The sequence below is a fragment of the Castor canadensis genome, chromosome 4 (assembly GCF_047511655.1).
Source record: "Castor canadensis chromosome 4, mCasCan1.hap1v2, whole genome shotgun sequence".
NCBI classification, from domain to species: Eukaryota; Metazoa; Chordata; class Mammalia; order Rodentia; family Castoridae; genus Castor; species Castor canadensis.
Window position 1 is genome coordinate 127,270,817 of NC_133389.1, and position 60,948 is coordinate 127,331,764.

Below are 60,948 nucleotides of genomic sequence, written 5' to 3' on the forward strand. Positions count from 1 at the left end.
CTATATAGAGAACAGCCCTTTGGAAGCTGCTGTTATAGTGACATTGTAGTACTTTTGTTGCAGTTTAAAAAAAAACCCTTATGTGTTGGGTTTTTTGTTGTTGTTGTTTTTTCTTTACTGGGATTTGAACTCTGCTTAGAGCTTGTTAGGCAGTGCTTAAAACTTGTTAGGTGTGACTTGAGTCACACCTCCAGCCCCTTCCCTTGCCTTTTTAACAGCTAACAGATGACAGAATGAATACTTAACAAGAAGTAAAGATTATCAATCCTATAAGAAAGCATTGCTCCCACTAGATGTCTTACTATCCAGATAAAATGTAAGAATTGTGTGCTTCATTTTATTGAGAGAAAATACCTTTTTTTTTTTTCTTTTTTTGGTCTTACTTAGGTTTGACTGCAGGGCCTTATGATTGCTAGGCAGGCACTCTACCACTTGAGCCATGCTCACATCCACTAGAAATTATCTTTAGGATGCCCTGTTTGATAGCAAACAGAAGAACTCCTAGTTAGAGTGGCCACTTTTTTTATATTACCTCTATATAAATTAGCAGGACTAAAAAGTTTGCTTAATACATTGACTTCCTGGCCAACTGAAGTAATAAATAAGAGCCCAGTTTTTGGTACTTCTTTTATTTTTTTTTAATTTAATCAATTTTTTTCTTTTTTCTTTTTTCTTTTTTTTTTTTTTTGGTGGGACTAGAATTTGGACTCAAAGCTTACAAAGCAGGCACTCCATGCTGCCAGTCTGCTCTGGCTGTTTTGGACATGGGGTCTTGCAAAGTGTTTGCCCAGGCTGGCCTCAAAACATGATCCTCCTGATCTCTGCCTCCCAAGTATCTAGGGTTATAGGCATGAGCCACTGGCACCCAGCTAAATCTATTCTATAGCATTTTGTTTTGTTTTGTTTTTGCAGTGCTGAGGATTGAAACCAGGCACTGAGCTACACTCCCAGCCCTGATGTTTTATATGTAATAAACAATGCAGTCTAGCTAACAGTAGAGATTTAAAAAAAAAAAAAAGTGAACTCACACGTACTTGAATGGCCAAAATCCAGAACACTAAAAACAAAATGCTGTGAGGATGTGCAGTAAGAGGAACTCTCACTCACTAGTGGGAATGCAAAACAGTATAGCCTTTGGAAGACAGTTTGGCAGTTTCTTGCAAAACTAAACATCCTCTTGCCAAATAATCCAGCAATTGCATTCCTTGTGTTTACCCAAAAGAATTGAAAAGTATGTCCACAAAAGCTGCACGTGGATGTTTACAGCAGCTTCATGCATAATTGCCAAAAACCTGGAAGAAACCAATACAGCCTTCAGTAGGTAACTGGATAAATAAATTGTATGTCCAGACAATGAAATATTCAGTGCTAAAAAGACATAAGCTATCAATAAAACAATAAAAAGACAGGAAGGCAATGTAAACAAGTGAGACAAGCCAATCTGAAAATTCTGTATGATTCCACTTATATGACATTCTTGAAAAGGTACAATTAGGGAGGGAGGGAAAAGATCTGTGGTTGCCAAGGGTTAAATAAGAGGGAGAGCAAAATAAGCAGAGCACAGGGTTTTTATAGCAGTGGAACTATTCCATATGATACAATAATGTAAATTCATGTCATAGGAATCTGTCCAAACTCAGAATGTACAACACTAAGAGTGAACCCTAAATGTAGACTTCAGGCTTCGGGTAATGATGTGTTAATGTAACAAGTGTGCACCCTATGGAAGATGTTGGTAATGGGAGGCTATGCATTGATGGGCAGAAGAGTGAATGAGAAATCTGTCCATCTTCCTCTCAGTTTTGTTATAAACATCAAACCATTCTTTTAAAAAATAAAGTTGGGGCTAGGGATGTAGCTCAGTGATTTCAGCCCTGGTACCACAAAATTAATTAACTAACTAATTTTAAAAATAAAGTCTAGGGCTGGAGGAGTGGTTCAGGTGGTAAAGTGTCTGCCTAGCAAGATGAGGCCCTGAGTTCAAACTCCAGTACCACAAATAATAGCAGTAATAAAGCCTATTAAGAGAAGTGTGTATGTGTGTGTGTATGTTTTACTGGAGCAACAGATTAATTCAATATTTCATGTAAAATTTTGACCTCGGAATATTTGGCTAGGATTTCTTTTTAAGTCATGACTATTTCAGCTTAGTAAATGTGACTGTTCATAGTGTTGAAGGACATGTTCAATGTATCAGTAGGCTTTGGTGTTCAAGAACAAACAAGAGCTTGAAAACATTAAGGCTCCAGTGTTCATGACATGACCAGGCTTACTTAAATAGAGGCAGTGATTAAAATGTTTCAATAGGGAATCTTGGATGAATTGCTGTGAATTCATTAGTGAACTACTAAATGATTAATATGAGTAGGAAGATGGGGTCCCAGAACTGTTTCTTCCCGTTTCTTTTACCTTCAGTTGCCTTCACACACAACCCACCTCTTTTTGGCAATACTGAGAGTTGAACTAAGAGACTCACTACTTGAGCCATTCCCTCAGCCCTTTTCCTCAGTTCTCAATACAGCTTGAAAACAGCCATATTCTAGTGATGCTTATGAGAGAAAACAACATTGCCTGTCAATGCACCAAAAAGACTGTTCTAAAACAAATGAACATAAGTATATATCAAGTTGAGTATATGACCATACAAATAAAATTTTGGTTTGTTTTAGAACATAAGACTAACTACATATTCTTACAAATATTCTAAAGGGAAAAAAGGAAAACTTTAAAAGTTCATATCATAGTCTAATGGTTAGTAAAAATACTGGTATCACTTTGAAACTGTTACAGATATTATAATGCAAAGGATTATATTAATGTATTAAGAATAAAAGCTACCAAAAAAATGAAGAAAAGCTCTGTAATCTTTTATTTCCTGAAAAAGCTTAAATACGGTGACAACCTAGTAGCAGTTAACAGCCATACGCCCAGATTACACCCTTTTTAAGATAGCTGACTCCAGGTCTGGCACAGAAAATGTACCAAATGAGCCTGGGACATACTCATTTTTATTTCTGACCTTCATTTTTTATTTAAATATTAGTGATCTTTTGAGAGAATAAATAATAGCGACAATGAAAAACATTATAGAGCAAATACTTTACATAATGTATACATGCATGTCTACTTAATAATTAAATAAAAGGAGCTTTTAGGCACAAGACTTTTTTAAAAAATCTTTAAAGAATGAGACAATCAACCCAAGGGTAGAAATAACAGAAGCAACAAAAACACACATTTCATAACTGTTCACTTGGTCTTCTCTTCCGACCTGCCAGTTAAGGTTTGAGTTTCAGAAATCCTATGTTCCTTGCCAAATGGAAATATCCAGTTTGGCTATATCTAATATATATCCACAAAACAGACAAATAATTCTTTCAAATAGCTTAATAAATCATACACACACACTGCGTTCACCAGCCTCTCAAATAGGGAAGTAAGGATTTTAGAATTTTCAAGTTTTTCTTCCACTGAAGAACACCACACACAGTAAAAATGATTCTGCTACATAAATAATGAGTGATCCTGGGCATCTTGTACATGACTGCTGGGGTCATAGCAAGGTGATATGAAAGTCAATTTCTTTTTTTAGTTGTTTTTGGTACTGGAGTTTGAACCTAGGGCCTCAAACTTGCTAGGCTGGCCTGCTACTCACCAGCCCTTTTAGTGTTGGTTACTTTTGAGATATGGTCTCACTTAATGCCCTAGCTGGTCCAGACCTCGATCCTCATATTGTGCTTCCCAGCATAGCTGGGATGACAGACATGAACCACCATCTCAGCTGTTAGTTGAGATGGAGGTCTTAAAAACTTTTAGCCCAAGCTGGCCTTGACCCTCAATCCTCCTGATCTCTGTCCTATAGAGTAGCTAGGGTTACAGGCTTGAACCACTGCACCCAACCCAAGTCAATTTTCACTTGGGCATCCTCTGGTCAAACATGGAAAATTTTATATATCCAAAAGAAGAATGACTGAAATACATTGAATGTATGAAATCCATTGTGTTCATAATGATATGAAAAGAGAAACAGAAACTCTGTTCACCGTTTTGGCATGTATTTATTTAGGCTCACGTAACAAAGTAGTACAGACTAGGTGGCTAAACACAAATTTATTACGATTCTGGAGGCTAGTAGTCTGAGATCAAGATGTCAGTAGGGTTTGTAGACATCTTCTTTAAGACCTTTCCTTTGGCTTGTAGATGACCTTCTGATGTCTTCTCATGGTCTTCCCTCTACACTTGTATCCAATTTTCCTCTTTTTATAAGGACTCTGAGCATGTAATATCCCTATTTTAACTCTTTATAGACCTCTTTAAGCATAGGTACTGAGGGTTAGGACTTCAGCATAGAATTTTATGAAGAATACAGCTCAATAAGGACAGGCACCAAGTACTTTGAAAATGAATTAAAAGAAAAAAATAATTTACCCTGTCTATCCTGTACAAACTATTTATTTTTAATTTTTATTTTATTCATATGTGCATCCAATGTTTGGGTCATTTCTCACCCTTTCCCCCCACCCCCTCCCTTATCTCCCTTACCCCTCGCTACCCGGCAGAAACTATTTTGCCCTTATCTCTAATTTTGTTGAAGAGAAAGTATAAGCAATAATAGGAAAGACCAAAGGTTTTTGCTAGTTGAGATAACAATAGCTATACATACAGGGAGTTGACTCGCATTGATTTCCTGTGCATGTGTGTTACCTTCCAAGTTAATTCTTCTTGAACTAACCTTTTCTCTAGTTCCTGGTCCCCTTCTCCTATTGACCTCAGTTGCTTTAAAGTATCTACTTTAGTTTCTCTGCATTGAGGGCAACAAATGCTATCTAGTTTTTTGGGTGTCTTACTGATCCTCATACCTTCCTTGTGTGCTCTCGCTTTATCATGTGATCAAAGTCCAATCCCCTTGTTGTGTTTGCCCTTGATCTAATGTCCGTATATGAGGGAGAACATACGATTTTTGGTCTTTGGGGCCAGGCTAACCTCACTCAGAATGATATTCTCCAATTCCATCCATTTACCTGCGAATGATAGCATTTCATTCTTCATGGCTGCATAAAATTGCATTGTGTATAGATACCACATTTTCTTGATCCATTCGTCAGTAGTGGGGCATCTTGGCTGTTTTCATAACTTGGCTATTGTGAATAGTACTGCAATAATCATGGGTGTGCAGGTGCCTCTGGAGTAACCTGTGTCACAGTCTTTTGGGTATATCCCCAAGAGTAGTATTGCTGGATCAAATGGTAGATCAATGTTTAGCTTTTTAAGTAACCTCCAAATTTTTTTCCAGAGTGGTTGCACTAGTTTACATTCCCACCAGCAGTGTAAGAGGGTTCCTTTCCCCGCCCCCATCCTGGCCAACACCTGTTGTTGGTGGTGTTGCTAATGATGGCTATTCTAACAGGGGTGAGGTGGAATCTTAGTGTGGTTTTAATTTGCATTTCCTTTATTGCTAGAGATGGCGAGCATTTTTTCATGTGTTTTTTGGCCATTTGAGTTTCTTCTTTTGAGAAAGTTCTGTTTAGTTCACTTGCCCATTTCTTTATTGAGAGAATTTAGTTTTTTAAGTTCCCTATATATTCTGGTTATCAGTCCTTTGTCTGATGTGTAGCTGGCAAATATTTTCTCCCACTCTGTGGGTGTTCTCTTCAGTTAGAGACCATTTCTTTTGTTCAGCAGAAGCTTTTTAGTTTTATGAAGTCCCATTTATCTATGCTGTCTCTTAGTTGCTGTGCTGCTGGGGTTCCATTGAGAATGTTCTTGCCTATACCTATTAATTCCAGAGTATTTCCTACTCTTTCCTGTACCAACTTTAGAGTTTGGGGTCTGATATTAAGATCCTTGATCCACTTTGAGTTAATATTGGTATAGGGTAATATACATGGATCTAATTTCAGTTTTTTGCAGACTGCTAACCAGTTTTCCCAGCAGTTTTTATTGAAGAGGCTGTCTTTTCTCCATCGTATATTTTTAGCGCCTTTGTCAAAGACAAGTTGGTTATAGTTGTGTGGCTTCATATCTGGGTCCTCTATTCTGTTCCACTGTCTTCATGTCTGTTTTTGTGCCAGTACCATGCTGTTTTTATTGTTATTGCTTTGTAATACAGTTTGAAGTTGGATATCATGATACCTCCAGCATTGTTCTTTTGACTGAGTATTGCCTTGGCTATTCATGGCCTCTTGTGACAAACTGTATTTAGAATCACTACATCACCCTAATTAAAAGACATCTAGTTAATAAATGTAAAAGGAATGATTGATTTAGAAAACACTATTATATGAGATAGGCAGTGCTCATCAATGGGTAATAAAACTACTAAGAGAAGGTTGGTAGTTCTCTGTACAATATAAAGATTAATCCATTAATCCATTAATATAAAGATGGATCCACTAATCAACTTATCGCACCAGACATATGCCTCTGCTGTGATGCATTGCCAATGAGATATCCTTAATAAGTCAGTAAAAACTGAATGTAACTGAACTCTTAGTTCTAACTTCCAGTTTACAAGAATTATAGTGAATAGAAGGACAAGTTAAATGGCACTACAAGGAAGTAGTCTTCAAATCCAGAGCATAGGACATTCTACAAGATAGTGAACCTGATTTTATCAATAGGTCCATGGGATAAGATAAAGGAAGGGACCACAGTTCAAGAGTAAAAGAAACACAGGGGCTGGAGGTTTAGCTAAATGGTAGAGCACTTTCTTAGCATGCTTGAGGCTCTGGATTTGATCCCCATCACCACCAACAAAAACAAAAAATTGGCAGATTAAAAGAAATGACATGTACTTGTAACCTAGCACCTAAGAAACTTGAGGCAGGAGGATCACAAGTTCAAAGACAGCCTGGGCTACGTAGTGAGACTCTAAAAAAAAATAATAATATAAAATAAACCAGGGATGGGAGTACATGCCTAAGGCGCTACACAGTGAGACCCTGTCTTTAAGAGGGGGAAAAAAAATTGGAAAGAGTCATAACAACAAAATGCAATGTGTTGACCTTGTTTGAATTCTCATTTCAAGAAACTTAACTTGGCTCACGTCTATAAGCCCAGCTATTTGGGAAACAGAGGCAGGAGGACCATCAGTTCAAAGCTAACCCAGGCTTGTAACTGCCAGTTAGCAACATAATGTCTCAAAAACAAAACAAAAGCAATTAACAAGCTCAAGGTCCTGGGTTCAATCCCCAGCACTATTTAAAAAAAAAAAAAAGGAAAGAAGCCATAAAAAATATTTTTGTGATTGAAAGGTGGGGACAAGAAAATTGGAGTTTAGGCTAGCCTGGGCTATAAGAGACTGCCTCAAAAAAAATGTTTTTAATGTGTCTTTGAGATAATTAGAAAATGTTGATGATATTAAGGAAATATTGTTAACATGGGTAGGATAATACGTGAAAAGAAAGTCCTTATTTTTTAGAGATATATGGAAATATCTAGGGGTGAAACAGATAAATGATCTAGCAAAATGTCAGTAACTATTGAAACTGATAGGCCAGGAGTTCTTAAAATGTGGTTCTTCACCCAAATAAGGCTACCGTGCCAGTCTTATTTGGGAACTTACTAGAAATGCTAAATTATGGATCCATTCCAGGCTTACTAGATCTGACACTCTTCAAAGTACAGCCTAGCAGTCTGTGTTAACAATCCTTGAGGTGATTCTGAAGCAACTAAAATTTGAGAGCCACTGTGCTAGACAAAAGGGCCTCTAAGAATTTTACAAGTGTTGGATATTTTTTAGTTCATTTGGAAATTCAATGTAAAAACATTTCTTGGGCTAAGGCAGGAGAATTGTGAATTTGAAGCCAGCCTGGTCTACCTAGCTAGACTCCATCTCAAAAACCAAAGCAGAAAAAAGGAAAGAAAATGGAAAAAGAAAGAGATTTGAAAAAAAAAAATCAGCTATTTTGATATATGTGATTGCCTGAAGGAGTCAGATTTCAACTACCTCCATAAGTTCATTATAATAACATAAATATCCCAAAGTGAATCTTAAGGCATGTGAGTAATCTCAATAAAGCTGTTTAAAAGAGAAAGTAAGATCATATTTTTATATGGTTTTCCATGAAGTTGTCTTTCTAAGACAGAAAGACTGCCCTTTCATTTTCTCCATTTAACAGGCGTTTATTGAACTTAATGCCATGCCTGGTCCTCTGCTCTGGCCTGATAGATGAAGATGGATAGAATACAGTTCCTTCCCTCAACAGTTCCTTAGCCTACTGGGGAAAAGAGACAAAGGAATCAATGTGAGAAGTAAGGCCCCACTTGCATTATTAAGTAAAATGCAATACAGCATCAAGACTGAAAATAATTGGAGGGCATGCTGGAGTGGGGGACTTTGCTGAATTATAAAGACTAAGCAAAGGTTAAATGAGATGCAAGGCAAGTCTCAGAGAAATGCAAGGATGCAACTCCCTCACAGAGTCACAACAGCTACCTGTGGCTAGGGCAGAGCATAGGGTTCATGGTGGCAATGAACAGAGGCTAGGTCCTAAAGGGACTTGCCTGCCACATTCTTACCACTGTTGTCTTCAGCAACACTTCTGTTAACATACACAACTAAAGTGTAATAAAGTCTGCCAAATAAAAGGAACAGATTTGACCCAAACCATTGTTCACTTACATAAAACTAACCCACCTCCTAAAAAGAGTGCTGAGACTTCTTTGTATAGAATTGTTAGCTAAATATAACTACCCAATAATTTGTGAATAAATTGAAATGAGCTATCTTGGGAAAGTACAGAAATCCATTCTTAACCATGGATTCTAGCTTAGAGATGAGACTTTGAAGCAGGTATTTCATGCTGTTTGAGGAGTTTTGAAAGTCAATTTTCAAATCCACACTATTCCCTTGAAAGTCAAACTCTCAGAAATGTGGTACCTATCAAATGCATCTGGCTCTGACTCACTTTGTAACTATGCCATAAATATTAACTATAAAGAAAGTATAATGCAAAGCATAGGTTTTTGTCACATTGTTAAACAGCATAAAGCCAAAGAATTCCATAAGTAGCAAGAAGATTTATCTATAGAAATGTAATAAAAGTTTATTTTCAAAATAAGCAACGAACAAATCTTCTGTTATTTGAATTAAACATGTTAAAAGAAGAAATTAAGTTCAATAAAAGTCTATTGAGATTATAAGAAATTAAGGATTTAGAGGGATTGGGGATTAGCTTAGTGGAAGAGCACTTGCCTGGCAAATGCAAGGCCCTGAGTTCAGTCCCCTGCACTTAAAAAAAAAAAGAGATGATTTGGTTATATATCTCCAAACAATATATAGACACATACTTATATATATATGTATACTATTTATATAACAATATTGTATCATGTACATACATTACATATGTGCATAGAATATTTGAATATTTGCATATATACATTGTATATATAGTACATGCCTTATATTAGTATTGTATGCATATGTAGTATATACATATATTAGGTGTATAATACAGTATATATTAGTATCACATATAAAATAAGGATTTGTTTCTACTTAATATACACAGAAAGTTTCCAAGATGGCCTTTGTTCTGTTTTTGGGTTTTGGTGTTTTTTTTGAGACAGTCTTGCTATGCAGTCCAAGCTGCCTCAAACTCATTATCATACTACCTCAGCTTCTTGTGTGCTGAAATTACAGGTGTGTACTATCACACCCTTCTACCAATACTTTGTAATTAATAGAAAAATTTCAAGTTTAACATAGAGATAAACATACTTGTAATTTTTTTTGGAGGCACTGGGGTTTGAACTCAAGGCCTCACACTTGCTAGGCAGGCACTTTTATTGCTTGAGCCACTCCACCAGCCCAATAACTTGTAATTTTAAAGAGTGCTATTCCAGAGAGGGGTATGGTGATGCATGCCTTGTAATCACAGCTATCCAGGAGGCAGGAGGATGGTGAGTTGGAGGCCAGCCTGGGCAAAGGTAGTGATGATACTGGCACCATTTCTCAAAACAAAATTAGAACAAAAGTGGTAGAGCTGCCTGCCTTGCATATGTGCCTGACTTCTGTACCTACTACCACAAAAATAAAATGTTGGTGAGTGCCCTCATATGCTATAAAGAACACAGATATTGGAGCCAGACAATCAGATTCAAATGCTGATACTGCTTACTAACTGTGTCATTTTGGTCAATATACTTGTCTCAGCCTCACTTTCTTGATCCTACCACTGTCTTCACACAGGTATTGTGAGCATTAACAAAAATACAGCAATGAGCAGGATACTTGATACAAAAGGAGAGCGTTCTACAGATATTATTAGTTCCCTTCCCTCACAGTCTTCTATCAACCAAACTTTGTGGCTTAGCTGGGCACTGTAGTGCACATCTGTAATTCCAGCTACTCAGAAGGCTGAGGCAATCAAAAGTTCAAGGCCAGCTTGGGCAACACAGTTAGACGCCCCCCCAAAAAAGAAAAGAAACCCTTAGAGGCTTAACACAATAATTTAATATTTCTTACATTTCTGTGAGCTGTCTGGGTAGTTCTGCTTCATGTATACCATCCAGAGTGCTGGGACTGTAGAAAATGCAAAATCATCTCCCCCATTTGGCTGGCATTTGGTGCTCCCCAGCTGGGGTTATTGGTTAGGGTACCTCGTTTTTCTCCATATGTCCTCCATCATCTCACAGCTGGGTGGCTGGGCTCAAGGAGGAAACATTTCAAAAGCAATAGAAAACAGAAGCTGCAAATTCTTTTAGAGCCAAGGACCAGAAGGCCTAGACCATCACGTTGTCCATATTCTTTTGGTCATAATCAGCCAGCATCAAGTAAAGGGAATAAGTCTTTTCTCTTGATGTGAGAGTAGGAAGCATATACCATTAGAAGTGTTTGGGAGTGGAGGTAGGAGGGAATTTCTGGACACTTAACTACTGTAGTCTACCCTCTGGCCACAAAACTCATACCCCTCCCACATACAAACTATGCTGATCCCTTCTCAAACCCTCAAAAGCCTCATACTATTCTGGCATCAACCCCAATTCCAGAACTTTGTCATCTAAATAATGTGCAGGAGCAGATGAACCTCTTCAGGCATGGTCTTCCCTGGTATAGCACCTTGACTGAAAGGACCTGTGATCTAAAAAGCCTAATTATCTGTCCCACATGCATCCAAAACTACAATGCTGAAAAATATAATACAATAGACACCTCCACTCAAAAAAGGCAGTAGGGGACGTGGGGCATGGTGGTACATGCCTACAATTCCAGCACTTGGGACCCAGAGGCAGGAGAGGCCCTAGTTCGAGGTCAGCTGGGCTACATAGTGAGACCCTGTCTCAAAAAAATAAGTAAATAGCCAGTTGCTGGTGGCTCACACCTGTAATCCTTGCTACTCAGGAGGCAGAGGTCCAGTTCAAAACCAGCCTAGGCAAATAGTCTTGAGAGACCCTATCTCAAAAAAAAGCATCACAAAAACAGGGCTGGTGGAGAGGCTCAAGGTGTAGGCCCTGAGTTCAAGCCCCAGTACTTCAAAAATAAATAAAGTAAAGTAAAAAATTAAAGAGGATTTTGGGGGAGTGAGAGGGATAGAGCAGTTGCCAAACCGTAATAATTCTGAAATTCAGATGGGCACATGCTATTATCTCCTCCAACTCTGAGATCATAGGATGTTTCTTGGTTAAAGTCCTGTTCTGCTTGCTGAGAATAGTATTCCCAGCTTCTCTAGGGCCTTGGCTCTGCCTTCTGTCATTCCTCTTTTTGCTAAGAAATGGCCCAAATGTGTGGTTCGTGCCTATAATCCTAGCTATTTGAGAGGCTGAGATCAGAAAGATCTCAGCTCGAGGTCAGCCCAGACAAAAAAAGTTTGTGAGACACCCCCACTCCATGTCAATGAAAAAATATAGGCATGGTGGTGCTCACCAGTCATCCCAGCAACAGGAAGCATAAAATAGAAAGATTGTGGTCCAGGATAGACTGGGCAAAAATGAGACTCTGGCTCCAAAATAACTAGAGTTAAAAAAAAAAGTGACTCAAGCAGTAGAATGCCTACCTAGCAAACACCAAACCCTGAGTTCAAACCCCAGTACCACCAAAGAAAAGGCCCATATTTGCAGCTGAGTAGGTTTCTGTTTGCTTTTTGTCCAGAGGACATTGAGGGCTTAAAGGCCTCTTTGGTTTTTGCATTCTCTCTCCCTTCAGTCCATGTTTGTGATCACTTTTTAAAAAAAAAAAAAACAATAGTTGAAATGGCTCAAGTGGTAGTGTGTCTTCCTAGTAACTGTGAGGCTCTAAGTTCAAACCCCAGTACTGCCAAAAAAAAAAACCTTAGATGGAGGCATGGCTCAAGTAATAGAACACCTGCCTAGCATGTGGGAAGCCCTGAGTTCAAACCCCACCATTACAAAAAAAAAAAAAAAGAGTGCCTCTGTATATCAAATTATGATCTACTCCATTAGATAAAAATCATACCCACATATGTTTGAGACAGACCCTCTTCATCTTGATTTTAATGTCAGGTGCTGTGAAACAATGTCTTTAGATACTTAGAAACACTTGTTTAGCAGAGAGAATCGAAGAAGTCCTATTGTCTAGCCAGACATGGAATTGATCTTTGCCAGCAAAAATCCTGGGTTGCACTTTAAATTTGTATTTCATCATATGCAGCTGAAAGAAACCAATTGGCACCACATCCTGCCAGGAAATCTCAACCACATCCACGAGTTCATTAGGTATGTTTTCTAACTTGCATCACCACCATTGACCTTGTTGCCAAACTTTCCACCATGACATAAACAGGAGGTTTGCCTTTTGTCCAGCATCCAATAACAGTTTTATCACTGTTTTTCTTACCTTGTTCACAGTCTCATCAACACCCTTCTGGTTTCTGCCTACCAGCGGGTCCCAAAGCCAATGTTTTAGGTTTTTGTTAAAGTGGCGATGACTCCAGTTTCTATTTTTGTTATCTATTTCTATGTAAAAAATCCCCAAAATTAGTGACTTAAAACAACTGCATCCTTATTACTTCTTATGATTCTATGAATTACCAAGGCTTTATCCCAGTGGTTCTTTCAGTCTTGCTTTAGAGTCTTTTATGTGGCAGTAGTCATAGTGATTGGATTGAATTTCATTATGGACTGAATGTGTATGGTCCTCCCCCAAATGCATATATTGAGATCCCAGGGACTTTTGGGAAATAATTAGATCATGAAGCAGGGGAGCCCATAGAGAGTGGTATCAGTGCCCAAACACACACACACACACACGAAGTCACCCACCTGCCAACTGGCCTTCTAACCTCAGATTTCCAGCTTCCAGAAGTGTGACAAATAAAGTTTGTAGGCCACCCAGTCTATAGTATTCTGCTATAACAGCCCAAACTGACTAGTACAGGTCTGCAACATACAAATGCTTCTTTACTCCCAAGTCTGTGCTTCAGTGGCCCTCTTTGTGGCCTCTTCTCTCCTTATGGTAGCTCATCCTCCAGAGTCATTCCAAGTGGCTTCTCTCTAACAGGTTAGTCTGGACTTTATAGGACAGAAAGTAAGGCTTCAAGTTCTCTTAAGACCTACACTTGCAAATTCCAGAAGATCACTTCTGCTGTGTATTCTTGGGCAAAGCAAGCACAAACTAGTTCAAATCATAGGGGTGGCAGACTAGGGATGTCACTCAGTGGTAGAGTGCTTGCTTAACATGTGCAGACCCTGGGTCGGTTCCCAGAACTAAAAAAAAAAAAAAAGCTATGGCCAGCAGAGTCCACTTGGGCCCTGCCATGCTCCTTTCTGTATTTTCCTTTCTAACTTTTAATAAACTCCCTTTACACCCACGTGTCCTGCCATAGATTCGTCCCAGTGGGATACAAAGAATTTGGAAGTCTCCTGATCACAGACAATACTAGCGCTGTTAATATTTTGTGGCAGGTGGTTAGGTCTTTGGGACATCACCCTCAGAAGAGATTAATGTAGCTGTCTTGGACTCCTCAAGAGAATGAATTATTAATTGAGGTCACTCCGTGAGCTAATCCTCTACACATGGCTATTTCCTTCCAGATTCTCTGCCATGCCATAATGCAGCCAAGAAGGCCTTCATGAAAGGCTGAATAGAAGGGCCACCCAATCTTAGATATCTGGCCAACAAAACTGAGCTAAATAAACCTCTATTCTTTAGTAAGTACCCAGCCTTGGTTATTTTGTTATAGCAAAAGAAAATAGGCCTCTGTGGCTCAGGCCTAGGTAGCAGTGACATGGCCAAATGCACCAAGAAGTTCAGGATCATCAGTAAATATGGGACCTGCTATGGTGGCTCCCTCTGGAAAATGGTGAAGAAATTTGAAATCAGCCTACACGCCAAGTACACCTGCTCCTTCGGTGGCAAAGCCAAAATGAGACAGGCTGTGGGAATCTGGACACTGAGGGAATCTGCGCATTATAACAGTGGCTGGTGGTACCTGGACCTACAACACGACTTCAGCAATCACAGTCAAGTCTGCCATCAGAAGACTGAAGAAATTAAAAGACCAGTAGAAGCTCTACCATTTGAGACATCCTTAGCCTACAATAAAATGGGTTAATTTATATAACAAAAAAGAAAATGGACTGAGAAATTGATTGGCTCAGATGATTATGGAGTCACACAATCTGACCTCTGCATATCACCTGCATGTCACCAGGAAAACTGGTGATATGGTTATGAGAACCAGAGAACTGATGGTATGTATGAGCTCAGTCAGGACAGAAGTCAGATGTCCCAGCATAAGAACCCAGGCAGAAAGAAAAAATTCTCCTTTCATCTACCTGGACATACCATGTTTTATTTATTCATTATGTATCCATTTGTACACAATTGAGTTATTTTTATCCTTTGACTATTATAAATGCTATGAACATGTATTTGTAGCCTTATTCAGTTTAAACTAATGATTTTTATAGAATATCCTAAATAAGGTGAATGTTTTTGGTTTTAGTAGGTTTTTTTTTTTTCTTTTTTCTTCAGTTTTTGCTTTAAGATTGCAGGCAATATTTTGAAAAAGAAAGCTGTCTGGAAGAAAACTGATTTTTGGAGTGAGAACTTAGGGCAATAATGAACACTTAGATAAAGTGTAGTGTGAAGTTAGAAACTACAGGTCCACTTTACTAATCAAACTCATAACCCCAGGAGGATGTGAAGAACATAAAAGAGAATTCAAGCTGTTTTTCAGGGGCAGAGGGAATTTACACAACAAAACTTAAATAAAACTTCTCTTGTTTCAAGATTTATAGGAAGTATAAGCCAAATAAAATTGCCTTATTATGAAGATTTGGGCAAAGAATTCTTTTCTAGCTAGTTATTTACCATAGCAAGAGGCACAGCGCTCACCTCCCCTGTCCTGTTTCTTGTTCTGAGGGTGTTTTTGTTTTCACATATAATTAATGGTCCCCAGCTGTACTTGCTTTTCAGAGCCCTGTCTTCTCACTTTCATCTTCCTTAGGGAACAGAGGTTTTCAATATTTCCCTAAGTCCAAAAAGACCAAACAAGAGAGCATGTTGACAGAACATTTAGGAACTATTTCCTTCAGGCATAATATGAATAAGTTCTCCTGGGTAATCTCAGCACATATCTCCTCTCATTTAACTCTGATTTTAAGACCTTGTCACTACTTGAAACTGCTCTTCCTCCAACATCTTTCCTCAGAAACCTCTTTTTTTTTTTTAACCAACTCTCCCCAATCCCTCTGTTCTCCCTATCATTAAACCTGCTCTTCACCCTTACCCCTTACTCCTAGTGTCTTGGGTTTCAGACTTCTAGCCCCACCTGACTCCTTTCCTTCTATCACACAAAATGGTCAGCTACCCTCAACTCCTGCAGCCGAGACTGGCCGCCTCGGTTCCATCCGCGTCCAAACAACAGTCTTTATGGATGAGAGCCTTACCTCTGCTGGTGTTTCAAGTTGACTCAGAAATTGTTTTATTCCCCTTTTACCCACAGTGGTTACTCCTAACCTGTACTATTCTTCTCAAGGCCCAAGCTTCATCCACTGTTTTCTCAGCAGAAACTAAAAGAAAATACCCAAAAGCCAAAATAGGGGATATCAGGTTGAAAATCCTTTAACTCACAATCTACAAACTTATCTGAATCTTTTCTCATCTTTACATTTTTTTTCCTTTTTCTTCATTGATGCCTTTCTCTTTGCCTTTTGTGCTACTTCAGCTTCCTTCTGGGGCCTTATTCTGTCATCTTCTTTGCGCATAGCTTCAGGTAACTCCACACTCTGTACAGTCTCTATATTAGCATCCTAAAAACCTTACCATAGCTAACCCAGTCTTTGGGTTCACTTTTAACTTCCTAATTAGATTCTCTGCCTTCAATCACTTTCTCTGTCTGCAGTCCAGTCCCTGCAATGCAGAATGAGCTTTCAAAAACACTAATTAGGTTTGGCTATTTCCATAATTTAAATTTTTCCAGGGCTTCTCATAATCTCCAAGATAAAACCCATACTTAGCTTGATAGAGAGGACATTCTCCCATAAGCCCCATACCGAGCTCCATTTTTCTTTACTCCTCAAGGAGCATATTACACTTTTTCTATAACACTGACTGGTTTATCACCATGTACTTTCATGTCTTCATGTTCCTACAGAGAATGCTTTATTAAGGGATTAATTGTGCCCTCCATCTGTTTGTTGAAGTCCTAACCCCCAGAATGTGAAAGTACTTAGAGATAGGGTCTTTAAAGAAATAATTAAAGTAAAATGAGGTCATATGGTGTCCTAGTCTGTTTTGTGACACTATAACAGAATATCTGATGCTGGGTAGTTTATAAAGTAAAAGAGGTTTATTTGGCTTACAATTATTGTGGCTGAGGAGAGCCCCATGGCTCTGTTACAATATGGCAGAGAAGCAGAAAGGAATTAGCTTGTAAAAGCAGGGGCCAAGCACCTGGGATGGCCTCACCTGTATAACGACCTTCTCTTGTAAGAACTCAACTTGAGAAACCAGTATTAATCCATTCATGAAGATCAAACCCCCAATGACCTAATTGTCTTCCACCAGGCCCCATCTATTAAAGGTTCCACTACCTCTATTTATATTCAACAGAATTTTATTAAGCCATAGAGAATGAAATTTGCAGGTAAGTGGATAGAACAGGAGAGCATCATCTTAAGTGAAGTTAGCCAGGTTCAGAAAGTCTAAGGCCACATGTTCTCTCATATGTGGGATATAGGCCCAATACAAATACAAACAATATTACATATACATAGAAGTATACAGAGCATGTATCCAAAAGTGGGACTGGTTGAGAAGACCAAGGGAGGAGGGAAAGAAGGAAAGAAAGACAAAAAATAATGAAGTACGTCACATCTGTGTAGAAACAAGACACAAGGAAACACATTGAAAACTTAACATGGGTTTAGGGAAAAGAGCAAGGAAGGGCAGTGGAGAGAAAGGCCAGATTGACTTAAGCACAATATATGTACAGGTTATAATACCAAAGCAAAACTCCCACTGAACAAAGAGCAGACACCTAAACAATGAAGGACAAGAATAAAAAACAGATTATGCTAAGGGATAGGCACTAATTAGAGGGGGTGGGTAAAACAAGGAAGTAAAGAAGGTGAAGTTGGGTAATGTACTTTCTATACAAGAGTGAATATAGAATTTATAAACCTGTTGAACTTACCATAAGAAGCGGACGAAGGTAAAAAGAAAAATGAAGGGGATGAACCAATTCAGGATGCAATACATATACACACACACACACACACACACACACACACACACACACACACATGGAAATATCAAAATGTCTCTTTTTTTTTTTTCTCAAAAACAGAGGACAGGAACATAAACCAAGTCCTGTATGGATGTGAGTACCAGTGGGAGGATATAAGGAAAGGGAGTAGGATGTGAATATGGTGGAAATATGTATTCATGCATGAATGTGGAAGAATGAGACCTGTTGAAACTATTCTAAGAATGGGGTGGTGAATTTAACTAAGATACATTGTAAACACTTTTGTAAATGTCACAGTGCACCCTTAGTACAACAATAATACGATAATTTTAAAATTAGGAGAAAAAAGTAAGGAAGGGAGATGGGGTAGAAATATGAAGGGGAAAATCTAACCAAGGTACACTATAAGCACATATGGAAATGTCACAATTAAACCTTCCCCATACAAATAATATATGGATAAAATGTTTTTAAAAAATGAGAAAAATGTTTAAATGTTATTTCAATAAGTTTCTGTTAATTTTAATGACTCTGACCATGTAAAATTAATACATTTTTATAATTCTTAACCTTGAACTTTTCCAGTATTACTTGTAGCATTTGTACCTCTTTGGTGTGTTTTTTAGCAGAGCGGTTAAGAACATGGGAGAATTTACATAAGGAAACAGGCAATTATATAACTTGTTTTTAAAACACACACCAATGACTGGAGGTGTAGCTCAGTGGGAGAGCATTTGCCTAGCATATGCAAAGTCCTGAGTTCAATCCCAGCACTGCAAAAAATAAAATTGTAATAAAAAAATTAAGACACCCCAAAATACAGAGTTACAACCTTTCCCAAGCCTGCTAGAGTTCTTACAAGATTGCAAAAGTCATCTTCCTTCAAAGATAGCACTTTGTGCAGTAATGATGGAGACAGAAATGGGCTGTATGCTATCTGAGGTCAGAGGAATAAAGAGAAAGATGGGGTGACATGTGTCTATAGCCTCACTCGTTAGAGCCGGAAAGAACATTTTAGGCACAAAACAAAAGAGACTACAAGAAGATCATCTCTGTCATGATGAAGGCATTGGGAAAACTGTGTGCTTGCCATACAGTTTAAGGTTGGAGTCATCTCACTAAAATTTGCTTCAAGCACTTTTCAAGGTGATTTCTTGTGACTCAGTTCTTACATTCTAAAGGAAATGAGAATTTGCTATGCACTTGCACCATAAAATTTAAGAGTTGAAATTATATTTTGTTGGTAGAAGATAACACCTACAAAAAAATCCAGTCTGTACAAACAAACAAAAAACAGCCCAGAGAATTATGGAGGAAGAGTTGCGACAGATAATAATCTACCAGAGACTATATAACCTCATCATCATTGCTACAATAAAGGAAGACGGACGGTTGGATTTTGGCCCATGTCTTCCTCACTTTCTGCTTGAGTTACCGTCCTCTTTAGTTTCTAGCAAAGATTACAATCTGTAATTACTAATTACTAATTAAAGATTACCAATCAATTCCAGCCTGCTTCATCCATCTTCCACCTCATATCAATTGCAATATCATGGAAGTGTGGTGGAGGACAGTGACTTAAGCAGTAAAAGAAGCAGTCATGGTCCAAAAAATGGGCCAGCCTTCCTTTATCGTCCTGGGGCTTTTTCACCCAATCGAAGTGAGATTACAGGGCTGTGCTTCTTCCTTTGTAGTAACCAGTGTCAGATTTCTCTCTGTCTTACTCTCTCTTGCTCTTATTCATCATCAAAAGATTCCTCATCCTATGTACCATGAATTCCCACTTTAACTCCAGAGGATTAGTAGGTCATTTTTAGATGGGAAGTAAGGAAGTGTATCTGTCTCTGACCTTACATTCTATACATCCTCCCATCTTATTGGTAGTCTCCTATTGAGTTTATGGAAGACTCTGACTCCACCATCAACTTAAAGTTTAAATTAGCTGTAGTCCTCTCTTCTGTCCTACTCACCACCCTAAATGATGCCCTATGGTGCTTGCTGATGGTGAGGAAGACCACAAAATCTCACCCCTGCCCCACTCATTTTGTTACTGTGATAATCCAATGAGTAATGTATGTGAAAGGTCCTTGCAAACTCAATTGCACTTTCATAGTATTTCGTATACACTAGAAAAACTATCCTGCAATTCATTTTTTTCTTTGTTCTTTTGGCAGTACTAGGGTTCGAACCTAAGGCCTCACATTTGCTAGCCACGCGCTCTGCTGCTTGAACCATTCCACCAGTCTTTTTTTTTCTTTTGTCTGGGTGTTTTCGAGATAGCATCTTGCAAACTGTTTGCCCAGACTGGCTTCAAACTATGATCCTCCTGATCTCTTCCTTCTGAGTAGCTAGGATTACAGGCATGAGCCACTGGCACCCAGCCGTTTTACCATTTTAAAGTGTGTAACTCAGTGTCATTAAGTACATTCATGATGTCATACAGTGATTACCATTATCCATCTCTGAAACTTTGTCATCATCTTAAGTTGAAAGTCTGTACTCATTAAACAGTAACTCCCCACTTACCTCTCACTCTAGCCATTGATAGCCACCATTCTATTTTTTCATCTCTAGACATCTGACTTTTCTAAATGCTTCATATAAGTATAATCATAATACACGTCTTCTTGCGTCTACTTCATTTAGCATAATGTTTTAATGGTTATCCATGTTGTGATGTGTGCCTTATACTTTTATCAAAAAATCATTTGTTAGCCAGGCATGGTGGCTCATGGCTGTAATCCTAGCTACTAAGGAGGCTGAGATTGGGAGTATCATGGTTCTAGGCCAGCCTGAGCAAAAAAGTTCAAGAGACACCCCCCCACACACACAAAAACCAATAAAAGCTGGGCATAGTGGCATGTACCTGTCATCATAGCTACATGGGAAGCTTAAAGATTGAGGTCCGGGCAGATCAGCACATAAACACAAGACCTTATTTGGAAAAAAAAAAAAAGTAAATCCAAAAGGGCTGGAGGTATAGCTCAAGTGGTAGAGTATCTGCCTACCTAGCAACAAGGCCCAGAGTTCAAACCTTAGTGTCCCCCACCACCCCTCTTTGATCCTCCCATTAAAGTTGATGGAGTAAAGATTATAGATGCTGTGTTAGCTGTAGGTGTGTTGCCAAGACATGGAAAGAGTTCTATTCATTAGAATGGTATCTACTTTCTCAGAATGAGGAGTGGGGTGGTGAGCTAGAGAGCTTGAGAGTTCAGTAAGAGTAGCCTAACAGAGAATCATGTTTTGGGTAGTCTCCTGATAATGATCAATATCTACAAAGTTACTCTTTCTTCTTCCCACCACTCTCATACCCTAAACCTTTGCCAAGATTTGACCAGAGCCACAGTCATTCAAAGGTTGACTGGGACTAGAGCAGAGCCATTCACATAGCTCATGACAGCAGGCCTTGTTACTCCTGTTGGCTGTTCACAGGAGGCTTCATTGCCTTGCCAGGTGGACCTGTCCATAGGGCTGCTTGGGTGTCCTCATGAAATGCCACCTGCTTTTCCTAGAGTGAATGTTTCAAGGGAGAACAAGGAAGAATTCTTAATGCCATTTACAACCCATTGTTTTCATCATATTCTATTTGTCATTAAGTCTAGCCAACTATTAAGGAGAGAGGAATTAAATGCCACCTCTTTTTATTGTTTTTGATTTTTTTAGACAGGGTCTTGCTAGTAGCTCATGCTGACCTTGAACTCAAAATCTCCTGCCTCCATCTCCCAAATGCTGGGGTTGCAAGAGTATACCACAATGCCCGTCCAAGTGCCACCTCTTGACAGGAAGAGTTCCAAATAATATGAACGTATTTCAAAATCACCACAGTACGAATATTATTTCCTTACGGTAATTTAAAGATCTTTGAAAAGGGCCTCTTGGTTTAAGAACTCCAGAATGTCCATAACTTCCTGGCCTTCCAGAGGCTGTTTGGTGCCAGACATGACTTGCTTTTCTAATTGTGGATTGGAAGTGATCCATACTCTGCTCTTCCTTCCCCTCCAAACACATTTTGGCTCAGCTAGTGGTTAAAATAGCTCAATACCCTGCAATCATAAATGTTGTAGAGCTATAGGAAGAGGGAAAAAGCTTGAAGTAGGTGTTATTTTCTCCCTCTGTGGTACAATAGCAATGGAAATGCCAAGTAGAATCACCACAATATGTTACAGCCCCTGGACTTGCCCAACTGGAGGCCAGCACTCCATAAAACCAATGAGGATAGGATCATTTGCCTTTTAATAACAGATCCTTATGTTGTAAAAATCTAGACTATAACATTCCTCCAAGTAGCCCCTACCATGCCATATTTAAACTATTTATTTTTAAATGCAAGTTATAGGGACACATGAGAAATAAATCTTCAGAATCTAGGAACCTGTTAAAGTTATACAGCTTCCAAAAACATCAACAAACAGCAACCAGTTTAAGCAGTGGCAGCATTGGGCTGATTCCAGGCGTGCCTTAGCTGACAAGCTGAAGGGAAATGGGTGCAATACAAGAAGGAATCTAATTCAGATCTGTCTTCAAATGCCTGTTGTCTGTTCTATCAAAGACACTCCATATTGACACAGTGCAAGCTCTTGAGTCTCAATAAAATCTATTCTTCACTTTCTTCTAACTCATCTGCAGACTGTTGACATTTTCTTTTATTTTAACACTGATGTTTTTCTTTTCCATTGGAGATTTGAGCACTGATGTTGTAACTGCTTATCACACAGCTGGCCCTGTTCTGATGTTCTTCTGAATGTCCCTTCATTTTCCTGATGGTCCTGTGATCCAATCTACAATCCATTTAAAAACAAAACATTTCATGTGCCATTTTATGCTGTGGCTCTTTTTGAGTTCCATTTCAGCTTCATTAATATTGATGCTGTCAGTCTCCATGCTTATTTCAGAAAATTCTTTAAAATTAATCTTCAGAATTCACTGTGATTTGTTGCTGTTTTGTGCGTCAGCCCCAGTACAGCTTGCCTCTCGTTAATTTTGTTTTTCTTTATTTTTATGCGTCTGCTATGACTGTTCTCTTACTTGTACTGCTGGTATACGTCAAGTCCTTTATGGAATCCCAGTTTCGTCTCTGCCTTTCACTGTGATTTTCCATCATTAGGGACCTCTTGAATAAAAATGTAGCCCTTGTTTCTGACAGAGTCCAGATTCCTTTTCTTTTCTTTCTGTGTGATTTTCCATCATTATGGTTCTTAAATTTCTTGAATAATGATATATAGTATGAACAAATGGACAGAGCCATAATGGCTTCATCAGTGTTTTCTAAAATGTATCTGTAGCTTTGAGAGCACATGGAGCCACAGCAGAATCTTCTATGTATGTAAAAGAATTTTTTAAAATAGATTTGTGGTCTGTTGGTGACAGTGCGATGGTGCATCAATAATTTACATTCTTGCTCACAGGATCTGCTTGTTAAAATGCCAGATCCATGGCGGCTAGGTTAGAGTATCCTTACGTCTCAATGTCTTTGAGTAATGACAGTGCAATGGTATATCTGTTTGGTTTTTTTTTTAACATTTTCAAAGTAGCCAATATTTTCCTTCATTGGGAAAATATTGCTAAGTTGGAAGTCACACTAATTTTAAAAAGTGAAGTAGATAAAACCAAACTTTCCTAATTTGAGATATTTTGTCTGTTAGAATGAGTAATTTTATTGACCACTTCTGGATGAAATAACTCCGTGTTTCCAGTTATGATCAGGTAAGGAGGCATCATGGGTGAGAGAAGAACAGTGTTCAAATGTAATAACTGCAGTTGACTAAAGCTAAGCCAATAAATGCCACAAAATGAGAGTGCAAAGCTGAAAAATATTGGCTGTCCAATCATTGCTATAAAAATAAGGAGAGAAAGTAATGCTAAAATGAGACATATAAGGTATACTGTTCACTTTTAGTTTAAAAACTACACCTGCTTCATGTTCAGAATATCAGTTACCAACTGAAGAATTCACAGTCACAAAGAGACAAACATTGTATGTTTTCTCTCAGGTGCAGAATCTAGATCTTTTTTTAAAAAACGATCACATCTTAAAAAAAAAAAAAAGGGCTGGTAGAGTGGCTCAAGTGGTAGAGCGTCTGCCTAGCAAGTGTGAGGCCCCGAGTTCAAACCCCAGTACCGCAAAGAAAAAAAAAAAAAAAAGATGTGAAAGTAGAAGGAGACAATTTGGGAAAAGGAAGGGACTAAGCAGGAGGGGGAGGGGGCTACAGAGAGTAATGGGGAGTAAATTTGATCAAAGTACATTATATATGTGTATGAAAATGACATAATGAAACCCATTATTTTGTATAATTAGTATATGCTAATAAAAAAAAGGAATTCAGAGTAGTCTCAAGCAGTTTTTTTAAAATACCCTAAACTAGCATAACCTAGACATCTGGCATTTCAGAGTATTTGACAAATCTGTGATGCTGAAATGATTACAAAGTTAAGCAAAAGAGATTTAGTAGTTTCCCCTAGAAAACAGCAAATATAGACAGATGTTGTGGTGCACACCATAATCCCAGCTACACTGGAGGCTGCAGCTAGGAGGATCATGGTCAGAGCCTGGCCTCAAGCAAAAACCAGATCCTATCTGAAAAATAAGTTGGGGGTAGAGCACTTGCCTAGCAAGTATAAGGCCCTAAGTAGTTCAATCCCCAGTATTGCCACAAAAAAAAAAAAAGGAGAAGAAAACAGTGTGGTGTGAACCTAGAAATCAGAAGATTCTTAGTCCTTGGTTTATTGTTAATGCAGTCATGCATTGCTTAATGATGAAGGTATATTCTGAGAAATGCACCATTAGACAGTTTTGTTGTGTGAAGATGATAGAGTGTACTTATACAAACCTAGTCAGTATAGCCTATCACCCACCTATGCTATGTGGTATATACATATGGTATGGCCTAGTGCTCCTAGGGCCATGATAAACAAACAAACACCATGAGATTAAGTCAAACACAAGAGAAAATTATTCAGTCAAGAGATAAGATAAATAAGAGATGTATAAGGTTGCTGCCAATATAAAATGGTGTTCTGTCTTACAATAAAATAGAAGGGTACACTATACTATAATTAAAACACAGTAAATACAAAACCATGAACGCAATGGTTTACAATCATTATCAAGAAGTATGATGCTAGGAGCAGGTTCAAGTGGTGAGCACCCACCTAGCAAACTCAAGGTGTGGAGTTCAAACACCAGTACCTCAAAAAAAGATACTATGCATGTTGTATGTGCTATATTTTTATAGTACTGGCTTCACTGTACCACAACTGCATGAGCAATGCTTTGAGTTATTATGTCAGTAGGGGCAATTCCATTCTAATCATATAGGACCATGCTCAGATATGCAGAAGTCCATGACTGACCAAAGCATTGTTCTACAGTGCACAACTGCACTGTGCTACAGGACTTCATCAGAATTATATCAGTTACTTTATCAATACTTTCCATATTTTTAAATAAAAACTAAAATGCTTACAAAATTAATAGATATCTCACGATATGCAAAAATTAATTCAAAATAGATATAAGACCTAAATGTAGGAGCTGAAACTCTTAAAAATCTTAAAAGAAAACATAAGGTTAAGTCTTCATGGCCTTGGCTTAGGAAATGGTTTCTTAGTTATGACACATGAACAAGCAATCAAAGAAATGATAGAGTAGTTTAAAAAAAAAGAAGAAGAAGAAAAGATAGATTATACTTCATCAAAATGAAAAACTATTATGTTTTAAAGGACTCTATTTTTTTTTCATTTTATATAGTCATTTTAATATATTCAAAGACATGCAGTTTATGCCTGTAGATATTTGAGTTGCAACTTATAAATTCAATGTAATGAGTTCAGAATTATATTCAGAATTTGCCTACTTCTCACCATTTCCTTTTTTTTTTCTTTTATTATTCATATGTGCATACAAGGCTTGATTCATTTCCCCCCTGCCCCCACCCCCTCCCTTACCACCCACTCTGCCCCCTCCCTCTCCCCCCAACCCCCTCAATACCCAGCAGAAACTATTTTGCCCTTATTTCTAATTTTGTTGTAGAGAGAGTATAAGCAATAATAGGAAGGAACAAGGGTTTTTGCTGGTTGAGATAAGGATAGCTATACAGGGAGTTGACTCACATTGATTTCCTGTGCGTGTGTGTTACCTTCTAGGTTAATTCTTTTTGATCTCACCTTTTCTCTAGTTCCTGTTCCCCTTTTCCTATTGGCCTCAGTTGCTTTTAAGGTATCTGCTTTAGTTTCTCTGCGTTAAGGGCAACAAATGCTAGCTAATTTTTTAGGTGTCTTACCTATCCTCACCCCTTCCTTGTGTGCTCTCACTTTTATCATGCGCTCATAGTCCAATCCCATTGTTGTGTTTGCCCTTGATCTAATGAAAGGACTCTATTAAAATAGTGAAAAGATGGTGGGAGTGTAAAGTGGTAAAGCACCAGCCAAGTAAGCCCGACACCCTGAATTCAAAACCCCAATATTGCCAAAAAAAAAAGAAGAAAAGGTAAAAAGAGCCCTCAGAATAGGAGAAAGTATTTGCAAATCATTTATCTAGTAAGAGTATCTAGTACTCTATTAATTTTAACAATAATTTTTTTGATGGGCTGGGATCTAAACTCAGGGCTTTATGCTTGCGAAGCAGTTGCTCTACCACTTGAGCCACACCTCCAGCCCCCAACAATAAATTGTTAACTGAAGTGTTGAATAGAAGTGATTGTCAAACCTGGAATAAATGAAGAGAATTGGGCACAGAGCATAAATCAATATTTGTAGGCCACATTTGCACTGTCTCTATGAAGATAACACTCTGGGGAATAATTCCAGATGTCTGGATGTTGGATGTCAGATTTTTGATATTTCATCTGAATTTTTTGGTTATGTAAACTTTAATGTCTTTCTCCAAAGGATCCATTATTTGGTTCACTTTTTTTTTTTTCTGAATGTAGTAAACAGTGATTTATTAGGAAAGCAAAAATACACCTGGTGGCATGAGGAGGGTAACTGAGTAAGAGTCAACTGCTCAAACAGGAACAGTCCATCTCAACAGGAACAGTCCATCTCAAGAGCCAAGGCAGGCAGAATACCTGCTCACCTTTGAACCAACTTTTCAAGTGCTAGATATTCAATAAGTATTTGTAGAGCTACAAGTGCAGACATAGTTGGTGGCCTAGCTACACAACAGCTCCAGCTGTCACTCAAAGCAAGAAATCCTGGGGAAAGAAACCTCTATTTCTAATCCTAAACAAATAAAATTCACTTAATTCTAACCAAATATGAACAAAGATGTTTGCCTGAAGTAATCATAGTTATAACTCATTTTGAGAATTATTGGATGTAAATTATGTCATAAATGAGACAGAAGGAATCAAGAAGTGGCAAATGCTCTCAGTTTACAATCTTTCTTTGAAGTCCAGGAATGCTCTCAGTTCAGTGTTACATGCCTTTCTTCCTGCTCTCAACAGACAAGATCATCAAATTAGCAAAAACTTTTCTGGTGAGCAGCTGAATTCTAGGGCTACCATCTGGGCTCATAACTCCTGGTATAAGGTAACAGATTCCTCATGGACATGTATCCAATGATCGTAGCGATTAACCCTCCATCATGGTGCCCTGCCTTGTTGTGTTCCACCACCAAGACTGAAAGCTTGACAGTCAGTTCCACATTGGATTACTGCTCCCATTATGAAGGATGGGACACTTTCCCACCAACACAGATATGCTCCTTGAGGTAATAATATATGGGGATAGTGAATGCTATCATGATTTACATAAGGCTGGTCCTTTCATCTACCACAAAATAGACTGCAGAAGGCCAACAGCAGACAAATTGCCATCTTATGTGGCACTTCAAAGAGGACAGGATAGTTGGGTGCAACTTCCAGAAATTCAGCCAAATTAATTTGTAGTATTCACCCATCATCAAATGGATCCTCTGGAATCACATGCCTCCTGGATACAATCTTTATGACAGCAGAAATGGAGAATATGCAGGGAGCAATATATATTCATTATTCTTGAAAAGAAGAGGCCTGCTGGGATAGGAAGGGCTGTGGAACAGCTGTTTTCTCCCCAGTGTTACACATAAAAGAATCTTATATGTAAAACACCTTTAAGCATGTATTCTCTAATATGTTTGCCGCGGGCACACTGCCCGGTATACTGCTGGCCCTATTATGACCCAAAGCAAACATTTATAGCAAACAAAATGTCCTCATTTGTAAATCTGGAATCTGATCACCACTGAAAACATTTGGTAGTCCTGAAAGCCCTTCCACTTTTTCTTTGATGTTGCCCATGGGAGAATGAATTAATTCTCTCCAACCAATAGAATGAAGCCAAATTGGAAACATGTTCAGATTGGTGTATCCTGTTCTTACTGGAAAGTTTTTAAGGTACAAGAAATCTTTTTTTGTTTTTGCTTCTTTTTTGAGACAGCATCTCACTAGGGAACTCAAGCTGGCTCAAACTTGCAATCCTCTCACCTCCACCAACTAAATAAATGCTGGGATTATAGGTGTTGTGCCACAACACCAGCTAACTTTTTTTTTGGTAGTACTTGGGTTTGAACTCAGGTCCTTATTCTTGCTAAGCAGGCACTCTACCACTTGAGCCACCCCGCCTCAAGTCTTGGGTATTTTTGAGATAGAGCCTCATGAACTATTTGCCTAGGCTGACTTTGAACCATGATCCTCCTGATCTCTGCCTCCCCTGTAGCTAGAACTAAAGGCATGAGCTACCAGAACCCTGCAAGAAATATTTTAAAAACTACATAGTGCCACGTGCTGGTGTCTCACACCTGTAATTGTAGCTACTCTGGAGGTGGAGATCACGAGGATCATGGTGTCAAGCCATTCCAGGCAAAAAGTTCACAAGACCCCATCTCAACAGAAAAAGCTGGCATAGTGGTGTATACTTGTCATGCAAGCTACTGCAGGAAGCATAAATAAGAAGATAGTGGTTCAGGAAGGCCCAGGGAGAAAGTGAGACCCTATCTCAAAAATAAGCAGAGCAAAGCTGGACACTGAAGGCTCATGGCTGGAATCTTAGCTACTTGGGAGGCTGACATCTGGAGGATCACCATTTGAAGCCAGCCCAGGCAAATAGTTTTCGAAAACCCATCTCCAAAATAACCAGAGTAAAATGGACTGGAGGTGTGGCTCAAGTGGTAGAGTACCTGCTTTGTAAGTGTAAAGTCCTGAGTTGAAATCCCAGTCCCACCAAAAAATAAAATAAATAACCAGAGCAAAAAAGACTGGAGGTTTAGTTCAAGCCAGTAGAGTGCCTGTTTACCAACCAAAAGCCCTGAGTTCAGACCCTAATAAACACACACACACATACACACACAAACTGCTTAGTAAGATAGATGTATGAAAAGAGAATAAAACCATTAAAATAATTTAAAAATGATAAGGGGGGGAAGAAAGAGTAATAGAGGGGGTAAACTTGATGAAAGTCCATTATATGCATGTATGGAAATATCACAATGAAATCCTTTTGTATAATTAATATACACTAAATTAAGAAGAAGGAGGAGGAGAGTAATTTTACCTGTACTAAGCAAGAGTATTCTTTTCCTACCAAGGACTTCACTTAGGAACTAAAGCTTCTAATGAAAAATGTCACAGAGAAAGATGACCCAGGCATCCCCATGGAGATGGCTCATTTTATCCCTTATGTATAAGTGAGGAGAAAGTACTCAAAAAAAGCACACAATGTCAGAGTGCTTAGAGCTTTTTGCCCAGGGCAAGTCTCAGACCAAGATCCCCTACTTATACCTCTCATGCACCACAATGCCTGACCAGGATTTTTCTCTTAATTTCCTTTTGAATAGTTCATTGTTAGTGTGTAGAATTGCAACTGATTGGGGCTTTGGGGTGTGTGTGTGTGTGTGTGACAGTACTGAGGCTTGAACTCAGGGCCTCAGTCTGGCTAGACAGGTGCTCTACTACTTGAGTCATGCCTCTAGCCTCTGTTTGTTTGTTCTTGAGACAGAGTCTCACTACATGCCCAGGCTGACCTTGAACTTATCATCCTCCCATGACAATCTCCTGAGTGCTGTGATTATAAGTGTACACCATCACACCCAGCTGCAGCTGATTTTCATATACTAATTCTATATCTTGCAACTATGTTCAATCATTTATTAGTTCTAGCAGGCTTTTTGTGGAGTCTTTGGGGTTATTGATATTTAAGGTCATGTCATGTGGATGACATGATATGAATATGGATACCTTTGAACTTAGGGACTCAGTTTCCTTGCTATTCACTTGTTAGGCGAACTATTATTTAAGCCATTCCACCAGCCCTAATTTATTTTTCTTGCCTAACTTCTCTGACTAGGACTTTTAATACTATATTGAATAGATGTGGTAAGAACAGACATCTAAAACCATAAAATTCCCAGGACACATGCAGAAAAAGCTCCTTGACATTAGTCTTGATAATATTTCTTACATATGACACCAAAGTGCAGACAAGGAAAACAAAAGTGAGCTGGGCACCAGTGGCTCAAGCCTGTAATCCTAGCTACTCAGGAGGCAGAGTTCAGGAGGATCGTGGTTCGAAGCCAGCCTGGGCAAGTAGTTCATGAGACACTATCTTGAAAAACCCTTCACAAAAATAGGGCTGATGGAGTGGCTCAAGGTGAAGACCCTAACTTCAAGCCCCAGTACCACAAAAAAAAAAAAGGAAGAAAGCAAAAGAAAAGTGGAAGGATTACATCAAACTAAAAAGCTTTTGCATAGCAAAGAAAATAATCTCAAACAATGAGATGACAACCTATAGAAAGAGAAACAACACTTGTAAGCCATGTATCTGATTAGGGATTAATAGCTGAAATATGTGAGGAGCTCCTACAACTCAGTTGGAAAGGAAGAAAGGAAAGAAGGAAGGGAGGGAGGGAAAGAGGGAGGAAGAATGAAGGAAGAGGGAAAGAAGGAGGGAGGAACTAGGGAGGAAGGAAAAGGGTGAGCAAATACAAAAATAAGCCAAAGAGCTGAAGACATTTCTCCAAAAATGATATGTAGCTAGCCAATGAGCTATATGAAAAGGTGCTGAACATTGCTGATTATCAGAGAAATGCAAATCAAAACTAAAATGAGATATCATCCATACCTGTTAGGATGGCAAGTAGCAAGTGTTGGTGAGATGTAGAGAAGGGGAAGCCTTGTATCCTGTTGGTGGGAATGTAAATTGGTGCAGCTACTTTACATGTACATGAATATACTTTATATGAAAGAAAACAGGATGGAGGTTCCCCAAAAAATAAAAAATAGATATGTATGACCCAACATTCCTACTCCTGGGTATATATATCCAAAGGAATTGAAGCAAGTATCCCAAAGATATGTCTGCATTCCTATGGTGAGTCTAGCATTATGCATATTAACCAAGATACAGAAGCAATATATATTAATGTCTGTCCATGGAAGAATGGATAAAGAAAATATGGCATAGAAAATGGGTTTCTATTCAGTTTTTTTTAAGAAAGCAATCCTGCCATGTGTAACACTATGGATGAACCTAGAGGACGTTATGCTAAGTGAAATAAGTCAGACGTGGGATGACAAATGCTGCATCATTAGCTTATGAGAGTGATCTTGAATAGTAAAACTTGCAGGAGCAGAGAGTAGAGTGGTGGTTGACAGGGACAAGAGGAAGCAGACATGGGGAGGTATTGGTCAAAGGATACTAATTCTCTGATGGTGCATGCCTGTCATCTCAGCTATGCAGGAGGCTGAGACAGAGGATCAGAGTTCTAGGTCAGCCCCAGTGAAATGTCTTGAGACTCATCTCAACAGAAAAAAACTGGGCATGGTTGTCCATGCTTGTTGTCCCAACTACAGAGGAACACTATCCTCTGTCCTGGGCATAAATTGAGATCTTATCTCAAAAATAACCAGTACTAAAAGGGCTGGGGTCATGGCTCAAATGCCTGCCTAGCAAGCACAAAGCCCTGAGTTCAAATCCCAGTACCACCAACAGTATACTAATTCTCAGTTATACAACATGAATAAGTTTTAGAGACCTACTATAGCACAGTGCTTATATTTAACAATACTCTTCAATACACTTAGAAATATGTTAGGAGGGTAGATTTATGTTAAGTAATCTTATAAATGTGCAAATAAATAAATAGGGTGGGTAGAAATGCTTAGAGGTCAGGGATGTGTTCATGGCTTTGATTGTGTTGGTGGCTTTATAGGCATATGCTTGTGAAATTCATCAAGTTGTATATGTTACGATTATTCAGTTTTTATGTGTCGATTATACTTCAAAAAAGTAGTTTAATTTTTTTTCTAGCCAGTGCACACCTGTAATCCCAACATTTGGAAGGCTGAGACAGAAGGATCACAAGTTTGAAGGCAGCCTGGGCTACATAGTGAGACCTTGTCTCACAAAAAAAAAAAAAAATTTGTTCGGAGGAATCCTGTATTGACTGGCTAGTCATCTCTTCCATATTGATGAAATTGATAAACATGAAACTTTACTTTTGACCGTAACTTTTTTCTGAGGTCCTTTTGGAATTTCTGAAGCCCTTTTGCTGGTGAATTGTGAAGGCTTTTAAGGAATATTTGCTTCTTCAGTAATTTCATTGATTCTAGTTTCCATACTGAGTGTTCCCTCTTATGTCAGCAACCCACCAGGGCAAGCAGAAGAATTTATGACCCTTCATGTTCAAAGTTTATGCCTCCGTGTTGGATCATCAATTCAGTTGCTGATTTTTAATCTCTTTTAACCTCAAACTCTCCACTCAGGCGCCTGGGAGAGGTGAGAGGCAAGATCTAAAGCCAATAAACAATCTCACCGTCATCTGCTATTTCAGATCTGCACATTGCCCAGAACCTATTTGATTATTCATTTCACCAAATGATAATAACAGATACTTTTATCTGTAAAGGTAATGCGAGAGTTAGGGGAGTGATTCTCTCATATGCTCAAATAAAATTAAGCAGTAATATTCAGAATACCACCATATCATAATGCAAACTGAAAAAAGTGTGGTATCAAGAAACAGATGAAAATTAAGGTCCTTAAAACTACAGTAGAACTAATTCCTTTAAAAAAAAACTGCAAAATCAGACCTCATACTAAAATTCTTGAGTCACAAGTGAAGACTTAGAAAATATGTATGGAAGCAGAGTTCATCAAAAACAGTTTCCTGGTTGGGCATGGTGGTACATGTCTATAATTCCAGCTACTCCCGAGGTGGAAGTAAAGGATCGCTGTCCAAGCCTAGACCCAGGCAAAAGCAAGATACCCTATCTGAAAAACAAACTAAAAACAAAAGAACTGGGAGCATGGCTTAAGTGGTGAATGCTTTCAAGGTCCAGAGTTCAATCCCCAGTACTACTAAAACAAAGAAAAAACAGTTCCCTGCCCCAGACAAGCATGTGGCATTAGAAACACCAGTTAGCTTCTGTTTGATGAAGAGAAATGGGGTGTGGATGATTACTGCCAGAATTGGTGTAAAGATATACACTGACATTCTGCTCCAAATAATGTCACCTCAGTGGGCTACTGGAGGAAAATCAATGACAGCCCTTCTCAAAAACAGATTTTCAGTAGAAGATAAAATTTAAAGGACACAGTTACAAACAGTATTAGAGATTAGGAAAGGTGGTAGTTGTCACACATTTAAAAAAAGAATATGTGAGCTGATAGGAAGAAATGCATAAGAGCATTGCTGTTGTAGACAATGGTCACCGTCTTCAGGAAAACTACTTACAGACTGATCCTGTTAAGGAGATTTTTCTCCCTCATCTTTCCACCCTAGAAAATACAGTAGCACTGAGTAGCAATGGTTTATATTTCAGACTAAGGTGCTTGATTCTTAATTTCAAGGTACTGTGATAAAATATTGCATAAGTCTTTAGGCAGGTCTTATTTGAATGGACAAAACAGAGCAGTTTGTTAACTGTTTATTTTTAAGATGCATCCTATTTTTATAACCATGGAAAATTGAATTTTTGTCCTCAGTTATTCCTCATACCTCCTGTAAGAGAATTACACATCCTGCCCACTTCCATGTAACTTCCTATAGGGGGAGGTACGTGCTTCCCTAGTCCGTTAACACTAGGTTTAACCGTATATTTTGCTTTATCCAATTAAACTTTTTTTGGTGGTAATGGGATTTGAACACAGAGCCTTACATTTGCTAGACAGGCATTCTACCACTTGAGCTGCTTGGCCAGCCCTACTTTAGCCAGTGATGTGTGGCATTTAAGCAGATATTTAAAAGTCATATTTACTCCTTCAAACTGTCCTGAAATGAACACACATTAAGCCAAGACTCTACTGAAATGTACCACGAGTGAGAAATAAACCTTTGCTGTCATAAGCCATTGAGATTTTGGGTTGTTTCCTACTGTAACATAAACTAGTAAAAGCTCATTAACTCAATAACTGTGTAAATTAGCACAAGAGCAATCTATTGGCAGTATTGTCAAGTATGCATTAAATATGTTCCAGATAAAATGCTAGAATCCAGATAACTTGATAAATACATGCCTTACAAAAATGCGATTGATACTGATCTTATTTTCCACTCTTTTTACCTATTTAGTGGTTTGATAATAGGTTTGCAAACTATAATATTCCCAGCTTCTCCAAATTCCTTAAAAAGATTTCTGTAGCATTCAATCAAATTAAGACTGTTATCAGCCTAATTGTCTCTCCAAATAAAAACCAACTTTTTCTTCTGTATTGAGGAATCCTCACTTTATTGCAAAGCATAAATAATTTCTAGAGTAATGGGTAGGGTGAGGATTCAGTTTCCATTTATGAGCTTAAATAAACAATTCAGTTGGTCTCCAATCTTCCCAACAGTATTAAAAGCAAAATCATATATTAGAACGCAACATAAAAAGCAGCAGGAGCTGATAGCTTCCCCTGGGTTTTTATGGCTAATGAAGCACCATGCCATAATTAGTTCCTCTTTCAGTTGTGTTTTGCCCTAAAAGTCTAGGAAATTTTTTACAATTTTGAAGTTTGATACATCTTAAGTTTGCAACTCAGAGCTTCAAGCTTGCAAAGCAAGTGCTCTACCTCTTGAGCCACACTTCCAGTCCATTTTGATCTGGTTATTTTGCAGATGGGGGTCTCATAAACTCTTTGCCCAAGCTGGCCTCAAACCTAGATCCTCCCATTCTCAGTCTCCCAAGTAGCTAGAATTATATGTATGAGCCACCAGTGGCTCGGTTTGATATTTTTAACACTGATTATTGTAGTCTAAACATTTTCATTTCAGTGCTGAGGATTGAACTCAGGGCCTCACACACACTAGGCATGTGCTCTACCACTGAACAATACCCCTAGCCCTGTGTAACTTTTTTTTTTTTTTTTTTTTTTTTTTTTGGTACTGAGGCTTGAACTCAGGGCCTACACCTTGAACCACTCCACCAGCCCTTTTTTGCTATGGGTTCTTTTGAGATAGGGTTTCTCAAACTACTTTCCCAGGCTGGCTTCAAACCTTGATCTTCCTGATTCAGGCCTCCTGAATAGCTAAGATTATAGGCATGAGCCACCGGCAACTGGCTAACCTCAATTTTTAAAGAAAATTTATTTCAAACTGTGTTATCTACACAATGACAAAATGATCAGTCAAATAAGAAATATTAGGCAATTCAGTCATTTCATGCAATGTTTTCACTATGTGAATCCAATGACTGATAAATGACGCCACATTCCTTATTTCTAGCTTTGAGCTTAGGTTTAGAAGTTCCTTTGCAGCCAGACAGCCTGTCCACTAGCCTCACACTAAGCCTAAAGTCAAGCATTAAGGATGGTTTTTGCTTTTTGACATACTGGGGTTTGAACTCAGGGCCTACACCTTGAGCCACTCCACCAGCCCTATTTTTGTAATGGGTATTTTTCGAAATAGCATCTCGGGAACTATTTGCCCATCCAAAATCCTCCTGATCTCTGCCTCCTGAGTAGCTAGAATTATAGGTGTGAGCCACCAATGCCCAGCAAAGGAATTATTTACTTATTTAGGCAGTACTGGGGTTTGAACTCAGGGCCTTATGCTCGCTAGGCAGGTGCTCTACAATTTGAGTTAGTCTGCCAGCCCAAAGTTTTTTGTTTGTTTGTTTTTGTTTTTTACTGTGTTTTGCCATCAGCAAGAGGACCTTTATGTGTGGGTGCCCCCTCTTCTGCCCATTGTATAATATGTCAGGAACTGCAGCACAGACTAATCAGTAAAGAGAACAGCCGGGGAAGACAGTGACTGTTGTTTCTGACATCTGCAGAACTGGACAGCACCTCATGACTAGGCGATTACGATCAACTGTGCATCATCTGCCTCACCCTCTGTAAGAAGGAGCCCACCAGTCTGCTCACTGGGAGAATGTGCCTACTCGTCTAGAAACATCCAGCAACTCCCTGTATAATCCACTCCTAAATCAGCTTCCTGAGGAAAATGGACCTTGGACAAGAGCCCTTCATCTTTTCACTGAACTGGCTTTTAGAATAAAGTTGCCTCTCTTGACTCAACACTGTGTCTCCTGACTTAATTGTCCTGTCGTGTGGCCAGCCACCAGACTTGGATCCAGTAACGAACCAGGTCCAGTTTTGCCATCTGAGTATTCTAATAGCCATGTTCTCCTGGCTTGAGGAAGGCCAGCTTGCTAATCTTGTAATATATTGTAAAAGGGAACCTTCCTGAATTCCCATTCCTCAATCTCAGTCTACCATAGGTCAGACCTAGCTGCAAAGCCTGTTGTGTTATGGCTTAGGAGCTCAGTAGAGGGGACAGACAAAGGGAGAAAGAGTGAACTACATCATTACTAAGAAAATACATATCACACCCCTGTGCAAATTAGTCTGTTCTTTCATGCAGCTTCTCTTCTGTGCAAATGGAAACAGTGGCCTTATACTTACCAAATTGGAGCATTTGTCTTGGCTTCAAGGCCAGGCAGGTTTTCTAAAGCTTCTATTAAGCTTAACATGCCATTCAATCCCAGGCAGCGCTCTTGAACAACCCTGGCCCCTTTCTGCCTTAACCTCCTTCCTCTCCAAACAAATTATCACTTTCTTCTATTGGCACACACTTTGCTTCCACATATGCTATGACTGCAACACATTATTTTTGTTTAAACAGTCAATTCTCCTTTTAAAAGACTGAAATCACAAGAAGAAAATTTTATTCATTTGTCTACAGAGTTACCTCTTCCAGTGTTCTTTATTCCTTTTGGTATGTCCATATTTCTAACTGACGTTATTTTTCTTTCTGCCTAAGCTATCATTTAACATTTTGGGGCGGTCAACTCCGGGCTTTGCACTTGCAAAGCTGGCGCTCTATCGCTTGAGCCACACCTCCAGTTCAATATTTTTTGTAATGTGGATGTGTTAGTGACAAGTTCTTTCGACTTTTTAATATGTAAAAAGGCATTTATTTTGCCTTCATTGAAAAAAGATATCTTATTATAGAATTTTAAGTTGACATCTTTTCCCACTATTTTAAAGATGTTGGTCCACTGGCATTTGTTTTGTTTTGTTTTGTTTTGGCTTACATTGTTTCTGATGAGAAATGTTCTGTCATCATCTTTGTTCCTCTGTACTTATTGAATCTGCTGCTTTTGCTGTTTTTTCTTGGGCTGGGGATGTAACTCAATGATTGAGTGCCTGGGTTGATCCCCAATCCCGGGAAAATTTTTTTCTTTTTATAATTTGTTCTAAGCAATTTGGTTATGATGCTGCCTTGGTGTAGTTTTCTTCATGTTTCTTACACTTTCGGTTTGTTGAACTTGGATCTATTGTCTTATAACTTTTATCAAATTCAGAAGCATTGTGTGTGTGTGTGTGTGTGTGTGTGTGTGGTTTTTTTTTTTTTTTTTTTGGCAGATTTGGAGTTTGAACTCAGGGCCTCATGCTTGCTAAGCAGACGCTTTACCACTTGAACCACTCTGCCAGCCCGGTTTTTATTTTTTTTGCTGCCACCTCACCCTGTTCCTTCAGGACCTCAATTACATGGATGGTAGGTCACTTGAAGTTGTCCCACACTGACGATCTGTTTCTTTCTACCAACCCTCCTCACCTCCAGACTTATTTTTATCTGGGTTTCATTGCCATGTTTTCAAGTTCACTCCTGTTTTTGTTTTTTGGTTTTTTTCTGCAATGTCTAATCTGTCATTGTCCTATTCAGTGTATCTTTTATCTCAGTAAACAGTAAATGTCATTTTCATTTCTAGAAGCTCAATTTGTATGTTTTCTTCTCGTCCCTGCTTCTACTTAACATGTCCACTTCTTCCTACCTGTCAGCATGGCTCAACCTCAGCACTAGTGACAATTTGGGCTGACATGTGTTTTGCCATGGGAAGCTGTTCTGTGAATCATGGAGTGTTTAGCAGCAACTCTGGATTCTACCTGCCTCGTGCCAGTAGCATCACTCCCCCCAAACTGTGACCAAGTTTTCCTCACATATTGCCAAATGTCACTTGCTGTTACTATTCCTTTATTTTGGACTACAAGGAGTACATTTACAAAAAATTATTTTGATGTCCTTGTCTACCACTTCTATCATCTATATCCTGTTTTTTTGAGTTTCAATTGATTTTTCTCCTTATAAATTTTCTCCTTCACATGCCTTACAGTTTTTTTTATTAGCTGACAGACCCTTAATACTTTTCTTTCTTGGGTGCCAGATAGTTTAATATTCTTATAAATATTCTTGAGCTTTGTTCTGGGTTGCAACTAAGTTACCTAGGCAAAGTTGAATCATTTTAGGTCTTGCTTTTAAGCTTTGTTAGGTGGAACAAAACCCTTCTGCAGATCCTATCCGGTAGATACCCCATGAATGGTGAGATTTTTCCATCTAGCTGGTGGGAATTAGCACAATTCCTGGCCCTGTGTAAGGGCCTTGTGAATGGCTTTTCCTTCATCTAATGTTGTTTTTTCACATGCATGTGTGAATACTTAACAGAGCCCCTGGACACCTGGGATTTGCTTTCTCTCCTTGAGAAACTTTTTTCTTCTTTAGTAATTTGTCAGCAAACTCCAGCACCTTTGACCCCTCTCACCTCCTTCTCCTCACCTTAGCGAGAGCACTGTGTTCTTTTTGTGTTTCCCTTGTACAGCAGCCTGGAAACTCTCTCCAGGGTTGGCAGAGTGGTAGAGCACCTGCCTAGCAAGCATGAGGCCCCTGAGTTCAAACCCCAGTATTGCCAAAACTAACCTGGGACAATCATTAGATTCATTCACTTGTTTCTCAACTCAGGAATTACTGTCCTACTTTGCCTCATGCCCAAACTTTTAAAAATGATTGTTCTTTAAATTTTGTCTGATTGTTTTTAGTTGTTTTAGGAAGAAGGGGAAATTTGCTGTTACTTCACCTTGACTGGAAATAAGTATGCACTACGTTAAAGTTGTTTTCTTTGCATTTAAGTTTTTAATCTATCTAGAATTTATATGGGTGTTAAACTTTCTGAGTTATTAAATTGCTGAAAATGACTGTACTTTGTTCTCACTCCTTATTGAAGATTTTGAATGAAAACAAAATTCTACACTTAAAATAATTTTTCCTCCAAACATGTTCCCTTTGTTATCAAGCTTTCATTGTTACTAATAGGACGATTGGTATTTTTTGATTCTTGTTCATTTATAAATATATATATGTTTATGTATATATGTATATACAATATATATATGTGTATGGATACATATGTATGTACATTTTTTTTTTTTTGGTGGAACTGGGGTTTGAACTTAGGGCTTTGCACTTGCAAAGTAGGTGCTCTACTGCTTGAGCCATAACCCCAGTCTGTAAAAACTTTTTTTCTTTCTACAGGATTGTGGAACCATTTCTTATCTATAGTGTCCTAAAAATCCCTATTAATCTATCTAGGTATGGGCTTTAAAAAAAACTATCTGAGAAATCATGAATTTATTAACTTTAATATTATATCCTGCTATAAAATAAAAATATAATCAGAATTTTTAAAAAATTGTCCATGCTATCTGAAACCATCTTCAGTATCATCAGTGTTATCTCTACCACCTTTTGGAAAACTTAGCAGAACATTAAGAAAAGTTGCAAGTGATTATGAGAGAAAATTCTGAATGAGTGAAAATTACTGGTATCTTCTCAGTGGAGGGTCCCAAGTGATCCTTTGGGGTCGTCTGACTATACAGGGGTCTGTGTTTTTTATCACAATTAAAACATTTGTTACATAAAACTGTTAAATAAAAACAATGTTACATAAAACTGTGGAAGTTGTAGAAAACTGATAATGCAAATGAGTCTTTTTTTTTTAAAGTGTAACCCAGGCTGGCCTCGAACTCGTGATCCTCCTGCCTCATCTTCTTCGCCTCCTTGATTACCGGCATGCACCACCATGACTGGCTGCAAATGAGTCTTATCTATAAATATAATAATAAATAGTGTCTGGTGTAGATGCAATTGATTATCACTCTGTAGAAAAGCTGATTCCAAATATTATGTTCTATATTCTGTAGATATTGATTAGCTTTTCATCTACTGGCAAATTCATTTGATTTTTTCCTTCCTTCCTTCCTTCCTTCCTTCCTTCCTTTTCTTCTTTCCTTCCTTTTCCTCTTTTTTTTTTCTTTTTTGAGACAGGATTTGCCATGTAGTCCAGGGCTGCCTCAAACTCTCCATCCTTCTGCCTCAGCCTTCCAAGTATTGGGATTGCAAGTGTGTACCACTGTGCCAAACAGCTGCTATGTGTGTTTGTTATTTGGATTCTCCTTCGAAGTGTTTTAATGTCTGTTTCCTTCAATAGTTTACGACTAAATAAAATCTTTGACTTTTTTTTAATGTTTGTGTGATAGCTACCATTTTTCCTGTTTGAGAAGATTTGAGAACACCTAAAACTGGCTTTAGGAACAGAGCACATTTTTACGAAGCCATGACTTGGTACCAAAGCCTGTAGGACAAAGTCTGGTAGGTCACCTGGTTTTGTCAGTAACGTTTTGTTGGTGCACAGACACTCATACACTTACATATTTTTGTCTGGCTGCTTTTGTGCTACAAAACCAGTTGAGAGTTACAACAGAGACCATATTACCCCCAAGTCTAAAGTATTTACAATCTGCTATTTAAAGAAAGTTTGTTGACCCCTACTTTCTGATATGACACCAACCTGCTTTAGCATATTAACTGCAAATAAAAATTTTATCACCTATTACAGCCTAAATTGTTGGGTTTCTCTGCACTTAGGGAGACTGAACAATATCTCCCATCGACTTTGATGTCAAAGTGAGCGGGGCTTGAATCTGCACTTTCTCAGTTATAGGTGAGAACCCTGTTTTAGCTATTTAACCTCTTAAGTCTCAGTTGCCTCATCCATAAAATAAGGATGATGCTATCTCATAGAGTGGTTGTAAGGAGTAAATGATCTGCTATTAGCCCATGGAACCTTCTCCAAAATAGATCATATCCTAGGGCACAGAGCAAGACTCAGCAAACATAAGAAAATAGAAATCATGCCATGCATACTATCTGATCACAATGCAATAAAACTAGAACTCAACAACAAAAGTAAAGATAAAAAACATGCAAACAGCTGGAAACTGAATAACTCATTACTTAATGAACAACGGGTCATTGATAAAATGAAAGAGGAAATTAAAAAGTTCCTGGAAGTCAATGAAAATGAAAACACAACCTACCAGAACCTATGGGACACAGCAAAGGCAGTCCTGAGAGGAAAGTTTATAGCCATGAGTGCATATATTAAAAAGACTGAAAGATCCCAAATCCATGACCTAATGATACATCTCAAACTCCTAGAAAAACAAGAACAAGCAAATCCCAAAACAAATAGAAGGAGAGAAATAATAAAAATAAGAGCTGAAATCAACAAAATAGAAACCAAAAAAAACCATACAAAGAATTAATGAAACAAAAAGTTGGTTCTTTGAAAAAATAAACAAGATCGACAGACCCCTGGCAAACCTGACTAAAATGAGGAGAGAAAAAACCCAAATTAGTAGAATCAGGAATGCAAAAGGGGAGATAACAACAAACACCATTGAAGTCCAGGAAATCATCAGAGACTACTTTGAGAACCTATATACAAATAAATTTGAAAATCTTAAAGAAATGGACAGATTTCTAGATACATATGATCATCCAAAACTGAACCAAGAGGATATTAATCACCTGAATAGATCTATAACACAAAATGAAATTGAAGCAGCAATCAAGAGTCTCCTCAAAAAGAAAAGTCCAGGACCTGATGGGTTCTCTGCTGAATTCTATCAGACCTTTAAAGAAGAACTGATACCAACCCTCCTTAAACTGTTCCATGAAGTAGAAAGGGAAGGAAAACTGCCTAACACATTTTATGAAGCCAGTATTACAATTATCCCAAAACGAGGCAAAGACACATCCAAAAAAGAGAACTATAGGCCAATCTCCTTAATGAACATTGATGCAAAAATCCTCAACAAAATAATGGCAAGCCGAATTCAACAACACATCAAAAAGATTATTCACCACGACCAAGTAGGCTTCATCCCAGGGATGCAGGGATGGTTCAACATATGAAAATCAATAAACGTAATAAACCACATTAACAGAAGCAAAGACAAAAACCACTTGATCATCTCAATAGATGCAGAAAGAGCCTTTGATAATATCCAACACCATTTCATGATAAAATCTCTAAGAAAACTAGGAATAGAAGGAAAGTACCTCAACATTATAAAAGCTATATATGACAAACCTACAGCCAGCATTATACTTAACAGAGAAAAACTGAAACCATTCCTTCTAAAATCAGGAACTAGACAAGGATGCCCACTATCTCCACTCCTATTCAACATAGTACTGGAATTCCTAGCCAGAGCAATTAGGCAAGAAGAAGGAATAAAAGGAATACAAATAGGTAAAGAAACTGTCAAAATATCCCTATTTGCCGACAACATGATCCTATACCTTAAAGACCCAAAAAACTCTACTCAGAAGCTCGTAGACACCATCAATAACTACAGCAAGGTAACAGGATATAAAATCAGCATAGAAAAATCACTAATAATGAACAAACTGAAAAAGAATATATGAAAACAATTCCATTTACAATAGCCTCAAAAAAAATCAAATACCTAGGTGTAAACCTAACAAAGGATGTGAATGACCTCTACAAGGAAAACTATAAATTTCTGAAGCGAGATTGAGGAAGACTATAGAAAGTGGAGAGATCTCCCATGCTCATGGATTGGTAGAATCAACATAGTAAAAATGTCTGTACTCCCAAAAGTAATCTACATGTTTAATGCAATTCCTATCAAAATTCCAATGACATTCATTAAAGAGATTGAAAAATTTACCATTAAATTTATATGGAAACACAAGAGGCCATGAATAGCCAAGGCAATACTCAGTCAAAAGAACAGTGCCGGAGGTATCACGATACCCGACTTCAAACTACACTACAAAGCAATAACAATAAAACAGCATGGTACTGGCACAAAAACAGACATGAAGACCAGTGGAACAGAATAGAGGACCCAGATATGAAGCCACACAACTATAACCAACTTGTGTTTGACAAAGGTGCTAAAAATATACAATGGAGAAAAGACAGCCTCTTTAACAAAAACTGCTGGGAAAACTGGTTAGCAGTCTGCAAAAAACTGAAACTAGATCCATGTATATCACCCTATACCAATATTAACTCAAAATGGATCAAGGATCTTAATATCAGACCACAAACTCTAAAGTTGATACAGGAAAGAGTAGGAAATACTCTGGAGTTAGTAGGTATAGGTAAGAACTTTCTCAGTGGAACCCCAGCAGCAACTAAGAGATCACATAGGTAAATGGGACTTCATAAAACTAAAAAGCTTCTGCTGAACAAAAGAAATGGTCTCTAAACTGAAGAGAACACCCACAGAGTGGGAGAAAATATTTGCCAGCTACACATCAGACAAAGGATTGATAACCAGAATACATAGGGAACTTAAAAAACTAAATTCTCCCAAAATTAATGAACCAATAAAGAAATGGGCAAGTGAACTAAACAGAACTTTCTCAAAAGAAGAAATTCAAATGGTCAAAAAACACATGAAAAAATGCTCACCACCTCTAGCAATAAAGGAAATGCAAACTAAAACCACACTAAGATTCCACCTCACCCCTGTTACAATACCCATCATTAGCAACACCACTAACAATAGGTTTTGGCGAGGATTTGGGAAAAAGGAACCCTCTGACACCGTTGGTGGGAATGTAAACTAGTGCAACCAATCTGGAAAAAAATTTGGAGGCTACTTAAAAAGCTAAACATTGATCTACCATATGATCCAGCAATACCACTCTTGGGGATATACCCAAAAGACTATGACACAGATTACTCCAGAGGCACCTGCACACCCATGATTATTGCAGTACTATTCACAATAGCCAAGTTATGGAAACAGGCAAGATGCCCCACTACTGACGAATGGATCAAGAAAATGTGATATCTATACACAATGGAATTTTATGCAGCCATGAAGAAGAACGAAATGTTATCATTCGCTGGTAAATGGATGGAATTGGAGAACATCATTCTGAGTGAGGTTAGCCTGGCCCAAAAGACCAAAAATCGTATGTTCTCCCTCATATGCGGACATTAGATGAAGGGCAAACACAACAAGGGGATTGAACTTTGATCACATGATAAAAGCGAGTGCACACAAGGGAGATATGAGGATAGGTAAGACACCTAAAAAAATAGACAGCATTTGTTGCCCTCAACGCAGAGAAACTAAAACAGATACCTTAAAAGCAACTGAGGTCAATAGGAAAAGGGGACCAGGAACTAGAGAAAAGGTTAGCTCAAGAAGAATTAACCTAGAAGGTAACACACATGCACAGGAAATCAATGCGAGTCAACTCCCTGTATAGCTATCCTTATCTCAACTAGCAAAAACCCTTGTTCCTTCCTATTATTGCTTATACTCTCTCTTCAATAAAATTAGAGATAAGGGCAAAATAATTTCTGCTGGGTATTGAGGGGGTGGGGGGGAAAGGGAGGAGGTGGGTGGAGGGGGGAGAAATGACCCAAGCATTGTATTCACATATGAATAATAAAAAAAATGATCTGCTGTTTGTACAGAGCTTAATCCTGTACACATTCCTTCTTGTCATTGGTCATGAGTAAACTTGGAAAGCACTGAATAACAACTGTGCCTCTAACAAAACCAAGTTTAATATCTGCTGCCAGCCTCCCTGACTTCAAGCTTGTTTCCATTATTCCAGTAAATTTCTCCTCTTCTCACAAGTCAAGAGGTAAAGGCCACATGCTTGGTTGGTTGCAGACCCTCCAAGAAGAAACATCACTGAAGTATCCCCAGCTGAAATTCCATCCTTACTGTGGTAGATTGATTTCTCCTTCACTATCCATGCCTTTCTGATGTGTTTTTGTAGATTCTCTCTTCTAAGATGGACCTATTTTTATTTTTCATACCCTTCAATATCTGCTGGCTCGTTACTTGCTTAACCGATAAAATGCAGTAGAAGGAAATATGCCAGGTCTGACCTAAATTCTTTTTTATTTTTCTTTTTTTACTATACTGGGTTTGAACACAGGACTTTACACTTGTGAGGCAGGTACTTTACCACTTGAGTCATATCTCCAGCCCTCTGCTGTGGTTATTTTGGACATAGGGTCTCACTTTTTCCCAGACCAGCCTGAACTACAATCCTCCTATTTTAAGCTTCCTGCCATCACTGGGATGACAGGATTAACCCACAATGTCCAGCTATTGGTTGAGATGAGGTATCACTAGCTTTTTGCCTGAGTTAGCCTAGAACCTCTTTCCTGTTAATCTCAACCTCCCAAGTAGCTTTTTGGGTTTGTTTTTTAGGGGAAGTACTGGAGTTTAAAATCTGAGTTCTTAAGAGCCTTGTGTACCTTCCTCTCGTTCTTTTGGGCTGCTGCCTCCACTTTGATAGTAAGTCTGAGGGTAGCCTATTGGAAAATGAGAGTGCAAAGATGAGTAAGTGAAAACAGTAGTAATTTCTATTATTGAATCTTGGCTACTGAATGTTTTTGTTTTGTTTTATTTGTGGTGCTGGAAAATGAACTCAGAGCCTTGTACATGCTAGGCAAGCACCCTACCTCTGAGCTACATCCCTAGCTCTGAGTGATTGCTATCTGGGCTATTTGCTTGCAGGCTGCTGAGCATCAAAGCAGTGCTCATCTGAAAATGTGACCCTGTTGTGTCGGGACACTTCTGACATGATCAACCCAGATGCATACTCAAGTAGATGATTTCCTATGAAATACTTAGAATTCAGACTCTTGCCCATGAAGTTTATGTAACAGTATTAGAACTTTAAAAGAAAATATTGTAAGTAGTTGTTCTATGTATAGGACCAATTCTTATAAGTGGGACCATTAGCACCAAAATGTTTGCATGGCAAAAGGACTTGAGTCCCCACTGGTGAGCCTCCTGTTTGGAAACAGTAGTTATTAGAACTGAGTACAGTTAAGGAGTGCAGTGTTCCTTGAGAATGAAGCAAGAAGTAATGTGATTACATTACAGCATATTTTCCCCAAGGTGGCTAGAAAATGGAATAGCAGTCTCTGGTCTCTGGTGTTTCCCTTGTGGTTTTGCAAATGACTATACCTTTTTCTCTTTCACTGTATTGAACCTCTGTCACCCTGTCATTTTAGGACAGTCATCTATTTGCTCTGGGCCTCAGTTTCCTCATATATAACAGGAGGTTATTAGATGATTTCCTATGTCTTTTATATCCTTGTGAGTTCATGTTAGTTTCAAATACAATTTTTTTAAACTGTTGCTCACTCTGTCAAACATTTATTTCATGCCTATTGTGTGCCAGGCATTCCACTAGTCACTGGAGATATAGCAGTGAATAATGAGACCCGGACTCTGCTCTCACATGAATAAAAATGAAAAGCAACAGTAAGTGCCCCGTCAGTGATATATGGCACCCTGCTGCAGCATGGTTTCCAAAACACTTTCCCAGGCACTCTTGCATCTGACCCTGCCTGCAGTGCTGGGAAATGATTAGGACAACTTTTTATCACCTGTATTTTACAAATGAAGAAATTCAGACCTAAAAATATTAAATTTAGCCAAGGCTGCATGGAACTAGTATTACAACTTTTTTTTTTTCCCAGAATTGGGGAATCTAACCCAGTGCATGCTAGGCAAGCACTCAACCACTGAGTTACATCTCCAGTTCTAGGAATTGTTTTTTTTTTTTTTTTTGGTGTTGGGATTTGAACTCTGGGCCTACACTTAGAGCCACTCCACCAGCCCTTTTTTTTGTGAAGGTTTTTTTTTTTTAGATATGGTCTCATGAACTACTTGCCCGACTGGCTTCGAACCTCGATCCTCCTGATCGCTGCCTCCTGAGTAGCTAGGATTCCACCCACATCTGGTGGAATTGCAAATTTTAATACTGAATTATTTACCAGAAGTTTATTTTATTATGAAACATTCCAAACATACCTTAAAAATAGTATAATAAATCCCCTATACTTTATAACCCAAAAATTAAAATTATCAAGATTTTGGCAATATTTCCTTTATCTCCTCCCCTCACCCCCTATTTTTCCTTTGTAGTATTTTAAGCAAATCCCAAAGATCATGTCATTTCACCCCTTTATATTCAATATAAATTTTTTTCAAGTAAGGGCATTATCCTAAGGTCACCACAGTACCACTTTTGCACCTAATGAATCAATAATAATCACTTTGTCTCATTTAGATATAATTCTTTATGCCCCTTTAGGTAAAATGAAGTTTTGAAATCATTTTGCTATTTACTCACATACTGGCTAACTAGCCAAACATGATATAAATTTGCATCACTCCAACAGTTTATTGATTTCTAGATCATCTCTCCTTTCCCAAAGCATGTTTTTTTTTTTTAAATAGGGAATGCTATCACTTTTTTTTTCTTAATGCTTCAATCCATTTTTGCCGCAATAACAGAATGCCTGAGAGTGGATAATTTATAAAGAAAAGAATTTTTAGTCGTGTGTGATGGTGCACACCAATAATTCCAGCTACTTAGGAGGCAGAAGGAGGATTAGGTTGTAGAACCATCTGGATAAAAGTGCTAAACCCTGTCAAAAACAAACTAAAGTAAAAAGGACTGCAAACATGGCTAAAGAGGTAGAGTGCCTGCCTAGCAAGTTTGAGGCCCTAAGTTCAAGCCCCACTACTGCCAAAAAAAGAAAAAGAAAACCAAAGGATTTTTTAACTCAGGGTCTCAAGCTTCCTAGGCCAATGCTTTACCACTTAGCTATTCTACCAGCCTTTTTTGCATTGGTTATTTTTGAAATAAGGTCTCATTTTATTGCCAGGAAGGCGTGGATTGCAGTCCTCCTATTTGGGCTTCCCTGTGTAGCTAGGATGACAGGTGCATACTACTACACCCAGTCATCTGCTGGGATGGGGTGTAAACATTTTAGCCCTGGCTGACCTCAAACCATGGTCTTTCAACCTCCACTTCCCCACCTCCTGTAGCTAGGATTACAGGCATAAGCTGAAATTTCTCTTCTTTTTCTTTTTTCTTTTTTGGTGGAGTGGGATTTGAACTCAGTGCTTCACACTTGCAAAGCAGGCACTCTACTGCTCAAGCCACCCCTCCATCTGTTTTGCTCTGGTTATTTTGGAGATGGGGGTCTCACAAGCTATTTGCCCAGGCTGACCTCAAACTGTAGTCCTCCCAATCTCATCCTCCCAGGTAGGTAGTAGGATTATTGACCACTAGCACCCATCTCTGCAAGCTTTTTTTAGAGCAGCATCAATTCGTTCACGATTGCTAAACCTTCACGAGCTAATCACATTCTATTAGACCCCACCTTCCAACACTGTTGCACTGGGGACTAAATTCCAACACATGAATTTGGAGGAGACAAAAACACTCAAGCCATATCACTTATTATATAATTTTCAGAAACAGGCATGAAGGGTAAAGCCTTCCTATGCTAGATTTAGGTAGGTGAGTAAATTCTAGTGCAAGAACTATAGCAGAAGGATTGTATGAACTTCTGGAGATGTCCCTAAGTGGGGAAAGGGCTGCGTGTTTTCCTAGCTGACTAGGCAGTAGCTGGACTTAAGCATCTTGACCTAGGAGGCATCAAGAAAGAAGCACTCAGACCTCCACTGGTCATGGAGCCATCACAGCAGTTTAGAAGTAAACTTCTACCTTCTGCTTGTTTGGACACATGTAGCCAAATGAATCATAACTTACACATATCTCTGTACAGTTCATTCCCCATCCCTCAATTATGGTGGAGATAGACACAGAAAAATGGCTTAGCACTGAGCTAATGCCTCTTCTTCTAGCATAACTATTAATAGAAGTTTTTCACAAAACAATGCTTTAAAATGACAAGTTTTCATCCCTTTCCCTTGGGACTGTCTTTGCTACATAATTGACCTATTTTCTGCCTTGCTAACTAATAGTATGACAACTGTTTTGTTCTTAAAAGAAATGTTTTGTTCCTAAACTTTGCCAAAAAGATTTAGAGAAGGCTGGAAGAGGCCTGAACTATTTAGAGTAGCAAAAATTGGACACTGAAACAAGCTGAGTCCCGTGACATGCCTCAGATCTCTGAAAATACATTGCTGATTTCAGAGCTGGTCTGGGTGAGCTACAGTGAGCTGTCACAGTTGATGCAGTCATTATCCAAAGATCACAGTAAATGTACAGAAGTTCAAATATTGTCAACAGTTCTACATTTAAAAGGATTCTTATGTAATTTTACAGCTGGTAAATCAACCCCTGATGACACAGTGAAATAGGACCAGGATATTAAAGCATTTAAACATGGGTTTTTAATTTGTTAACCAAACATTAGGACATTTCCTCAGTCTCTTTATGCACTTTAAAAAAAAAATAAAAAAGGAAAAGGAGAAAGACCTGTGGTTAACAAAGGAAAGCATTAAGGTTTCTTTCTTTCAGATTGATTTTCAATATTCCAAACCTTTGGATCAGGTCACCGAATGAAAGCTAATGATAAAGAATGCACAAATGAGACATTAGATTTTTTTTTCTTTTCAAATAAAAATATGGAACACTTCATAAATCTGCATGTCATCCTTGCACAAGGGCCCTGTTAATCTTCTCTGTATCATTCCAATTTTAGAATGTGTGCTGCTGAAGTAAGCAGAATACTTTTTACCATCAATAACTCTCTATTGAAATAAATGTATCGAATTTTACATTAAAGGGACATGAGCGATCGCATCCTCTATTGCAGTGTTTTGAGCCAATGAGAAACTCCGGTAGCATTCTGGGTTAATGCTGCTCATCTGCTCATGACAAGTTTAAAGACTTATAATATGCTTACTAGATTGTATGTGGAAAGCATGATGTTAATCAAACCACTGCAAACCTTATACTTCCAATAAATTAGTGGAAATAACTCCCAGTAAAAGAATAAGGAATATGTAGAATTCTACGTTATATCTCAGTCTTTGAAGAAAGACTCATTTTCATCTACCAAAGACGGTAAAAAGTAACTTTCTGGTGTTAATTCTCTGCACTCAGGAAGCTGCCTTTAAATGTATGTATATATACTATTGCAGATTGTGTTTTCGAAAAGTGGCTGAAACAGCATCTCACATCCCTTGTTCGTTTTCACAATGTGACCTTATCAGTCCTTCCAGGGAGAGGTAGGTTTATGTCTCTCCCTCTTAAATCTGGGCAAATATTTGTGACGGCCTCCAGTAAGAGGGTACTGGACAATGACGCTATGTAAATTTTAAGGCTAGACCACAAAAATGCCAAGTGTTTCATCTTGCTATCTTCAGATACTCACTGGAGGAACTGCCGTGCCTGCTTTGAGGAAGCCCAAACTAGCCCAGGAAGGGAGACCACAGGTAGGTGGCCCAGCTAACAGCCAGTATCATCTGCTAGATGTGTGAGTAAAGATGTGTCCTGCAGTTCCAGCCCCTACTTCTTGAGTCCCTACCTGTCCCAGTCTGAGAGTTCAGATGTCACAAAGACAAATAGTCCTATTGTATCCTATCTGAATCCCTGACCCACAAAATCTGTGAGCATAATAAAATGGTTGTTTTATGCCACTAAGTTTTATTACTCAGCAATACTATCTGGAACATAATGTTACCTAAAGTCATATTAATGATAATATTTTCAATTTCTATAGAATTCCTCTGGATAGAACCATATAACCAAATTTTGAGAAGTCCTCAAATGTGAAATAAGAATAGGGTTGGGGGTATTGCTCAGTAATAGAGCACTTGCTTAGCATGGCTGAGCAAGTTCTATCCCCAGCACTTCCAGAAAAAAAGAAGAAAGAGGAAGAGGAGGAGGAGAAGGAATATTTTGCGTATTATCAAGACAGGGCTGGGAGCATGGCTCAAGTGGTAAAGTGCCTGCCTTGCAAGCCAGAAACCCTGAGTTCAAACTCTAGTACCACAAAAAAAAAAAAAAAAAAAAAAAAGTCCAAGTCATGGAAAAGTTGCCATTCATACAAAATTACTTGCCTTTTTATTGGCTAGAACACTCAGTGCCTTGTGCTTGCTAGGCAGGTACTCTAACGCTTGAGCCACACCTCAAATTCAGTAGTCTCGCTCTTGAGTTCTAGACCCTTGACTCCCAAAGTAGCTGATCTTTTCTACATGGATATCCCATCATCATCTCAAATTTACTTGGTCTCAAACTAAACCCATGATCGTCTTTGTATCACTAAATCTTCTGAGAAAATAATAAATCAAATAATGCAAAATGTTAAAAATCTGGTGAATCTGGTAAAGCATAAATCAAAGTGTTTCTTTTATGGTTCTTGCAACTTTTCTGTAAATTTGAAATTATTTCAATATAAAAAGCATATTAAAAATTAGAGGGTGCTGATGGTTCACACCTGTAATCCTAGCTACTCAGGAGACAGACAGCAGGATGATCGAGGCTCGAAACCAGCCTAGGCAAATAGTACGAGAGACCCTATCTTAAAAAAAGCCACCACAAAAAACAGGGCTGGTAGAGAGGCTCAAGGTATAGACTCTGAGTTCAAGCCCCAGTACTAAAAAAAAGAAAGAATAAAGACTGAAAATAAGAACTGAGTCTACCCCATACTTCTCTAATTCTGGTAGCAAATGTCTATTGTTATTGGTACTGAAAGAGTTCAAAGTAATCCTTTTTTTTTGTCTTTCTTTTCCTTCCTTCCTTCCCTCCTTCCTTCTTTCCTTCTTTCTTTCCTTCCTCTTCTTTCTTTCTCTTCCCAATATCCAGTCTCCTTCTTTGCCCCACAGTGCCAGTGCCAAAATTTTCCTTTGGAGAACCATTTTGTTCCAGTTTGGGTAAAGATAGGATTCAATACATTCCCTGACTCTGAGGATGGAAATGTAACACAGATGATCAATAAAGGAACAGGAGATTCCTTTAATTACTCAAGTAGTTAAGAAAAAGTCCTAACTGCTGTCTTCCTTCTCTCTCTCTCTCTCTCTCTCTCTCTCTCTCTCTCTCTCTCTCTCTCCTTTATGACTTAGAGAGGAATGTGCCTGTGTTTACAAATACATATTGTTCTGGGTGATTTTACTATAGAAAAATTATCTTTTCTATAAATAGAATTTATATTCTCTTTTTCATTTTTTACCCTGGATCAAAAATGTAATTCCTCAAGTTAAAATATTGTTCTTAGGATAACCTAAAATAATATCCTAAGGACTGCAACCTGCATCCTTTCAAACTTTATTGAGTCATTATATTGCAGAGAATGAATTCCTCCCCTTCTGCAGAGTGATTAAATAAGTAATCCCCAGGGAACCCATTAAAGGAGAGGCATATTACTAAAAGGAGTAGAACCATCCAAAACCTTTTGATTTTCTCACACTGTAACTCCAGGTCTTGAAACTAACCTTCCTTTTATTAAGAAAAAGAATTTAGATATTTTAAATTTTATTTAAAACAGTGTCAAGGACTGGTGGAGTGGCTCAAGTGGCACAGCATCTGTCTAGCAAGCGTGAGGCCCTGAGTTCAAACCCTAGTACCATCAGAAATAAAAAAGAGAGAGAGAGAGAGACACAGAGAGAGAGAGAGAAATAAAATCAGTGTGTGTGTGTGAAAAGGGAACCTAGAGCTACCTGTGCTAGGGGCATGAGTGTGAGAGGGATTTTGTTTCAATGCAAGTGAATATTTTAACAATGCTCAGTCTAGTTGCTCCAAGAAATCCCAACATATACATTTTTTTCCTTGAAGATTCTTTTCTACTTCACCTTCTTGAAGTACCAACACATGGCTTATGAAATCTACAAAATTAAATATAATATGTATCACACTTTCTTTCTTATTTTATTTCTTTATCACAACTTCTTTCTTCTCACTATCATCATTGCCCTCCTTGGCAATGGCACACCTATGAGGTATTTCCAGAAGGATTCCATAGTAGACTATGGCTCTTCTACTCTTGCTAAGTCCCTGGGGACTGATCTAATGCTCTTTAACCATCCCCCCTCTTTTTTTCTTTTTGTGCCCTTTCTTTTTAATAAATGAAGCCTTTAGATTTGTTTTAGTTTTTCTTCTCACCCAGAAGCTCCACTGGCAGGTTGAGGCCCTTGTATGGGTATCTAGTGATCAACGCTGAATCCCATCCTTACTGGTATTTGCTCCTTGGAGGTGAAAAAATAAATGTTTTATAAAGCTCAAATTGGCCTTATCAAACAACACATCTGCTAGATCAGTGAATGACTGGTGACAGCAGGAGACAGCAGTGCTGGCCTCTCCAATAGAAGTCACTGCAGTTAATGGAAGCTATTATGGGAAAATTCTGGCAAGAAGTTTTCTTTTTCTTTTTTTCCTCTCCAGACAGCTAAAAAAATGTTTTAAAGAAAAAAATGTATTCAGTTGCTAGGGTAACTGTGGTTTCAAAACTACCATAACAAAAGCCAGATATCACATATCAAACTACCAAATTGTTAATTTGACTGGTATTTTAAAATAACTACTTGAAAGAGATGTTTTCTCCATATCTAGCTTTAGAGAACAGATGAACATGGATAACAAGAAGAAAATAAAGAAGGGAGAAAAAGGAATCTGGTAGATTTGTTTAAGAAATGTTTTTGCCCTACTAAATATTTGTTGGAAATAAATATCTCCTCATGCTACAGATATTTTTGCATGCAGGAATCACTTGATCATATTCAAACACTAAGAAACAGTGGGTTATCCTATTTTCCATTTCTTTTTCCAAATTTCAAACCCTGCCTCAGTTTTAGTGACTAGTTTTCTGTGGGTATTGAGATCTTCTATGCATGATTATGTTTTCCTATATCTTGCTTTTCATCAGTTGATTTAAAGGAAGTATAATAACCTATTAAATGCTTGGACTCTGAAGTCTGACATAGCTAGGACTGAATTCATTTTCTATTCATTACTGAGTTCCTTTAACCTCTCTGTCTTCATTTCTTCATGTTAAAAAAGGAAATCAGCACCAGTGACTGACTTATAGCAAAAATAAACTGCAAGGAAAGAAAAAGAGAGAAAGATTCACTGGAAGAAGGAGGAGGAGGAGGAGGAGGAAGAGGAGGAGGAGTGGCACCTATAGATTAAATGTAAATGTGATGTGTGGATACTTACATATAATAAGAAATCGCAAAATGTCATTTATGAGAAACCTGGAGAGGCTTTAACATCATTTAGATATTTGATAGTATTAGGAGATTATTTCAAGTGTGTCTATGATTATAACATTGTGTTGGGGGGTGTTACAGATATCTTTGACATTTTGATACATATTGGAATATGTACAAAGAAAATATGATGCCTGAAATGTGCTTCAAAATGAGGCAAGAGGAAATGGCAGCAGAGATGAAAACAGCTTGGCCATGAAGTGACAATTGTTAAAGCTGAGTGATAGAAAGAGTGAGGTTCCCTAAAGTATTCTCTCTACTTTTAAGTATATATAGGCAACATTTTCTATAGTAAAAGTTTAAAAAGAGAGATATCAGTAATATTCACTTGATAAGATTATTGTGTGGATTAAATGAAATGCTATATGTAAAGCACTTAGAATAATGCCTGGGAAATAATAATTGCTCAATAAATGTTAGTTGCTAATATTGGAGGCCTCCTTTTTTCTCTCCTCCAAGTGCAGAATTATGGAAGCCAGACCATGAAATATGTTGCTGACTGCAGCAGCAAGCCACTCCTTTCCACCAGGTACTGGGTCTGGTGCCTCTTCTCCCCCCCCAAACCCCCACACTGCAATTCTGTTTTGGAGTTGCTGTGAGTGCTGCTTTAGCTTCACAGTGTTTCACTAGGAAAGGTATTTCAGTGGAAAGTGGAAGGCAAGAACTTTTTTAGCTCAGCTATGGATAAATATTGAGCACATTGCTAGGAATTTCTCTACAGTTTCATTTCATAACAATCCTTCAAGATCAAAATTATTAGCTTCATTTTAGGGAGGAGAAAACTGGCTTGTTTTGAGGTCTGCTCAGATCAAAGCATTAAGTGAGGGGCCTTTCTTCACTCCCAGCTCCTGAGCTCTCCAAAGGGCTTGTGCCCACCAGGAGCCCTGGTTACCGGCCCTCTAGCCTTTCTTTTCCTTGTCCTAGCTGAAAAACAACCACAATCCAGAAAAAGGTTAAGTTGACATTCCCACTCAAGAGTCTGCAACCATATTCATCTGTCCTGTGACAGTGCTGGTGTGTGGCAAGGCAGTGAAACATCTGCATAGATGATAAGGAAAGTCACGGCTTGGGAATAGCTTGGGCCAGCAGAAGGGAAGTTCAGAAAAGGATCATAAAAAGAAAAAGGCTTTGGGGATTGCAATGACATTTGTGTTTAATTTCCCTCTTGTTCCAAATACTATTCAACTTTTTAAAGAAAAAAAAAAAGAAAAGAAAAACAGGGAAGAGAGGTACCTTATACAAGAATTGTTCAATTCCAAAAATTAAAAACAGCCAGCTGCTGTCCAATTCTGTGGGCCTTAAACTCCAGCTGCAATTTAGCTTAGTAGTTGCCCTGACACCCTAAATTTGCAAATGATGAGTTGACTTTAGAATCCTGCATATACAAAGCGAGGCAATTCCTTGCAAGATGGGTGTCCGGTTGCCACCGAAGCTATTGGTTGTTTATATCGAACCCTCCCGGGAATGGAGCTAAGAGAGAGGCGCGAGAGGAAACAAATTCCAGGAGACCGAGTTGCCTAAGGAGAAGTGTTAGTGCTTCAAACTTGAGGGCCAGTCTCTAGAGTCCCACTGCACGGCGTCGGGAGGGATGGGATTATTTCCTAAATCGCCTGGAAGATTCCCAGCTAACCCTTTCCCCGCCGAGGCCCAGAGGCCCTCATCCAAGGCCACTCCGGGAGTGGATCGGCTGTAAGTAGCCGACATCAGCTCCAGCAGTAGCGCACCGCCAACCCCTGCTCGCACCCCTGATCTTCCAGCCTGTGCTGCGCGAAGGTCCTGTTAATTAGGAAACAATGGCTGTTGAAGAAGAAGCGCAAATAACCCGCGCTCTGCGCACCCAAGCGTAGCATTCTTGAGAGTCACTCGCTTCAACCCCAGGGCAAGGAGAGCCCCGCCTCGAGCAGCGCTGGAGCCCGTGTGCGGGGACCGGGACTTCCGAGCGTGGGGCAACCCGCCTCCGGGACCCCGCCCCCAGCCTTCCCGCGTGGCGGGGACCCGCTGAGCGCGGAACTCCCCTCGTCGCGGGGGCAGATTTGGGGGGAGGGGTCCAGAAACCATAGGGAGGGGGTTCTGAGCTCTGAATTCTGTTGCTCAGAAGTCGAAGACTGTCCCCAGCCCTGTCTCAGGGCCCAACACCCACGGCGCGCCCCGCCCAGGGTACCCAGGGCGCGGGGTGTCACTACCACGAAGCCTTCTTCTTGCCCTGAAGGAGCCGGCCCTCAACCCCTTGGAGGATGGTGATCCCTCCTGTTCCCTCCTCCTGCTCGCCCCGGGTGGAAGAAAAGATGTGAAATTAGGCTGGAGCGAACATTCCGCGTGGTCTATAATTACGCACACACTGAAATCTTCACTGTTGACTTAAGTTACTTGGCGCTGCGAGGACTGGGGCCCTGCATATTGATTAAACGCAGCCTCTATTTACCTAAACAATAAATGTACAGATTAGCAACGTTCATTTGATCACAATAATGGGCTTGACAATTAAGGGGCAATGCATCCCAGATGTAACGGAGTCTATGGAAGGCGTGCAGGCGGGCGGTGGACTTTTGCAGAGGGGTGCGGGCGGGGTGGGGGTGGGGGTGGGGGGAAACTGCAGTGGTGGAGACACCCTGCACTGTGCAGAGCAGGAAGCCAGTGGCGAGGCACCGCAGGAGGCGGAGGGGAGGCCCAGCCGCTTCCGGGCCACTGGACTCTGGGCCCAAGAGGATCGCAGCTGGTTTTGAGAGACCTGAGCACCCCCACTCCCAGGGAGGCATCTGGAGCTCTGAGCCCGCCTCCCCGTGGCGATGTCACCTGCCTCAAGGCAGTCTTGCTTGCTGATGCCTGGTTGGAAAGGAGGATGGACGCCGCTGGCATGTGCCGTGGTAAGTGTGTCTGTGTTATCAGTGTACCTTCTGCCTGTGATAGCGGATAAGGGGGCGAGGGGAAGGCACACATGTCTAAAGGCGTGGAGTCTCCCTCTGCCCCTGTGTACGCTCGCCATTCCATACTTCAAGGAGTGATTGTGTGTGGAGGCCATCCATATGGACTCTGGAAGGGCACGGTGTGACACAGGAGGCCACCCCGCCAGGGTTGGGCTCTAGAGTGGCTGAAATCAAGAAAATGTGGACGTGTCGGCCCAGGGCAGTCCTTTCCTGAGGGATGTCACAGTGGTGCCTGGGTCCTGAGGGGACCACTGATTGTAGGGCCCTGAGAAGAGATCCTAGGCAGGAGGGAACTGAAAGGAACTTACTTGGAGAAGAACTCAGCAGAGGGGAGTCTGGGGTAATAAGGACAGATAAGAGCAGTTGGGTGCAAAAGACACATGATGCTTTCTCTGCTCTTTCCCTCTTCTTTCTGTGCCCCACCATCAGTCCGGAATGCGTCCTATTCCACATTAGAAACAAACAAAAGGATTTATCCCAGACACTCATGAACAAGCCAGGACGAAGCTCTTTCCCGCCAAACCAAGGCCGGGAGATAAACATCGCCTGCCCAAGCCCCCCACGGCGCGGGAGCCCGGGCGAAGACTGGGGTGGTAAGAGGATCTGGGGGGATCGGAAAGAGGGAGGCCGGGAGAGACCAAGAGAGAAGGTTGTAAGAGAAAAAGGAGGAGGAAGAGGAGGGACCGGCAGGGGCGGAGTTGGACAGGGGGTTCCGTTGCAATCGCCCCTCCCGGTCCACCGTCTTTCCAGCCCCTGCCCCCTCCCCCATTGCAGAGCTGAAGGCCGACCGAGGGAGGAGGAGGTTAGACAAAGGGAATCCTCCTCTGGGACGGGTGAAGTGCGTCTGTCCTCTCCTTGCAGGCTCTGGAAAAAAAAAAAAAACCCAGGAATTTCCTTGTTCGTGAGAAGACCGACGAGCGCCTGCAGCCCAGGAGACAACTACAAACACACTTTGGGCCGGGAAGGGGAGGGCAGCTTTGATCGCTTCAGCCCTGTTGTAATTTTGTCTTCGCCAGCTAGATTAGCTAGCTGGAAGAGTCAGCCCTAGCGAGGAGTTCCGTTCCGCAGAGTCCCCTCCTTCCTCCCCTCTCCCGCCCCCCGCGTCATCTCTCTCCCGGAGCCTTGCTCGCAGCTCCTCCCCAAGTCTCGCCTGAAACTTCAAGGGCTAATGGTTCTGTGTTCCCGCAGTAATTAGGAGGCCGCACAGCTCTCCAACACGCGGTTAAACAAATATGTAAGTCATCCTCCCGGTCTCGGGGGGGGGGAGAAGCCCGAGGAAGGGAGGCAGCTGGGGTCTCTGCCACTGGTGCCCTCCCCTGGGCGAGTGGTGTCTCTCTGTGACCCTCGGCTGCTCCGCAGGGTCTTGGTCCTCTGCAGCTCTTCCTTAGAAAGAAGAAAGAGCGGGGAAGAATATGCATCTCGCCACCCACCGGATAAGTCCGTCCGGGAACCCGTGTCTTTGCCTGGAAACTTTTCAGAATAAATCACTGTGGTGGTTCTAAGCTGTGATGAACAGGGACGGGGTCCTCCTCTTCTTCAAGCAGTGCGGCGAATATAAAGGAGAGGGAGACTCCTCCCCCACCTCTTTCTTTCTTCCCCATATAAATCAGCCCTATAAATCATTCGCATTGTTTAAGGTACATTGATCAATCTAATGGCTTGTAATAGGTTCCTAATTGCCACTTGCAGAAGCCTGCAGGCTCACATTTGAACAGGGAAGGTTCTCAATGCCAGCCAAGACCACCTTAAGCTCAAGACTGGGCCCTTACAGAACCCAGGAAGAACACCAGGGTGGCCCAGTCACACTAGTTCCAGTGCCTGGGGGGAAGGAGGAAAAAGGAGCGTTCCTGGGAATATTTGCTATTCCTTTTTTTTTCTTTTTCCAAAGTTCACTTCCAAACCAGTACTTCATTGATGAGCAAAGCTCATGCCACAATTTATTGATTTTTGTAGATTGAAGGTCATTTTGTTAATATCAGACAAGAAAAGAACCCTTCCCTACTTGCACGCTTTGTGTTTGTATTTACAGTAAAAATCTTCCTTAGTCACAAACCAGTATGCTCTTAATCTTAACTTTTTCCTTACTCATTTCAAACAGTAGCAGTAGGAAGTAATATGGGGAAGGGATGTGTCAAAGGGAAGAAAGGAAAAACCGAGCTTTCTTCAGGAGAATCCTGGAGTTTTGTCTGAAAGCTTGCTTATGATCTTGCAGTTGTAGTGCCTTCTTTTTCCAAACCCTGGATGGAGAAGGAAGGAGTCGGAAGTTGGAGGCCTCCTCAAAAGCTGCCTATGGATAGGTAGGACTGAAGAAAATGGTACCCTGGCTGGGAGAAGATGACTCATGACCAGAATCCTCTGGCCACTGGATTTTCTTGATATCAGTTCAAGATTTATGTGAAAAAGTCCTTTAATGTCTCCAAAGTGGGTTCTATTAGAGTTGGCTGAGACAACAATGAACATCATTTTGGAGGAGATGCTCCTATAAAGAAGAAAGCCAGCACTGACTGCCATTTTGCTTAGGTCTAGGGCCCTTCCCTGGTGGCTAGTGAAGGAGGGAGGAAGAAAGTACAACTCCAAGCCAAATAGGCCCCCCATAGTTCCCTAGCAATGCAGTAAGCAAATCTATGATGCTTGTTGAATAATCTTCCAATAATTGCAGTCATTAAAATCATCACACAGTCTACAGTCACCTTCCTTCCTTTGACACACCAGTCTTTGCTTTAATTGTTCATGCATTTTTGGCTCAGATAAACAGATGAAGGCAAGCTTAAAATATATGGCCCAGATACATCTAGCAGCAGAAAATTAGTTGTGTAGCAAACGTTTGGACTGTACTTAATAGACTAGGGATTTTCAATTTCTCCAACAGACCTTACAGAGGCAAGAAAGAGTTGCATCTCCTACCACCTCTAAATAGTAGTAATACCTCTGAGATGGGGGAGGGGAGATGAACGTCCCATTGGCCTATTGATTCTTCCTGGCTTTTTTATTTGCCAGGGTTGGGCTAAAATGAAGGAGAGCGTTATAGAACAAATATTAAATGAAAGCTCAACAGAAATTGTGGGAGAGTTCCTCAATTTTCAATTAATTTTCTTGATCCACTTGATCTCAATGCTCGTGCTTTTAAAGATATAAATATATGTTAACTGTAAAAGATTCCCTTCTAATCAAAGGCTACATTTCATTTTTCACTCACACTGACAAACTCCAACTGCGGAAAGGTTTCACCACACTCAACAGGCGCTTAGGGCTGCACTGGGCTTCCTTCCTCACGGCAGACGACAACGGTACACAGCAGCTTTTAAAATATTGTTAAAATTCAAGTTATTAATGTATCTCCCCAACTCCCACTCGGTGCTGACCTGATAATCACTGCTCTAGTGTAGATCATGCAAATGAAAAGCATAATTAATTGCGCAAATGATTCAAAAAGGGAGCTCTGTGGCTTACCAAATAAATAAATAAAGGCAGGTGGGAGGACAGGTCAGATAAATGCTTTTTAAGAACTCCTCTCCCTCTTACTCCCGCCCCTGCCCGGAATTCTGGTTCTGGTGGACCAGGCTTCCGCAGCAGCCAGACCCATCAATTCGAGAACCTTCGGTTACTCCTTTCCCAAAGCCTCCCCTCCCGCTCTTATCCTCCAGTCTCCCCAACTCCGCCTCATCCCACCCCAAGACTGTGCATTCTCTCCTAAACTGCCTAGTCAAAGCTGCCAGGAGACAGCAGCCACCTAATATTTACGCAGCTACCATATCAAGGAGTTCAGAAAATAACTAGTCTTCCGGGTCGCCACCCTGCCT

At 39.5% G+C, this 60,948-nt stretch overlaps 1 protein-coding gene, 1 long non-coding RNA gene and 1 other non-coding gene across 3 annotated transcripts; 2 read left to right on the plus strand and 1 right to left on the minus strand.

Annotated features, from left to right (window-relative positions):
* Positions 1-13,872: 13,872 nt before the first annotated feature.
* On the plus strand, positions 13,873-14,703 carry LOC109682719 (large ribosomal subunit protein eL43-like). The gene is given in 2 exon segments (XM_074069548.1): positions 13,873-14,351; positions 14,353-14,703. Coding segments are annotated over 2 exon segments (279 nt in total). The 5' UTR covers positions 13,873-14,189; the 3' UTR covers positions 14,470-14,703.
* A 34,934-nt stretch (positions 14,704-49,637) lies between these two features.
* Positions 49,638-49,744, minus strand: LOC141422807 (U6 spliceosomal RNA). Its single transcript, XR_012447530.1, has one exon. It is a non-coding gene; the product is annotated as a U6 spliceosomal RNA (small nuclear RNA).
* Positions 49,745-56,870: 7,126 nt separating this feature from the next.
* On the plus strand, positions 56,871-59,986 carry LOC141422382 (uncharacterized). Its single transcript, XR_012446927.1, has 4 exons — positions 56,871-57,088; positions 57,578-57,741; positions 58,010-58,382; positions 58,508-59,986. It is a non-coding gene; the product is annotated as an uncharacterized lncRNA (long non-coding RNA).
* The last annotated feature ends 962 nt before the right edge of the window (positions 59,987-60,948 follow it).